The sequence below is a fragment of the Lolium rigidum genome, chromosome 3 (assembly GCF_022539505.1).
Source record: "Lolium rigidum isolate FL_2022 chromosome 3, APGP_CSIRO_Lrig_0.1, whole genome shotgun sequence".
Lineage (NCBI taxonomy): Eukaryota > Viridiplantae > Streptophyta > Magnoliopsida > Poales > Poaceae > Lolium > Lolium rigidum.
Genome location: NC_061510.1, coordinates 409976884 through 410027630, shown reverse-complemented (window position 1 = coordinate 410027630; position 50747 = coordinate 409976884). Strand labels below are relative to the sequence as shown.

Sequence of the window (50747 nt, the reverse complement as noted above, 5' to 3'; positions counted from 1 at the left end):
CTCCGGAAACACTTGGGCAACGGTCCGATTTTCCGTGGCGGAAGGGCGCCCAAGCGCGACGGACCGAAAAAATCGTCGTAGGACTTTTCCTGACGCAGTTTCCACAACAGAACCCATATCGTCGGGTTAGGCCCATAGGCGACGAAAAATACCCCTTAGCGGACGATTTTGAGACGTTGTCTATCAGAACTTTTCTTGTAGTGCGAGTAAGATCTAATCTACCTACGAACATGAACCACAACGGTGATACTAGTGTTGTCAATAGAAGAGTAAATTGAATCTTCACTATAGTATAGGAGAGACAGACACCCGCAAAGCCTCTTATGCAATACAAGTTGCATGTCGAACGAGGAGCAAGTCTCATGAACGCGGTCATGTAAAGTTAGCCTGAGCCGCTTCATCCCACTATGCCACAAAGATGCAAAGTACTCAAACTAAAGACAACAAGAGCATCAACGCCCACAAAACCATTGTGTTCTACTCGTGCAACCATCTATGCATAGACACGGCTCCGATACCACCGTAGGGATTCGTTGCATAGAAAACAAAAAATTTCCTACCGCGAACACGCAATCCAAGCCAAGATGCAATCTAGAAGACGGTAGCAACGAGGGGATTATCGAGTCTCACCCTTGAAGAGATTGCAAAGCCTACAAGATGAGGCTCTTGTTGCTGTGGTAGACGTTCACTTGCCGCTTGCAAAAGCGCGTAGAAGATCTTGATCACGGCGCCACGAACGGGCAGCACCTCCGTACTCGGTCACACGTTCGGTTGTTAATGAAGACGACGTCCACCTCCCCGTTCCAGCGGGCAGCGGAAGTAGTAGCTCCTCTTGAATCCGACAGCACGACGGCGTGGTGTCGGTGGTGGTGGAGAAATCCGGCGGAGCTTCGCTAAGCGTGCGGGATGTGGTGGAGGAGAGAGGGCCGCTAGGGTTTGGGGGAGGGGGGCGCCGGCCACTAAGGGGTGCGGCCACCTTGTGGTCTTGGGGTGGCCGGCCCCCTCCCCTTGGCCCCTCATTATATAGGTGGAAGCCCCAAGTGTTGGACTACAAGTCTCCGAATAAGACCCGAACCCAAAACCTTCCATGTGATAGGGAAACCTACCCAAGGTGGGAATCCCACTTGGGGTGGGATTCCCCCTTCCATGTGGGGGGTGGCCGGCCCCCTTAGGGGAGTCCACTTGGGACTCCTCCCCTTAGGGTTGGCCGGCCATGGGAGGTGGAGTCCCTCCGGGACTCCGCCTTCCTTAGTGGTTTCTTCCGGACTTTTCTAGAACCTTCCATAGAACCTTCCGGATCATTTTAAATCTTATAAAATGACTTCCTATATATGAATCTTATTCTCCGGACCATTCCGGAACTCCTCGTGATGTCCGGGATCTCATCCGGACTCCGAACAAATATTCGAACTCCATTCCATATTCAAGTTCTACCATTTCAACATCCAACTTTAAGTGTGTCACCCTACGGTTCGCGAACTATGCGGACATGGTTGAGTACTCACTCCGACTAATAACCAATAGCGGGATCTGGAGATCCATAATGGCTCCCACATATTCAACGATGACTTTAGTGATCGAATGAACCATTCACATATAATACCAATTCCCTTTATCACGCGATATTTTAGTTGTCCGAGGTTTGATCATCGGTATCACTCTATACCTTGTTCAACCTCGTCTCCTGACAAGTACTCTTTACTCGTACCATGGTATGTGGTCTCTTATGAACCTATTCATATGCTTGCAAGACATTAGACGACATTCCACCGAGAGGGCCCAGAGTATATCTATCCGTCATCGGGATGGACAAATCCCACTGTTGATCCATATGCCTCAACTCATACTTTCCGGATACTTAATCCCACCTTTATAACCACCCATTTACGCAGGTGGCGTTTGATGTAATCAAAGTACCTTTCCGGTATAAGTGATTTATATGATCTCATGGTCATAAGGACTAGGTAACTATGTATCGAAAGCTTATAGCAAATAACTTAATGACGTGATCTTATGCTACGCTTAATTGGGTGTGTCCATTACATCATTCATATAATGATATAACCTTGTTATTAATAACATCCAATGTTCATGATTATGAAACTAATCATCTATTAATCAACAAGCTAGTTAAGAGGCATACTAGGGACTCTTTGTTGTTTACATATCACACATGTATCAATGTTTCGGTTAATACAATTATAGCATGGTATATAAACATTTATCATAAACATAAAGATATATAATAACCACTTTTATTATTGCCTCTTGGGCATATCTCCAACAGCAATGTCGCCGCTTGCACGGTCAGAAACATCAGGTGAAGGCCTCGGTCGAGGACGCCACACGTCGTTAGCACCGAGCATCGCAGGAGGCGGCGCCCTTCTACTGCTGCGACATCATTATCTCCACCTACACTTCCCGCCTCGTCACATCGGCCGCGCTGGCGCCATGCTACCACAACGCCACCGATGAGGACCGAGTGGGTGCTCTTGTACTACGACAACTTCCTCATCTCACTGTATGCCCCGCCTCTCCAGCACAGCCACGCTAGCGTGAGGTGATCACAACGAAACATTGCCGCGGAGCCGCACCCACCTCGATGCCGAGGAGAAATGGGAGGGTCCACCATCCTCCAGCTCTAGGATTCGGTGGACGAGATGGAGTCGGATGGCCCAAGCACTGTGAGTTACCCAATTCTTGTTTTTTTTAGTTCCTTGACAAATTTGGGTTTTTGGTTGTTGTAATTTTGCATTGGGTTGTCCTGAATTTATCTAATTTCATGTACTTTGTTTTGCCCATCGAACCCGAACATGGTGCAGACACCTGTACGGACACACGGCCTAGAAATCTTATTTGTGACATGCGCGCTGCATCCGACATCTTTCTAGTGCAACAAAAAACCGGCGGTGTCACACCTTCATGGCTGTATACGATCCTTGTTGTACCGTGCGGCTATTGGATCTCCGCTGCAAAGATATGGATCATCGGAAGGGTTTTTGGTCGTTTTCAAGCTTATTTTCTTGTGGAATGGTCGTGGGAGCCTCATCGCCGAGGAAAGGGTGAAGGTGACTAGATTCGCATGTTGATCAATCTGCTCAGTTTTCTCCCTCTCGCGTGATGTGCACTACGGCTGGTAGAATGTGACTACCGTCCACTGGATCTTGTGTCATATGTGCTTGCGGGATCTGCATCCACACGCACCGGTTGGTGTTCGAGCGCCGCTATGGATAAGGTTAATTCTCATTTGAGCTAAGCCATGTGGATATCTTAGCCGTGTTTGCCTATGTAGCTATGTACTTTTTTCTTCCCTTATTACTCTCTCACTAATCACCATGCTATGGTGGTATCTTGCATATATAATTATACTAAAATTTTGTACTTAACTGCAAAAAGTTCATCAAACTACAAAACCAAAGACAATGTGCCATACATTACTTAATCGAGATTGTTAACCGTACAACTATGTTTCATCTTGTTAATTTTGTGTGTGGAAGTTGTTGTTATATAGTTGCAATGTATATCATTCAAAATACATGAAGTTTTTCAAAAAAATAAAATGTAGAATCTTATAAAAGTTACATTAGATATCTCTTCTTTGAGACATTGTTTCTTAACAAGATAGGAGCAACGTTAAATGGAAGAAATAACAAAATGACATTGCTCCATGTATTAATTTTTGAAAAATGGATGTAATTATATAGTATAAAATAATTTGTATCTTTTTGTGTGTGGGTTATTCTCTATTCTAATACTCCGAATATATATCTGCATAGTTTCAAGAGCATAGGACCCAATAATAAGTATCTTAATAGTAATTTATAGTACTCTTCTGGAATATTACTAAGCATTGAGTCTTCTGAAATATTCACATGGTTAATTTTTCCGTGGTTAGGTGTGTCCTATAAGTCCTTCTATGTCAGGAATCAACATGTGGTTCGATGGTTAGGAGGGCAGTGTCACCCAGCCCACCAGAATTTAAATCCCAGATTTGATACTTTGATGTCTCATAAAGATTCTTTAGTGGGAGGCGATGTTTACGTCAACAGCGAGACACATGTGCTGACTTCGACAATCTTAAGACCCGCCGAATCAGTTATTCGACGCAGTCACTTGGAGGTGCTCCTAAGGGTAGGATGTGTGTGCGTTCATAGGGGTGAGTTTGTGCGCGTATGTGTGAGCATCTTTAATTGTAGTGTGTTTCGCAAAAAGAAATCCTTCTATGCCGAATCGTCTCTAAATCGCTCCTCGTTTTCTGTTTACTCTCTCAATAAGACCTTCAGTGGATGTATAGATTTATTGGAATCAGATTCACTTGCAGATTGTTACATTGGCTTTAGTAGTTTTTTGGGCACAATTACCCACGTCACCTTGTAGGGCCGGCAAAGTGATAACGCTTTTTTTTTGGACGTTCCCTTCCCATCTACAGTACTACGGAGGCGATTTCTGGATCCCACCGAAGAACTCCACCTCGCCGGCGTGATTCGTTGGATCCCTCGGTCTCCGTCGGCCGCCTCGGCGGCGGGAGGCCGGGGATCCCCGTCTCGTGTCCTGTATATAGTGTAGGCGCTCTTTGGTTGCAGGTCGTCGGCGCTCTGGAGGTTGAGGCGTGGCGGCTGAAGTTTGCGGGCGGTGAATCTCCTCTCCGGCGTTAGCGTTCTACGGAGCGTCGTCTTCGATCCACCGCCACCGATGCCCTCGCATCTCCGCGGAGGTGTTGTGGGCGTCTTCCCCATGGTCGGCTCCGAGGGCGGCGGAGCCTCCAAATCGAGATCAAGAAAAAGGAGATGCGGCGTATCGGATCGTCCGCGGCGGTGCTCAACGGTGTAGGTCTTCCGGGACCGGCGCTCGGCGACTTCCCGCTCGCCTGGGGACTGCCTCCGATCCAAGGCTTCGAGGGAGGCAGCGGCGACGGCACGCCACCGATGGCGTCGACGGTCAACGTGCAGAAGGACGGATCTGTAATTTTGTGTTTGTTGGGGTCTTTTCTGCTTTGTTTCCGATGTAATGCTTATCCTTCTCCCGCAAAAAAAAATTACCCACGTCACCTCAGCAGGCCAATTTCAGCTCCAAAGTCGGATCCCCAGGGGAGAATTGGCCTGCAGAGACTGATACGGATCAAACGGCCAAAAGTTTCTCCGGAACATGATCTAACAGCCAAAATTATCACAAATAGTTCTACTATTTTCATATAAAAATACTGAGTATTTCATACGGTCGCCATGATGCACTGTATTATGTGGATATGGTGTTTTGGCTCATAGGTGCAAATACACCTATTATGAATAATGCATTTAATTTCTTTTTAAATGTCAAAAAATACTGGAAAAAAATTCTAGGTGTACATCTTGATATGCTATGTTTACACACAAAATTTGTGAGAAAAGGACAATTTTATGGGCTGTGTAAAAAGACAAAACAACATCTTGTAAAAGGCTATTTTGCACGATCAGAAATTATATTTTTTTACACAAGTCACAAAAAATCTCATTTTTCCGCAAAATGTTGTGTGCTGACATACAATGTCCGGATGTACACCTAGATTTTTTTTCAGATTTTTTTACATTTTAAAAAATATTTTTTAAACAATGGATGCATCTACACCTATGAGCCAAAAGTGATATCATGTATTATGTTGTCTATGCACTTCCTAGTTTATCAAATAAAATATTATTTAGAAAATTAGACTACACGAAAATGTATTTAGCGTGAATTTGAATACGATGTAGGCCATCCATGCAGAAACTAGCAACAAAACTAAATGTTGTGGGTATACTTTATGTGTATATCAACGACGTGGTCTAAATCCGGCAAGCCCGGGTGGTCCACATATGGTGATAGTGGCATATGGCCATCGGGCGGTCCAGTTGCTGTTGATAGAAGATGGATGAAGTCCAGCCCAGGAACAGGAGCCAGATCTTAACCGACCTATGCAGGTAGTCGGATCCGTGAAGGCCCATGAAGTATCTGGATCCAATACGGTGTATAAGGAAAGGTGGATCCTTGACGTGCACGATAATGTAATATTCTGTAGTTAGACATCTTGGATTCCGGCTAGGACTTTCCGTGTAAACCCTAGATCATGACGTCTTTATAAGCCGGATCACGGGAGCCCTAAAGGCACAACCACAAACCTAAAAAAAGGCGATCCAAGGGTGGTGGAGCCAAAAAAAAAAACCCGGAAAACTTTAGTTCGAGTTGGTCTCTCCAACCGGGACTAAATGGTAGACCTTTAGTCCCGATTTAGGACACCAACCGGGACTAAATGGTTTGACACCGATGGGGCCTGCCGCAACTCTTTTAGTCCCGGCTGATGTCTCCAACCGGGACTAAAACTTTTTGACGTCCTAAACGTTCGAACCAAGACTAATGCGCATATTAGTCCCGAATTCAAACACATCCGGGACTAGTGCTTCAGGCAGATCTAAACAAAAAAAAACCTATTTTATACTAGTGTACTGGGATTGTTTGAGCTATTCCTATATGGTACACTTGAAATTTCTCACATTAGTTGATATTCTTTCAATTTTTGTTATAGATAATAATCACTTAGACGGGATGTGGAGTAGCAGTACATGAGAAGATATCTAGTGCTACACAACACTTGTGTCATACCTATTTTCACACAAATCTGAGCCGTCGACACTAATACAACTATGATGATTGACTACATCGCAGAATCATTCACCCACCTAATATGTTTACACTTTTTTTTTGAAATAAACCACCATATATTAAGACTAATAGGCCGCCTCATTAAAAACCTTCCAGCCCCCTTCGGTACCATGGAAGGAAAAGAGTGCGTCAGAAACCTGTTGGCCTGAAGCCAAGTCAATTACAATCCTGGGTGATGAGCTCCAACACACAGGGAGGGGCTCTACCACGAAGGAGACCATCAAAACCAGACTTGCTGTGCCAACACATGCGCTGCACCATTAATAACCCGGTCTATCTTACAAATGGAAATGCTACCAAAAACCCTAATAAGGTCCCGAGCTTCATTATAGAGTGCCCAGCCACTCGACAATTCTTGTCCTGAACTTGATATGGATTGCACAGCTCGGAAACAGTCAGATTCAACAATGGCTTGATCACAACCAATATAAATAAGGCGTTTGATCCCAACAATGCATGCTTGAAGCTCGGCCTCCTCAGCACTGGCGCATGACTGTACGTGTTTCCATTCAGTAAGAATGACTTGGCCCTCGTGATCGCGAATGATGACACCCAACCCAGCTTTTTCTCCACTCTGTGATGGTGGTGGACTCCAATCTCTCCCAAATCCTCTCTATGTCGTTTGCAAAATAAAAATCCTCTCTAGGTAGAGCTCCTCGCTGCCGCTAGCATGGACTGGTGCCCCGCCACTCATGGAGACGTACTAGGTGCAGCCTTTTCCAATGCCGCCGTCTCACAGCCAGCTGAGCTCCCCCGTGGCACTCGCGGGCTCGAGTCGCCATGGATCGAGATCGTGCAACCGCTAGACGCAAGTCCCTCTTCATGCCCGCATGATGCTGAGAAGCCAATTTACCCCGATTCCATTTGTTGATGCAAGTTTCCAGTCCGAGCATTGCTTCCACATCCTTTTTTCTTCTGTCAATTAGCACACGATGCAGGGCTGACATATAAGTGGGTTATAGCGGTTTAAAGAATAGGCAGTTACCTTCAACTCCTCGTGGATTCGACACTCGAATACTTATCGAATTGTACTGCGGTGATTTCCTGCACTTGGGGATCATGAAATGCGCCCACGACAACGATGCATCGGCATACAACATGGCACCACTAGGAAAAGCAGCAGCAAAACTAAACTACAATAATACAATGGTCCAGCTTACCCCCTTGAAGTCACTCCGGCCACTGAGGCCGCTAGACGAGAGTTAGAGGTGAGCTAGCAAATATGAGGCGACTGCTCGAACCAATTCGAGATACTCCATTTGATTTGAAACAAGTGCCTGCGAGTTATTTTTGGCGACAACTTTTTTGAATCAGGAGTAGTACTTAAAATCAGGACAAAGATGGAAACTCGGATTCGATCGAATCAAATCTGAAAGTGTAGAAATTTGGCAGCAGCATAAGATGGCGTAAACCACGAGCCGATCGGAGACGGCGTGCAACAGAAGTCACCCGACACGACATGGGACAAAAATTTCAAACCCGCTGCCACGCCTTCCTCCCCTCGCTCGCCGTCCACGGTTGTTGTACCACCAAGCTGCAGCGCGGGCGCGCGGCCCCACCGAGCAAAATTACCTCCCACCCCCGCGCGCTTATCCACTCGGCCACGAACCCCGGCCGCGGGCACATCACGCAAATCCTCGCGCGCAGGGAGGGCAGGAGCGTCTTTTGACCCGCGCGGCGCCCCTGATTCGCACTGCCGCGTCGCGATATCTTCTCCGTCTTTTTTCCCCCAACCCTCATTCTCTCTCTCTCTCTCTCCTCCCCTGTTCCCTTCCTCCTCCTGCCCAAGTTTATCTCCCTCCATACGAAGTATCGCCCGCGATCCCCAGGCGCTGGGAGCCTCCGCCGCCCCGCAAATGCTGCCCCGATCATGGTGAATTCCCCCTCCCCTCCCCGCCTTCCTCCTCTCCCCTTCGTCCCCCGTAATCTAGCCGCCGCCCTGTTCCCATCCCCACGAACCGCGTGAAGCGAATCGGAATTTTAATTTTCTGGTCGGGTACCGCACGAATTTTCTGGGTTCAAGGCAGAGAGGAATTCCTCTCGATTGAGCTGTGTAGTGTTTACCGCGTTTCGGTTTCCGGTGAACTCTGCACCCGAATCGCTAATTTTCAGATCGGTTTTTCTATTTTGTGGTTTGGGGATTTTTTTTTCTTCCTTCCTTCGCTGTTGCGTGCGGAATCGTATAATGCGGCGTTTGGGCTTGGTTCCTCCGGGGTTTGATCCCGCGGCGCCTAATCGCCGCCGTGTGATCTGTGGGTTGCTGGAATTTCGCGTGCGTTTGGTTTGGTTCGGTTGCTTCCTTCTCGGGTTAAACTCAATCCCTTCAATCCCGGGGCGCAGTTGCGATTCAACCGATTTGGAACAAATTGCGCAGGGTTAATCATCTCTGTCTTCAATTGGATTGTCCTCCTGCTCTTCTGTCTGTTTTAATGTACTACCTGAATCCGTTGGTCCTTATGTTACCATTTCCTTCTCGAATCTTCTAGAGTAGATCTCGGGGCCTCTATCTACGCACATGAAGCACTGTTCATGTTGCCTCGATTTGTACCCTTTGCCAGGGGACGCCCATGTCTATTCTGATTACGCTTTGTTTGTTTCCCAGAAATTTATATTTGTCTCGTAGTGGTTTCTGTTGAGTTTCTGTTGCTGTTGCGTTGATCACGCAGGCGTCTGTCCGTTAACCGGTGAGCTGCACGTTCTCGGGTGTATAGCCTGCCTCACCATGTAAATTCGACTTTAGTCACATCTGGAAAGTCTCTGGATGATTGGGCACCCAATAGAGGAACTGTACTGTCTCGAAAAGAATAGAAAGCAAGCCGACTGAGGAGGTCAACTTTGTTTTTGTGTGTAGGGATTTTCCATGGAACATTGATATGTGCAGTAGGGTTACTTTCTTGTCTGCGTGTTTTCGTGCCTGGCCACATGGTCAGTTTGCTCGGTAGGCAGAGTGCCTCCTCCAAGGGAGGAACGCATTTTTGTCTCCAGTCTCTGAAGTCAGTTCTCTACCTTTTGCAGATTTTCCGCTGAAAGTGCTGCGGGTCTGGAAATAATGGGGCCTTTTTGTGCGGCCAAAGATGGTATCATCAGATCTAGGATATTGCGTTGCTGAATTTTGGCGCAGGCTGCAATAAGCATGACAGTTGTGCAGACAAGGATGCATAGCCCTTCATGTTCTGACTCTCCCGTTTGGAACTTTCTTCTCCTTATGCAACCTTGTACGATGAGTTCTAAGGGTGGTGCGGGTTCTACGGTTCTGAGTTTTATTGTCGTTCAGTGATTACTAGCAAAGCCTCTGTGGTGAAGCTCGCGACCATGGACAGGTGAGCTGTGCTTTATGTTGCCAATTATATGCTTTGCGCTTTATATTTATGCACTAACTAACTTTTAACATGGATTCTGAAATTTAGCAGGTATAGAGTCATAAGGGAGATAGGTGATGGAACTTGTGGAAACGTTTTTAGGGCTGTTAAGACAGAAACAAATGAAATTGTAAGTGCAAACTTGTCAGGACACTCTGGCTGCTTGTAGCTTCTATGCTTTCAGCATATCAAATTTAGCTTTACTTTGCTGCTTTTCTAAAGTATAAGCAGTGGATGGTTACCAAATATAGTATCTTGCCTTTTTCTATTTAATTCCTAATGTTCTGATTTGAGTTTGCACCTTTATGTACTGATGAAGAGCCATCAATTGCACATATGGATGGATACACCCCTTTTCCAGATTAACAATTTTAATATGGTTTCTTAATGCATTCAGGTTGCTATTAAAAAAATGAAGAGAAAGTTTTACCATTGGGAAGAGTGCATTAATCTGCGAGAAGTAAAGGTAATATTTCTCAGTAATGGGAATATTGCAATATGTGATCAAACCACACCATTTTTTGAATTTTGTATACTTAATAATAGAGAACCGTGCAGGCCCTCCAGAGACTCAACCACCCTAACATTGTGGAGCTGAAGGAGGTGACGATGGAAAATCACCATTTGTTCTTTATTTTTGAACACATGGTAGGTTTTGTTTCTTGGTATCAGTTGCATAATACTACTGGCAATTCCACCCCGCGCTATGCTATGTTATTGTGGACTTTTGTACCAACTGTTATAACTACATCTACATGTATCTCAGAGATAAATGGATAATCCCTGTTATAACTACATCTACATCTGCTGTAGTGTCTATCCTCTTTTTTTGACATTTCGCAATATTCGTGGCCATCTCATTAGTTAAGAATGTTGTTCACTGGTTGGGTCATTAACATCACTGCATTTGCTTAGGTTGTTGTTTCATTTTCACTTGTCGGCTGGTGCTTTTGAGTTTTGTGAAGTTTCTTTTCTCAACTGGACTTGTCACTTGTGTGCTACTTAAGTGTAATTGATTTTATTTCCATTCCAGGACTGTAATTTATATGATCTTATAAGAGAAAGGCCCGTTCCTTTCCCTGAAGAGGAGATACGGCAGCTTATGATCCAAATACTGCAAGGACTTGTGTATATGCATAATAATGGATATTTCCATCGTGATCTGAAACCTGGTAATATGGTGCTATCTTCTGATTGAATTATGCTCTGCCTCTATACCATCAAAATTTCTAATATCTAACAAGACGTCTGTTTCAGAAAATCTGTTGGTGACAAATGGCGTTGTTAAAATTGCCGACTTTGGGTTGGCAAGAGAAGTATGTTCCAGTCCTCCTTACACGGATTATGTATCTACCAGATGGTGAGTTTCTGTAAGAAATGCCATGTTACTCTGTTGATTATTTACCTAAAATTTACCTTTTATTTTCAAGGTACCGTGCTCCAGAGGTGCTGCTGCAAGCTTCAGCTTACACACCTTCTATAGGTGATTATTTATGTCCTTGGCCCTTAAGTTTTGGAGCTTTTGTTGATTCAATTAGTAAATATGCATAGAAAGAATTTCACTTACATTCTAAATCATTATTTAGTTTAACACATAACAAATTCCGTATAATACAAAATAAACATCTTGTCGTGTTTATGTATATGATAGCTTCCCCTTATGAGCCTTTATGACTCAATGATATCATCATTAATGAATAAACGTGATTTTTCAGATATGTGGGCTGTTGGTGCGATTTTGGCTGAGCTGTTCACACTGTCTCCACTATTCCCTGGTGAAAAGTATGTATTGACCTGTACTTTTTGTAGCATAAACATAGACCAGATTACTTTTAATTCTGTTGATATTATGGTTGATTTGCATTGTTTGTAATATTTAGTTTATGATTTTACCAGTGAGATTGATCAGCTATCCAAAATATGCACTGTGCTTGGGACCCCAGATCACTCTGTCTGGCCAGAGGGGATGAACCTGCCTGGCTCAAGTAGATTCCGTTTTTGCCAGGTGAAATGAGTTCTGTCTCCATTCATTGGATTGAATGCTTTTGTGGCGCTAATATTTTTCATTTGTTCCAAAGAATCAAACCAGAAATCTGTGGGAGCTTATTCCTAATGCTTCCTCGGAAGCTATTGACTTGATTAAGGTACAGTGCTGAACTTTGTTACTTGTTGTTAGGTTTTGGATAAAAGTTGTGTTTAGCATGAGTATTAACATTGTAGATGCCCCAAGTGTTGATGTCTGTTTATACGAACAACCTGCTATTTTACATCTGTTTGAACAACCTGCTATTAATCCAGAAAACTGAAAGAGGTTAACACACGAGCATATAAGTTTCAGTTCCGAGTTAACTACTTACTGGGACTTGTATCATGTTGTTTTTGGTAAATTATATTAACGATGATAGTTACATAAATAGTTCTACTAGGAGTTCTTTATGTTCTGAATAGTGAAGCTTTTCTTGCTTTTTAAACTGAACTTCTTTTGCTTGATGTTATTTATCTGATAATAATTCTCCCTTTTAACATGGCACTCTTTTGTTCTCATTTTGATAGCAACTTTGTTCCTGGGATCCACAGAGCAGGCCAACTGCTGAGCAAGCACTACACCATCCATTCTTTAATGTAATACAATTACACATTGGGTTTTCTGTGGGTACGTATCTTTGCTTTTCTCTGCATACCTGACACTTTTGAGTGGTCTAGGTTCGCAAGTGGGCACCAAGGGCTTTCCATGATAATTCCTACTCAAGGATGGATGAATCTAGTGAGTTCTCTATCACAATTCATTGGCTGGGATTTTATTAAAAAAATCTTCTACATCGAAAGGGTTTCTGATCTAGCTTCCCTTTTCTTCTGCAGGAGCAAATCCAAGGCTGGAATTGGGCCTGGGCTTCGGTACAGAATCTGATGACCTTGATCTAACTCTCAGTCTAAAGCCAAGTTCTTTAAAAGGTGCCTAAAATATTTCACCCCTGTCAAATTCCTTTGGTTATTTTTGTGTGTGTCCACAATTGTTTCACAATAATTATTGATCACATTGAATCTTAGCTAGCTAGTTGTAATGAAATTAGGTACAGTGGACTTGACAATGTGAATTAGTGTTGCGATATCAGCGGTGGCCTGGGTTGAAACAACAAAAGTAATGACTAAAGTAATATTGTCGTGTGACATTAAGGAACTTGAAAGGCATATCTTAATCTGCACTGTATGTTTGCTCTAGCCTGTTAATAGTTGAAACCCAATTAGATGGAAATGGCCTGGAGCCACTATTTGGTTCAGAGTTTCTGTGCCTACAAGCAGGATAAGAAATTGTGCTAGACCTGCTCCTGCTATCAAAGAGTCGCATGAGATTTAAACAAATTGTATGAAATTACAAGTTAAAACTGGTTACATGCAGTCATATGCAGGCAACTGTATTAACTTATGTTTTTCTGCCTATATTTCAGAATCTATGTGCCAGATGTATTTGAGTCTGTTTTCTTTGACTTTAATTTGTATTTTATATTTGCTTGTAGATCTTAATAAGCATGTTCCAGAACATAGAGAAGAGGTAAGCGTTGTCTATGTGACATGGAAGCCTAATATCTGCGTGCATGAAAATTAATGGGTGTTTTGCTAAGGCTGCTATACTATAAACCTGCAGGAAAATCTTCTATATCCGGGATTTGGAAATCCTCCTGTTCAGCCAGGTATATCATTCTCCTCTATTGCTGTATCATAATGTGGGACTATTTATCCCCAGATCACAGCCAAGTCCATCTATTAAACATTTCAAAACCACATCAGACACAAATAAATGGGTAAAAAAGATTAAGAGGAACTTCCAGTGTGATACTAGTTGAACTTGTATGACTTCCTCTGATTCCCATTAGCGAGAACCACCCTAAGTCACATACTACACGAACACAACTTTCCAGAAGTGTTTAGATGTTCTATTATTCTAGAGACAGCCAAGACAATCGTGTTTGCTCAAACGTGGTTTGTTTCTACATGTTGTAACAGGGTTATGGCCTCTCATGTCATCATCACATCACCCCTTGGGGGATGTTCAGGCCATGCCATCCTGGCAACAGGCATATATGGCTGACAGGTAAGCATAAGCATATTTTATACCCAGAACGGTTTACTCTTGTAAGACCAAACCACTCATTGCTGCCAATGATTTTGTGCTTTGCAGCCAAGCAGCGCTGCCAGCTGTTGGAGGATTCTCAGGCTCTCCTTTCGGCCTGTTCCCTTTGCAGCCGAACCTGATGGAGAGCCGATCATTGGCGCCGGCGCCCATCCGGCAGGTCAATTTCTTCTGACCTGACCGGCCGCACACCTGGTGCGGTTAACAGATCATCATCCACCTGCGAGCTCTTTTTCCGCTCCATACACCCGGATTCTTCTTGGTTCTTCTATACGAGTGCTAGACTCGAACAATAAGCTGCGGCGGCAGCAGACAACAAAAATGTACATACATATTCGTTCCTAGGTTCCCGAAGTACCTTCTTACTAGAAGTTCAGCTTGCGAGACGATTCCGTTACTCCCTCCCTGTACATACCCACCAAACAACAGTTTTGTACGAGCGTGATTCTTCTCGATTTTATATGATATATCATTGAGCGAGTGATGAGTTGAAGATCATTGTCAGTGATTTCCTGAGCCACACACATGTGCTTCTTTGATTTGCTGTATTCTTTGATATCTTCCATGTGCTTCTTTGATACTGGTCTGATGGTCGTGTCTGAGGCTTGAAGTAAGTACGTGTTGTGACCTGACAACAGTCTTGAATTCTTGATGTTGTGTTGGTGCACCTGACATTCAGAGGCAGATCTTCATGGTGGAAGGCAACGCTTTGCATTGAATTGAAGTGACGGCGTACGGTGTTGCAGGGCATGGGCGCCTGCCTGACGACATGACGGTGGAAAGATGGGAGGAAAGCAAGTCGAGAGCAGTAAAGTTTCTGACACGGATGTAATGTAACCTGACCTGGAGGAAACGAGGTTGCGTGGTGGGTACTACCGTTCTTGCTGCTTTGGTCTGGCCTAGCTGATGACGCTGCGCTGCACGTGGGACTCGTATCCTGCTCGGCTGCTCCATTTGTGTGCTTGTCCTTCACACGATTGACCGTTTGAGACATGGCGACTTGCAATATATAAGCATGGCGTTCCACGAGCAGGCGACATGCGAAAGAGTCAGATTGTGTGTATGTTTTTCACAATTTCTGGCTTATTTTGTGCTGAAGTTCAGAAAATGGTCAATTCTATCGATTTTAGGCATGTATGATGTATGCAGGGTATGGGACCCATTTTAGGCATGTATGATGCATGAAGGGTATGGGATGTTGCATGCAGGGTATGTGACGCGGATTTAGGTGCCCTTCTTTCAGAATCCAAGGTTTGTTATTTTGAGTTTTATCAAATTCTAAAATTTATTTGGAAATATATGTTCGTGTGCAGTTTTGGTAGAAAACTGCAAAGTGAGAGTTTCATTTTTTTTCGGAAAACGGGCTCACGAGTTTTGCGGCAGGGCGTGTCACTATCACACTCTGGCTCGACAGCAGCCAGAGCCAGTAGATGATGGTCAAGTAATAAAGCCAGGAAAAAAAAGGCTGTTTCCTAGGTGGCCTGTGGTCTGAATTGACCTGACCTGACCATCAAAGTTTGACGATGGAAGCTGCTGCCTGCCGAGCGGTAAAGCTGCTGCCACCATTGAATGAGCTTGCACTCACTCATGGTGACTTGGCAGTGAATGTCACTGACAACGGGTAAAAGAAGACTGCACTTGGCTTCAGTGTCACGATTCCTTCTCTATTTTTTCGCAGCCAACAAAATACAAGTTTATCTATACACGTTTTTCAAAATACAAGTTTATTTTTATTTATTAAGGTCACATTATTAGTTTCTACGAGTAGTACTAGTATTTTTTTTATAAAAAAAGAGAGGTTTGGTAGAGGCCGGTAGTAACCGTACCAGGAAGCAAACTCTCGGTGGAGAGAAACGAGACAGTTGTGTTGTGTCCAGTACGACGATCTTTCCGTGTTCGACACTGGACTCAAGCTGGACATGTGTTCAACGCGAACGAGTGCTACTTGTGCCAATTAATATGCACCCGTACCACTTATCCCGGCGTCGTGAGCTTTTATCTCACCGAGGAATAAATTGTTTTTTCTAAAAAAAAATATAGAAGTACTAGATAATGCACGCTTTAAAAGAAGCAAGTAGCGTGTCGCTGGGCTTTCGCCGTTACCCACATCGGCGCTGGGATCAGGGCGAGGCGGATGCTTTGGAGCTAGGCCTTTGGTTTAGAGGTGGTGAATATATCGTTATTTTCAAGATTTTGAGCTCGACATGGCTAGGCCGGGCTTTGGGCATATATGATTTTTGCCACAGTAGGTCCAGGTTTTTTCGAGCATGAGGCCGGCTCGGTCCTGATTTTTAGGACTGACGGTCAGGCTGGGTGGGTCTTGGGCCTATATTTTCAGCTGTGTGCTTATTTTGGCTCGGCTCGAAGCCTAGCCTAGCCCAACTTTTGCCGATGTATGATCTCGAGCCTGCTTGCAACGGGTCTATTCATCGACTCAGAGAACCTCGCTGGCGATGGTGTTTTCTTCGATCTGCAAATGGTGGAGGCTTGAAGTCTCTTCCAACGTGTGTCTAGGCGGCGTTGGAGTTTGGCTGCGGCCGCTAGCTTCGGCGAGTGCACGAAACCTAAGTTTCTGATTGTTAGGTGTCTATTTGCAAAGTTTTGTGATTTGTCTTCTGATTTTCATGTTTATTTGATCATGTAACTTGATATTCTACTAATAAAATACGTGGAGATAAACACAACTTCCGCAAACCACCAAGCTGTAAAGATATACAGCGCACTGTTGGCGGCATGTAAATATTTCCGTAAGTAAACGTAGATTAAGGAAGAGAATATCTCGATTCGAAGTAAAAAAAAGAAAGCTAAGGAGACTAGTACTGTACTGGACTGGCACTCAACGCGTGCGGGCGAGTGGTGTCGAGTGTGAAGCTCGGCGTGTCGCTGGCCGCTACTGGAAGCTTCTGTCACTTGCCTTGCCTGATTCGGTCCGTTGCGATTAGCTAAGATAAGAAGGCAGCAATAAATAATGAACAGCTAGCACACTGCTGCTGCCTGGAGAAGAGCCGGTGCACGCAACAACCATAACCGTTCCGAGTATAGTAACCAATAAACATAGTTAAGCAACTACTACACCCTAAATCATAGGAAAATCGTACTCCCAATAAACACTGATCACACGTTGATAATGGAAGACACGCGTGCCAAATTGTGTTAGGCGTGTGTTTTGGAAGAGCATCTACATTGTACTGTATAACGTTTCCATTGTATATGACACTATTTTAGTTTACTTTTTGCATCAATTATACAACATTATATGCGCAGCATTGATTTTTTCCCCTACATATTACCCTTCCCATTTGGAGGTCGAGGCATGACTGGGTTGAGGACCAAAATTTCGTGTGAAAATGTGCTTCGGATCATGATGTCACGATATCTACCACGTGTACACGTGGTCGTAAAGCTTTTACCCATACACAATCATGCGTGTGTAAATGTGTTATCGTACTTTCGAGATACGGTAGATAATACCATAAGATACATGTACATCACCGTATTGTTAGGGCAATATGCTTGTTGTATTACCAGGGGGCCAAAGACCACAATATATAGTACATGTACAGATGCACATATGCAGAAAGCCCCCTAACATATGGGGAAAATACAATATACAGATATATACATCTAACACCCCTCCCTCAAACTCATGGTGGATCCACAACACTGAGTTTGGAGAGTAAGAAATCATGCTGCGCTCGAGTCTGTGCCTTCGTAAAAAAATCCGCCAACTGCAAATCTGAAGGCACATAATGAACCGCAACAACATCATCATGCACCTGAGCACGTGTGTAAAAAGCATCAACATCAATATGCTTGGTCAGCTCATGCTTGACCGGATCACGTGCAATGCGATAGCACCTGTACTCGTCAGACAAAAGTGGAGTGGGTGTCGTAACAGAGACCCCAAAATCTGCAAGCAACCACCGTAACCAGGTCACCTCAGCAATCAACAAAGCCATAGCCCGCAACTCAGCCTCAACACTCGAACGAGAAACTGCTACATGTTTCTTCGTCTTCCAAGCAACAAGCGAACCACCAAGAAACACAAAGTAAGCAGAAAGTGAACGACGATCCGTAGGATCACTCGCCCACGTAGCATCCGAATAGCACTGGAGCTGGAGAGAGCTGGAACGGGGAAAGAAAAGGCGACGAGTGATCGTGCCACGAAGGTAACGAAGAACACGGAGGAGATGACTATAGTGAACAGTGGTAGGAGCTGAAACAAGCCGACTCGGAATATGAACGGGATAAGAAATATCGGGACGAGTGACGAGCAAGATAAACAAGACTCCCAACAAGATGGCGATAACGAGTGGGATCGGGAAGAGGATCACCATCGATAGGGACGAAGCTTAACATTAAGCTCTATAGGAGTATCAACCGTGCGCTCATCCCCAAGAGCGAGCACGAGCAAGAAGATCCTGAATGTACTTTTCTCGGGAGATAGAAAAACCATCGAAGTGCAGGAAACCTCAATGCTAAGAAAATAGCGAAGAGGACCAAGATCAGTCATAAGAAACTGATCGCGAAGACGAGCCTTGACGAAGGCAATATACTCAGGATCATCACCAGTAATGATCATATCATCAACATAGAGAAGAAGAAGAAGAGTACGCCCACGAAGAGAAGTGTGAACAAAAAGTGCTGGATCATGAATACTAGGAGAGAAACCAGCAGCAGTCACCACAGAGGCGAAGCGCTCAAACCAGGCACGAGGGGCCTGTTTGAGACCATAGAGAGAACGTCGAAGACGACAAACCATCCCATCGGGAACAAAATACCCAGGAGGAGGCTGCATGTAAACCTCCTCACTCAACTCGCCATTAAGAAAAGCATTCCGAACATCAAGGCTGGAAGACGGACCGGCGACGAACGAGAAGCAACGGCAAGAAGGGTACGCACGGTAGTCATATGAGCCACGGGGGCAAAAGTCTCATCATAGTCACGGCCGTGCTCCTGCTGAAAACCACGAGCCACAAGACGCGCTTTATAGCGCTCAAGAGATCCATCGGAGCGAGTCTTAATTTTATAAACCCACTTACACGTGATGGGACGAACACCGAAGGGGGAGAAACAAGATCCCAAGTGCCGGTGCGCTCAAGCGCGGCGATCCCCTCAGCCATGGCAAGCTGCCATTCAGGATGACGCTCGGCATCCCGATAAGAAGTCGGCTCGGAAACGACAGAGAGACCATACTGACTAGGAGAGTAACGAACTGCAGCACGACGCTGACGAACAGGCCGTGAAGGGGGAAGCTCATCTGCAGAAGACAAGTCAGCAGAAGAAGAGGAAGAAGGGACAGCATCGGAAGGATCCGAAGCCGGAGAACGAGGAGTACTGATGTCTACGGGTGCTTCTATTCTTGTAGACAGTGTTGGGCCTCCAAGAGCAGAGGTTTGTAGAACAGCAGCAAGTTTCCCTTAAGTGGATCACCCAAGGTTTATCGAACTCAGGGAGGAAGAGGTCAAAGATATCCCTCTCAAGCAACCCTGCAATCACGATACAAGAAGTCTCTTGTGTCCCCAACACACCTAATACACTTGTCAGATGTATAGGTGCACTAGTTTGGCGAAGAGATGGTGAAATACAAGTAGTATGGATGTATATGAGTTGTAATAACAATCTGAATAAAATATGGCAGCGAGTAAACATGCAACAGAACAGTAAATAAACGGAAATTAAGTGTTTGGAAACAAGGCCTAGGGATCATACTTTCACTAGTGGACACTCTCAACATTGATCACATAATAAAACCACTCTACACTCTCTTGTTGGATGATGAACACCACTAATTGCGTAGGGCTACAAGAGCACCTCAATGCCGGAGTTAACAAGCTCCACAACATTCAATGTTCATATTTAAATAACCTTAGAGTGCATGATAGACCAACGCAATTACACCAAGTACTAACATAGCATGCACACTGTCACCATCACACTATGAAAGAGGAATAGATCACATCAATACTATCATAGCAATAATTAACTTCATAATCCACAAGAGATTACAATCATAACCTACGCCAAGTACTACACGATGCACACACTGTCACCTTTACACCATGGAGGAGGAATAGAGTACTTTAATAACATCACTAGAGTAACACATAGATGAATAGTGATACAAAACTCATATGAATCTCAATCATGTAAGGCATCTCATGAGATCATTGTATTGAAGTACATAGGAGAGAGATTAACCACATAGCTACCGGTACAGCCCTTAGCCTCGGGGGAGAACTACTCCCTCCTCATGGGAGACAGCAGCGTTGATGAAGATGGCGGTGGTGTCGATGGAGATGCCTTCCGGGGGCACTTCTCCGTCCCGGCGGCGTGCCGGAACCGAGACTCCTGTCCCCCAGATCTTGGCTTCGCGATGGCGGCGGCTCTGGAAGGTTTCTTGTACCGTGGCTTTTTTCGTATCGAGGTTTTAGGTCAGGGACCTTTAAATAGGCGAAGAGGCGGAGTCGGAGGGTCGACGAGGCGGCGACACAGTAGGGGGGGCGCGGCTCACCTCCTGGCCGCGCCAGCCTATCATCTGGGGCCGACAGGGCCCTCCTCTGGTGGCTCTCGGGTGTTCTGGAAGCTTCATGCAATTCTAAGATGTTGGGCGTTGATTTCGTCCAATTCCGAGAATATTTCCTTACTAGGATTTCTGAAACCAAAAACAGCAGAAAACAGGAACTGGCACTTCGGCATCTCATCAATAGGTTAGTTCCGTAAAACACATAAAATCATCATAAAGTGTGAACAAAACATGTAGGTATTGTCATAAAACAAGCATGGAACATAAGAAATTATCGATACGTTTGAGACGTATCAAGCATCCCCAAGCTTAGTTCCTACTCGCCCTCGAGTAGGTAAACGATAACAAGGATAATTTCTGAAGTGACATGCTATCATAATCTTGATCAATACAATTGTAAAGCATATGTAATGAATGCAGCGATTCAAAGCAATGATGAAGATAATGAGTAAACAAATGAATCATATAGCAAAGACTTTTCATGAATAATACTTTCAAGACAAGCATCAATAAGACTTGCATAAGAGTTACTCATAAAGCAATAAATTCGAAGTAAAGGCATTGAAGCAACACAAAGGAAGATATAAGTTTCAGCGGTTGCTTTCAACTTCAACATTTATATCTCATGGATAATTGTCAACACAAAGCAATATAACAAGTGCAATAAGTAAACATGTAAGAATCAATGCACACAGTTGATACAAGTGTTTGCTTCTAGGATAGAAAGAATAGGTGAACTGACTCAACAATAAAGTAGAAGAATGGCCCTTCGCAGAGGGAAGCATGGATTAAATCATGTGCTAGAGCTTTTTAAGTTTTGAAATCATATAGAGAGCATAAAAGTAAAGTTTTGAGAGGTGTTTGTTGTTGTCAACGAATGGTAGTGGGCACTCTAACCCCCTTGCCAAACAGACTTTCAAAGAGCGGCTCCCATGAAGGACGTTATCTCTACCAGCAAGGTAGATCATCCCTCTTCTCTTTTTTTTACACATGTACTTTAGTTTTATTTATGGTTGACACTCCTCCCAACCTTTTGCTTACACAAGCCATGGCTAACCGAATCCTCGGGTGCCTTCCAACATTCACATACCATGAAGGAGTGTCTATTTTCAAAATTAAGTTGCTTACTGATGAATCAGAGCAAAACATGTGAAGTGAATTATTAATGAAGGTTGATTAATTGGGGGCTGGGAACCCCGCGCCGACTCTTTTTGCAAAATTATTGGATAAGCGGATGAAGCCACTAGTCCATTGGTGAAAGCTGCCCAACAAGATTGAAAGATAAAACACCACATACTTCCTCATGAGCTATAAAACATTGACACAAATAAGAAGTAATAAAGTTTTGAATTGTTTAAAGGTAGCACATGAAGTAATTTACTTTGGAATGGCAGAGAAATACCATGTGGTAGGTAGGTATGGTGGACACAAATGACATAGTTTTTGGCTCAAGGATTTGGATGCACGAGAAGAGTTCCTCTCAATACAAGGCTAGGCTAGCAAGGTTGTTTGAAGCAAACTCAAGTATAAAACGGTGCAGCAAGACTCACATATGAACATATTGTAACTATTATAATACTTTATATTGTCTCCTTGTTGTTCAAACACCTTAACCAGAAAATATCTAGACTCTAGAGAAACTAATCATGCAAACCAAATTTTAACAAGCTCTATGTAGTTCTTCATTAATAGGTGCAAAGTACATGATGCAAGAGCTTAAACATGATCTATATGAGCACAACAATTGCCAAGTATCAAATTATTCAAGATATTATACCAATTACCACATGCAACATTTTCTGTTTCCAACCATATAACAATGAACGAAGCAGTTTCACCCTTCGCCATGAACATTAAAAGCTAAGAACACATGTGTTCATATGAACCAGCGGAGCGTGTCTCTCTCCCACACAAGCATGAATTTATTCAGAGAATGAAAATAACAAAATGAAAATAAAAGCACACAGACGCTCCAAGTAAAGTACATAAGATGTGACCGAATAAAAATATAGTTTCAAGAGAAGAAACCTGATAATTTGTCGATGAAGAAGGGGATGCCTTGGGCATCCCCAAGCTTAGATGATTGAGTCTTCTTGAAATATGCAGGGATGAACCACCGGGGGCATCCCCAAGCTTAGACTTTTCACTCTTCTTGATCATATTATATCATCCTCCTCTCTTGACCCTTGAAAACTTCCTCCACACCAAACTAAGAACAAACTCATTAGAGGGTTAGTGCATAATTAAAAATTCACATATTCAGAGGTGACACAATCATTCTTAACACTTCTGGACATTGCACAAAGCTACTGGAAGATAATGGAACAAAGAAATCCATCCAACACAGCAAAAGAGGCAATGCGAAATAAAAGGCAGAATCTGTCAAAACAGAACAGTCCGTAAAGACGAATTTTAAAGAGGCACCAGACTTGCTCACATGAAAATGCCAAAATTGAATGAAAGTTGCGTACATATCTGAGGATCACGCACGTAAATTGGCAGATTTTTCTGAGTTACCTACAGAGAATCATACCCAAATTTGTGACAACAAGAAATCTGTTTCTGCGCAGTAATCCAAATCTAGTATGAACCTTACTATCAAAGACTTTACTTGGCACAACAATGCAATAAAATAGAGATAAGGAGAGGTTGCTACAGTAGTAACAACTTCCAAAACACAACAAAACAGTAACATAATAAACACATGGGTTATCTCCCAAGAAGTGCTTTCTTTATAACCATTAAGATGGGCTCAGCAGTTTTAATGATGCACTCGCAAGAAATAGCAGTTGAAGCAAAAGAGAGCATCAAGAAGCAAATTCAAAACACATTTAAGTCTAACCCACTTCCTATGAAAAGGAATCTTGTAAATAAACAAATTCATGAAGAGCAAAGTTACAAGCATAGAAAAACTAGACAAGCGCAACTTCAAGATTTTCAGCATATAGAGAGGTGTTTTAGTAACATGAAAATTTCTACAACCATATTTTCCTCTCTCATAATAACTTTTCAGTAGCATCATGAGCAAACTCAACAATATAACTATCAAATGAAACATTCTTATCATGAGTCTCATGCATAAAATTATTACTACTCCCAACATAAGCATAATCAATTTTATTAGTTGTAGTGGGAGCAAATTCAACAAAGTAGCTATCATTATTATTCTCATCAAGTGTAGGAGGCATAGTATAATCATAATAAACTTTACTCTCCATAGTAGGCGGCACCAAAAGACCACTATCATTATAATCATCATATATGGGAGGCATATCATAATCAACATAAACTTTCTCCTCAATACCCGGAGGGCTAAAGAGATCATTCTCATCAAAACCGACCTCCCCAAGCTTAGAATTTTCTATATCATTATCAACAATGGTGTTCAAAGCGTTCATACTAATATTACTACTAGCATGCAAATAAGGTTCCATAGGTTTTTTAATTTTCGCATTAAACCATTCATGTCTTGACTCAGGAAATAGTACAAAAAGCTCAGAGATGTTTTCCATTATGCCTTACTAGTGTTTAACAAGAAACAAAAAGATGCAATTGCAGGATCTAAAGGAAATAGCTTCGAGCACACACACAATGGCGCCAGAAAAGTACTTTTACCTGGGACCGGAGTATGAGTGCCATTTACCTTTCCTCCCCGGCAACGGCGCCAGAAAAGTGTTTGATGTCTACGGGTGCTTCTATTCTTGTAGACAGTGTTGGGCCTCCAAGAGCAGAGGTTTGTAGAACAACGACAAGTTTCCCTTAAGTGGATCACCCAAGGTTTATCGAACTCGGGGAGGAAGAGGTCAAAGATATCCCTCTCAAGCAACCACTGCAATCACGATACAAGAAGTCTCTTGTGTCCCCAACACACCTAATACACTTGTCGGATGTATAGGTGCACTAGTTCGGCGAAGAGATGGTGAAATACAAGTAGTATGGATGTATATGAGTGGTAATAACAATCTGAATAAAATATGGCAGCGAGTAAACATGCAACGAACGGTAAATAAACGGAGATTCGGTGTTTGGAAACAAGGCCTAGGGATCATACTTTCACTAGTGGACACTCTCAACATTGATCACATAATAAAACCACTCTACACTCTCTTGTTGGATGATGAACACCACTAATTGCGTAGGGCTACAAGAGCACCTCAATGCCGGAGTTAACAAGCTCCACAACATTCAATGTTCATATTTAAATAACCTTAGAGTGCATGATAGACCAACACAATTACACCAAGTACTAACATAGCATGCACACTGTCACCATCACACTATGAAGGAGGAATAGATCACATCAATACTATCATAGCAATAATTAACTTCATAATCTACAAGAGATTACAATCATAACCTACGCCAAGTACTACACGATGCACACACTGTCACCTGTACACCATGGAGGAGGAATAGAGTACTTTAATAACATCACTAGAGTAACACATAGATGAATAGTGATACAAAACTCATATGAATCTCAATCATGTAAGGCAGCTCATGAGATCATTGTATTGAAGTACATAGGAGAGAGATTAACCACATAGCTACCGGTACAGCCCTTAGCCTCGAGGGAGAACTACTCCCTCCTCATGGGAGACAACGGCGTTGATGAAGATGGCGGTGGTGTCGATGGAGATGCCTTCCGGGGGCACTTCCCCGTCCCGGCGGCGTGCCGGAACAGAGACTCCTGTCCCCCAGATCTTGGCTTCGCGATGGCGGCGGCTCTGGAAGGTTTCTCGTACCGTGGCTTTTTTCGTATCGAGGTTTTAGGTCAAGGACCTTTAAATAGGCGAAGAGGCGGAGTCGGAGGGTCGACGAGGCGGCGACACAGTAGGGGGGCGCGGCCCACCTCCTGGCCGCGCCAGCCTATCATCTGGGCCCACAGGGCCCTCCTCTGGTGGCTCTCGGGTGTTCTGGAAGCTTCATGCAATTCTAAGATGCTGGGCGTTGATTTCATCCAATTCCGAGAATATTTCCTTACTAGGATTTCTGAAACCAAAAATAGCAGAAAACGAGAAGCGGCACTTCGGCATCTCGTCAATAGGTTAGTTCCGGAAAACGCATAAAATCATCATAAAGTGTGAACAAAACATGTAGGTATTGTCATAAAACAAGCATGGAACATAAGAAATTATCGATACGTTTGACACGTATCAAGTACTAGGTGGACTAGACGAACGAGAGGATGGCGCCGAAGGGGGCGCATCAGAAGTAGAAGGGGGGAGGAGGGACAGCAGGGGGTGCATCCGGAAAAAGAATAAAAGAGATATCATCCACCGGGTAAGTACCCGAGGTGGGGCGAGGATAGAAGGGACGCGTCTCATCAAACGTGACGTCACGAGAGATGCGCATCCGACGACCAACAGGGTCCCAACAGCGATAGCCCTTATGCTCATCACTGTATCCGAGAAAAACACACTCAACAGACTGAGCGATCAGTTTGGTATGTTCGCGAGGAGGAAGAAGAACATAGCAAACGCAACCAAATAAGCGAATAGTCGAGTAATCTGGAGAGCTACCAGAAAGACGCTCGAGAGGAATGCCACCTTGAAGGGCAGCAGAAGGCTGAATGTTAATGAGGTAAGTCGACGTAGCAACAGCCTCAGCCCAGAAATGGGGCGGAAGAGAGGAAGCAATCATCAGAGCACGGGTAGTCTCAAGAATATGACGATGCTTACGCTCGGCGACATCATTTTGAGCATGGGCGCCGGGACACGAGAACTGGGCAAGAGTGCCCTGCTCAGCAAGAACACCACGCACGTGCTTGGGAGATATACTCTCCGGCGAGAATCAGCACGAAACACACGAATAGGCGTGGAATGCGAGTACGAACCATGGCGGCAAAACGCTGATAAATAGAAAGCACCTCACTGCGAGAGTGCATAAGAAACAACCAGGTGTACCGTGAAAAATCATCAATAAACAAAATATAGTATAGATGACCCCCTTTCGAAGGAAAGGGAGCCGGACCCCAAACATCCGAATGAACTAAATCAAAAGGTCGCTGAGATACAGACGCACTAGTAGGATAGGGAAGCTGAATCTGTTTGCCTAACCTACAACCCTGACACGAATGCAAAGACACATCTCCCGAGACAGGACCCCGGAAGACCACTACGAACTAATGACGATAAACGGGAGCCACGAGAGGTGACCCGGCCGATGATGCCACCTGCTGAAAAGATCCGATGACGAAGCAACAACCGCGGGAGAAGCGGCGGATGAAGTGGCGGTAGAAGGAACGCGAAGCCGGTCTAACTCCCGAGCCCGGGGACTCAAGGCTGCGAGGGCCGGCTCCAACCGGGGCTCGTGTACGGCGGTCCCGAACAGCACAAGAATCGGCGTCAAGAATGACGCGACAACCAGAATCGATGAGCCGACACGCGGAAAACGAGGTTCATCTTAAGACTAGGAACATGAGAAACATCGGGAACGAGAGAAAGAGGTAGTAGAAAGGGTGCCTCGGCCGGAAACAGGGAGAGAGGTACCATCAGCCGTGATAACACGAACAGGCGAAACAAGAGAGCGAAGAGCAGAAAGAATAGAAGACGCAGAGGTCATATGAAAAGAAGCTCCAGAATCCATATACCACGGGGATGACATACTTGACTGTGTGGAAGGTGGTGGTCGCGCGGTGCCAGAAGAGCCAGGCACAGAACCAGCAGTACCCGTCGAGGAAGAGCCTGTACCAGCGAGCAGACCACGAAGACCACGGATAATGTCCTGATCAGATAGCGCAACAGCAGAAGATCCTGAAGAACCAGCCTGACGACGAGTAAGATGCGGCGGGCGTAAGCTGGGATCCCTCTGCCAGCAAGTAGCGATAGTGTGGCCAGGCCTGCCACAGTAGGTACAAGGAGGTGACGTCGAACCACGAGATTGATGGGGCTGACGCTGACCCTGGAATGGAGGAGTAGGAAGTATCGGCTGTGCTGGAGGTCGCAACAAAGCCGCCAGCATAGGAGGTCCACGAGCAGACGACACAGGAGGGCCAGGAGCAGCAAGAACAGAGGGAACCTAAAGAAGACCAACACCACGAAGACGAGTCTCCTCAGCACGAAGCTCAACAAGTACCACAGAGAGCGGAACACGACCACGGGCAAGCAGCTGGGCCCGGCGCGGCTCAAACTCCTTACGGAGCCGCGACAAGAACTCAAAAACGCGCTGAAACTCCAGATCCGCGCACACAGTCGAACAGCGAGGGACGGGTGGCACACACGGCTGTACGGAGAGAATCAGGCGACGCCAAATAGCGAGCACTCGAGTGTAGAACTCATCAATAGTAGAATCACCTTGTTGAAGGGCATGCTCTCGGCGGACCACGGATAGGTAGAGAGCATCCCCGGACGGGCGATAGCGCCGACGAAGAAAAGCCCACCGAGCGGCGGCGGTGGGAAGACCCATAAACTCAGCGAGCATGCGAGGCGGAACACTCGGAGGTGAGAACGAGCAACGGCACGAGCATCCTCATCTATCCACCGAGTGTACTCGGTCGGATCCGGCCGGTAAGTCGCAACGGCAGTAGAGTGGTCCTGGACCTTCCGGTCATAATCAGCCAGAGCAGTGTCATCAGCACTCTTGGCTGCATCCTTATCCGCCTGGGTAGCATCAGGGGCAAGGGCAACAGGTGGCGGTGCAACAGGCACCGTAGGGGCAACGGGGCGCGGCGGACAGGAGACCTCGCCAGAAAACACACCCCAAAGACGAAGACCGCGCATATGGACGCGCATGAAGGCAGCGAAATCAGGGTAATTCGCACCATCAAAGATCACCGGGCAGCGAGGGATCGCAACATAGCCCGAGGAAGACATAGCTCTTTTTTTTAGATCGAAGTCAACCGACGCGGAGAGAGAAACCGGATCGGGCGAAAGCAGAGCGGTCGGAGAGCGTCGGGCGGAGGAGAGCAGAGCACAGCAGGCGCTGCGTGGAGATCGGATCCCGCTGCGTGGAGATCGGATCGCGCGGAGCAGAGTGGTGGGCCGGCGGAGTAGCGCAGGCGCCGGACCAAGATTCGGAGCGAGCAGGCGTCGGGCCCTGGCGCTGAAGATCGCCCGAGCGGGGGCGGAGATCGGGCGAGCAGGCGTCGCGTCGGGTGTGGTGACCCGGCATACCACTGCATGGTGTAGTATGCAAGTCTGATATAACACCAATGAAACACCGTTCCACAAGTATTATATCGCTCAGAGTGGTACAACAGAAACATGTGCGGGTCCAAGGTATGTCTATAGAATTACAAAATTGACTCTATTACATAAGATCAACACAGCCTCCTACTTTACAATGAGGTAAAACTGCAGATAACTCCAGAAGAACGACTCGTAGTCTAGTCTTATCACTAACTCTATTTGTAGAGTATTTCACTAACTACAGAGGCTAAGAATAGACTCTAGCTAAATAGGAGCTAGGTTTAGGAAGCTAGTTCCCTTCTATGGCTAAACTAGGTTTTCTCCTTGATGTATGTGGTATCTGACTCCTCTGACAGGGTCCTGCCTCGTGAAGTAGTTGTTGACTCCTCGGCCTTTGAGTTGCACTTGTAGATCCTCCTTCGATGCCTCCATATCTAAGCGGGGATTTAAGAGTGGGATGAGTACGAGCGTACTCAACAAGTTCATTATAGGAAAGAGGTGTTTAATGCACTAGCTACGACATTAGACCGGAAAGTCTAATACCAATGCAGGTTTTCATAACCATTTCTTCAAAAGGTTGCTTTTATTCGGAAGAACTATGTCCGTCGGCCTTCACCGGTTTACTAGAACTTCATGGAGCTCCTTTCCGGCAGCGTTCGCGGTTCCATATCCCGGAACGGGGAGTGACGGGTCACGGTTCTTTACACTCTGCGAGAGGTGTGTTGCTTTACCCATAAGAGATCTTAACCTTGGTGCCAACCAAGGCTGCGAGCTTGTCCACACTTCCTATGGTGTGAGGCCCGGTATAAGGTCTAGCCAATCATGTTCCTCCGCTACCTCGAACACCCACCCTTTGTTGCATACCCCGACCCCGGGTCCTCGTCGGTCCCATTATTCCCGTAATTTCGGGGTGGACCCCGACCACGACAACGGTTTGGGACTCGTTAACCAAACTCCTTCGCCGGTAGCTGCAACCCATCATAGACCACATTACCGTGGGGAATTAGAAGGGGATCCCCACCCACCAATTGTTCCGCAAGCGACGAACCGTCTACGGTAAGCAACAACTATACCGTGGGGAATTAGAAGGGGCTCCCCACCCACCAATTGCTCCGCAAGATACAACCGTCTACGGTAAGCGAATCCGTTGATGTTCAAGAGGTGGAAACACTTTTGACTACTCCGTCCCACTCCGGATCTTATGGTTAACACGGGTATTACGGCACAAGAATCACTTGGCGACATTTGTTGTTTAATCCTAGATGGATATTAACCCTTGCAATGGAACCTCCACCATATCAACACAATCCATGGTTCCATTGCCCACCACATAGTCATATTCATAGTTATGAAAGTAGTGGTTTTGGTTTTTATGCAATCGTGATAACCATAGTACTTTGCAAGTAATTTGATAAAAGTACTCAAATGACATGAGCAAGTGATGAACTTGCCTTTCTTGGCTCGCAAGATTATGCGGACAAGGTCTTCGATGCGTAATAACTCCAAATTCTGAAATAGCATCATCGTCCGGTAAGGACGATGTTTAAAAGATTGGCAAGGATGCAATAATGCATAAGTATGAGATGCAATCGCTCTAAGCGTGACCTAACCCCGATGATTTAGGATTAGTGAGTGGTAATGATTAGTTCAGGGTGTGTTGTCCTTTTAGAGTGATTCACAAACAAGGTTCTTATTCAGGTTTGTGTTGTTTTAGAATTATAAGCAGGTGGCAAAATGGATAGTAACAATCATACACAACCAGGTATAGTAGTTGTATAATAAGTAAGGAGCACTTGTCAATTTTAAGTCCTATAATGCATGATTGATGATTACTTATTATATAATTCAAAAGAATAACTTTTGAAGAACATGTTCCTTAATAAAGAATAAGTATGATAATTAGATTGGTGGGGTTCTATGGTTGACTATGGTTTCATCTAGTTTCTGAAGTTAGTATTAGATGGATCACAACCTAGTTGGATTCATCAGCTACTAGGCTTGTATTGTTGAATTAAGCCTAAACATCTTAATTACCAATAGTTGCTATCAAGGTGGTATACCTTGTTGGTGATAGCTGGTTATTGGCTATAGGTCCTATTAGGTAGGATTGATGATGATTCCTCATTTTCTTCAAAAGAATAACTTTTGAAGAACATACTTCTCAGGTAATAAGAAGTATTGCAATTGGGGTTGAGGTTGTCTAGGTTTTACTGTTAGTTCTATTTAAGTAAGGAGTAATTGGCTCCTAAGTAGGATGGTGGTTAAGTATCCAACACTAGTAGGTTTTAGTGGAACAGGGTTCTGTAATGTAAAATAGTAGGTATGGTTGCTATTAGGGTTCATCACAATGGTGTGATGCTAATTAGGGATCAATAAGGATGATGGCTTTGGTAATAGGATCTAGGGTTTTCACTTGGTTGACCCCACTTGATTAGTTAGGTTTGATGAGGATGACACATATGGGATACTAATTAGTAGTGATAGGGTCCCCATATTTTATGTGGATTTGAACTAGTATTTAGTTGCTAGATATGAATCTATGATTATTAATGAAGTAACATGATCACATGTTACTTAGGGTTTAGGTTTGGGAATAATTTAGGTTTCACACATAAAATAGTGGAGCTAGGGTTTCTAGGGAATTAAGGTTTTGGGTTTACACATGAAATGATGAGTTCCTAGTTTTCTTCCTTATGGAACTAGGGTTGCATAATTACTATTTAGTTTAATAACTTCATTAATAAATTTGAAGTTATTAATAACTTTGAAATAATAATATTGGATTTGGTATTTTATTAATTTTCAATAATTAATAATTGAGGTAATTATTAAACAGTGTTTAAATTCCAATAATAAGGATTTAACAAATTAACAAATAAAGAAAATTTAATTTTAAGGTTTTCTTTATTTATTTACTGGTTTCTATTTAATTTGTAAAGTTTTCCTAATTATTGAATTTTAATTGAATTTAGGATAAATGAAAAGGCTTATTTAATGAGTTTTAAATAATTAAATTTTTATTAATAATAAAAATTACATATTATATTTTTATTGGATAGAGTTTACTTTTCTAAGAATTTTAATATCTCATTTATATTTTTCTGACTTAAATTGGATTTTCTAAATTTATTTGAAGTTGCAGCAATTTTCTGGAATTAGATTTAAATGAAAAACGGCTAAAGGTACACGGTTGAACCTACACAGAGAGGCTGACTGGTGGGCCTATGGCCACGTTGGTTACCACGTGGTGCCAACGTGGCAACCAAGTGCACCACCGGCGGCCAGTCAAGGACGGCGCCGGCGTTGGAGGGCTTCCGCGAGTGCGTGTGTGTGCTCATACGAACGAGGACGACGAGGTGAACCGATTGGTGGTGGCGCCGCTCCGCTATGGTCAACGGAGCTTGGCCGGCGGCGGAACCGAGCGGCAGAGCTCACGGTATGCACCCTGCGGCGAAGCTAGGGGACGCAATCAAGCGGGCTATGTATGCTAGGAGGGTCAGTGGCTCACCAGGAGCATGATGCGCATGACGGCGAGGTCGGAGGTGGCCTCGTTCGCCGGAATTCGTAGCTGCCGGTGCCGGAGAAGATGATGGTGTTGGCGTCGATCTTGGGCACCTCAGCTCGATTCCCCTCGTGGGCTGAGCTTGTCGAGGACGGCGGTCACGCTGGTGTGCTCAGCTCGGCTCGGGAAGGCTTCAGTCGCCGGCGGTGATGGGGACTGGGGCGGCCAGGGTTTCGGCATGGGGCGAAATGGAGCAGAAAGAGGAAGAAACGGAGCTAGGTCTTCGTCTAGGTTATTTATAGGGCTCCAAAACTCGCCTCGTCACGCAATCGAGCAAGGGGAGGTCGACAGCGAGAGAGAGGAGGAGAGGCACGGCGTCGTGCTGGCCAGCATGCGGGAGGAGAGGATGAGGACGAGCTCCTCCAGCTATTTTTGGACGAAGGGGTACCACGGTCCAGGTTGGGCTGTGCTGGGCCCGTGCTTGTTGGGCTGCTGGTGGGCTCCTGCGGCCAGGTAAGCTAGGTAAGTCCTTTTCTCTCTTTTTCTTTTCTGTTTTCAATTTTCTATTTTGTATTTCTTTCCAATTTGAATCTGATTTGAATTCCTAATTCATTTGCAGGTTTCTGAGTGGGTTGAATTTGATTAAGTTGTAGAACAATGATTATTACACCATTCCTTCTATTTAGAACTAGGGTTTTATTTTTTTAGTATATTCCATATTTTTAGGCTTATCCAAAATATCAATTAATCATGAATTTAGGTCCTCATCTGGATTTCATACCACTTTTGTGAATAAATTTATTTGGATTAATAGAGTTGATACTTTGAACTCAAAGTATTTTAAAGGTGGTATTAAGACTTGGTTTCAATTTAGGGAATTGGTCACTTGCACATGATTATATGTGAGCACCAATATATTAAGGTTTTAGAGTATCTATGATAAACTCCTTGTTAAGGTTAATACTTATCATTATCTTTGAAAGTATTTATGTAAGTATTGTTTCAATCATGGTTGATCTTTGGTTACAAGGATAAATGATTGATTACTACACATATGGTTCACAAGGTTTTTCTTATGTTCAAGAATTGAAGCATAAGACTTGATTAATGTGCAATACTAGGGTTCTAATGTTATTTACCTAATGGCATATGGTTTGGAATCTCAATTATGGCCTAGGTTTATATTATGATCACCATAGTGATACATAAACTAGGGTTGAAGTTTAATTCTAGGTTGTGAGATGAGATGACACCATATTGCATGAGCTAGGGTTAATCTCCCTAACCATGATAAGATGGTTACTTGCTTAATATTTCATGTGCTTCTCTAATTACTAAGGATTTTAGAATTGGTTTTATCTTCCACCAGTTAACTTCTATTATTAACCTCAATTTATCATTGAAGTAACTATATTGATTCTAGTTCTTTTTATAGTTAACTTTGGTCATATGAATGGATGATTTCTCTCCATTTAAGTATGGAGTTTTACTCTAAGGTTTTGCTTATGTTTCTTAGATGAAGAATGAGTGGAATGTATATGTGGTAGAATTCTACTTGTGATCACCAAGTGGTTCACAAGATAAGGTTAGGATATAAACCTATGGTTCTACTCAAGGAATGATGATGTGGTTAACTAAATATGTGGTTTGCCTAAGAATTCTACCTTACTAGCTTCTGTAGCTTGTTCTTCAGGAATCCGATAAACTCTGCATCTTGTGGCATGCCTCCACCTCCTAGCTGCTTCATCTTGATCCTAACTATTTTATGGAGTGGCTCAATGTGTTGGTCTTCTTGCATCAAGGTGCAAGATGATGAAATGGATGAAGTGGGAGGCTCTTTTTATAGGCTTGGGCATGCTCTAATAACATGACACATGGGTGGATGACTCTTGCTTTAATTGGATGAGTAAGGTGCTTGGTTGTCATGCTCTCATCCATATCAATCCTTAAAGCATGAGGTGGCATAGCTTAGGATTCAAGCTATGTAGATATTTTCATCCTATGTGGCATTGAGATTATCCTCTCATGTGATTTATTTTTGGATAGCCAAGTGGCTTTGTTACTAAATATCTTGTGAATGATTTTATGCTTGTGGTTGAGTCACTATATCATATGTGATTGTATTTATATTATTATTGGGATCAAAATATCAAAGATAAGGATTATACCCCAATTTTGAATGGTGATGTTTGATTTCACCAAGGCATGATCATATGAGTTTCAAAATACTCATAGTTTATTTTATTCAAATAGTTTGAACTATAATTCGTAATGTAAACGAATTTAGTTTTGTGATATTCCACATATTTAATAAGTTATGATTGAAATCAGAAGGTGTGACTTTTATGCACTTAGGTCCTTGTGTTTTGCTATATTTGGTATTTAGTTTTAAAGTGAATTCAATTGTACCTCAAGGTGGTTGCTTAACTTTTAAGTGTTAATAATTTAGAGTGTGCTTCTTATCTCTTTAATGGTTATATACCTCTCCCATCTCTAGGGTTTAATGATAAGCTTTTGTTGGTGTTAAGTTCAAGAGTTTAGTTCTAGAAATACCATGAGGTTAATGGTAGGTCTATTTATTTGTTTAAGACATGGAAAAGACAAGTTAAGAATAGTTTCTCCATTTTATTGTTACTTGATTTCCAATTAAATGGATGTTCATATGTTATGGCAAGGAATACCATGTTATGATCTTTAATAAGATCCAGTAATGGTTCCTTGATTCATATGTTCTTGTGTTGGTTTTAATTCCATTTGATCTAACCCCTTAGATCAAATCATCTCTACCCAAAACAAGGTTTTTGTAAAGTCACATTGAGGTTTATAGCGCTTGACTTGATGAGCTACTTCAATTCCACCAAGGTCAAGTGAAACTTCGATTCATCGTGGATCGTTTTACTTTAAAGCGCGAAAATTCCCCAGATTTTCTATGCATGAATGCAATGCACACATCTGTTTCCTCTATTTTTGTAACCCCATTACCTGGGATATTACATCGGGCCCTGGCGCTGAAGATCGGCCGGGCGAGCAGGGGCGAGCAGGGCCGGCACAGGGAAGCAGCAGGGTGGCGCGGGAAGTGGAGGGCTGGGGCGGCACGGGAAGTGGAGAGCGGGGAGCAGAGAGCAGGGCCGATCGATCGATTGAAGAGGAGAAGCAGACGGGCGACGGAGAGACGAACGGCGACGGACAAGCAACGTCGGCCGGGAAAGTTAGAGAACCAATTTTGGCTCTGATACCATGTTAGGGCAATATACTTGTTGTATTACCAGGGGGCCAAAGGCCACAATATATAGTACATGTACATGTGCACATATGCAGAAAGCCCCCTAACATATGGGGAAAATACAATATACAGATATATACATCTAACACGTATCACCAATGATTCGGGAATCATTCTTTTCGGCACCAACTCTGATGTGGATGATATATCTGTACGGAAGAGGTAACTTTGTTGAATTGTAACATTGTTCCGAAGCAACTCTAACACACATGTCGGAGAATGCGCTGGTTAGAACAAAATTTGCAAAACCCATACATAAGGATAAGATGAGATGAAACGAATAAGGTAGACCGGAAGGAGGAGCAAACTCCCCTAAACTATGAGCCTACGAAATGGAATAATAAGAAATCCTAAACAAACAAAAATACAAATGAGGACAAAAACAACAACGACAACACACCACCATGTGCCATATCTACCATAGGTTTCCTCTTGCAGGTAGGACCAGGGCCAAAACCAACAAGGTGGAACCAGGCATAATCGTCCCGAGTAGTATGGTAACCCACAAGCATACATTGGGAGGCACTCCATCCTAAATGAAAGGAAAATCATACTTTTAATTAGTATCGTTCACACGTTTATAACCGACCACGTGTGCCAAGGTGTGTTAGGCATGTGTTTTGGATGAGTATCTATCTAGAAAGTATAATTTTTCCATAGTAGTGTATATGCCAATATTTTTTAATTTTGTAATGAATTATGTGGCATTACGTGGAGCATTGGGTATTTTTTTATCTCTGTTGTACTTCTCCCATTTGGCGACCGAGGACCGAGTTTTGCGTGAAAATGTGCTCTGGATCATGATGCCACGTGGCATCTGCTACAAGTACACACGGTCGTAATAAGTTGTTATCCATTCATGATTGCGCGTGCATAAATGTGGTATCGTGCTTTCGAACCCCGGTAGATAAGATCCTACACAACAGTTACAACACCGCATCACCGACAATTCGGGAATCGTCCTTTTCGGCACCAACTCCGACATGCATGACATATTTGTACGGAAGCGACGCCTTTACTGAACCGTAACGTTACTGAAATCTTTCCGAAGTAACTCAAACTTATATGGCTCTGCCGTAAAAGCTCGGCTACGGACAAAATTTGCGAAGATAAGATGAGGTGCAACGAATAAGGTAGACCGAAAGGAGGAGGAAACTCCCTTAAACTATGAGCCCAACAAATGGAATACTAATAATAATCCAAGTAAACAAAGAAAAATAATAAAGTATTTTCCATAGTATTATGTGCCACTGTTTTTATTTTGCATGGGTTATATGGCATTGTGTATTTATGTAGATCATTGGATTTTTTTCATCACTCTTCCCAATTGAGGATCTGAGTTTCGTGTGAATATATGCTTCAGATCATGATGTCACGACATCTACCACGCGGTCCACGCGTACACCCGGTCTTTTACCCGTACGCGATCATGCGTGTGTAAATGTGTTATCGTACTATCGAGATAAGGTAGATAAGACCATAAGATGCATGTACATCACCGCATCGCAAAGATTTGGGAAACGTAATTCGGCACCAACTCTGACGTGGATGATATATCCGTATGAAGAGATAACTTTGTTGAATTGTAACTTTGTTCCGAAGCAACTCAACACACATTTATCGGAGCCGTAACGCGCTGGTTACAACAAAATTTGGAAAACGCATACATAAAGAACAAATAAGGTAGACCAGAAGGAGAAGAAAACTCCCATAAACTATGAGCCTACGAAATGGAATGATAAGAAATCCTAAACAAACAAAAATACAGATGTAAGTTAGGAAAAAACAACAACAACACACCACCATGTGCTATGTCCACCACAGGTTTTCTCTTGCAGGTGGGACCGGGGCTGAAACCAACATGGCGGAGCCAGGTATAATCGTTCCGAGTAGTATAGTAACCAATAAGCATACATTTGCAATTACTCCATCCTAAATTAAAGGAAAATTGTACTCCTAGTTAGTACCGTTCACATGTTTATAACCGACCACGTGTGCCAAGTTGTGTTAGGCGCGTGTTTTGGAAGAATATTTATATCATAATTTTTTCCGTAGTACTGTATCTTCCACTATTTTTGTTTGCATCAATTACGCGACATTACGTGGAGCATTGGGTATTTTTCTCTCTGTTGTACTTTTCCGATTTGGCGACTTTGGACCCGACTTTTGCGTGAAAATGTGGTCCAAATCATGATATCGCATGGCATCTGCTACGAGTACACACGGGTGTAAGTCGTTATCCATTCGTGACCACGCGTGCATAAATGTGGTATCGTGCTTTCGAACCCCGGTAGATAAGACTACACACTACAGTTACGACACCGCATCGCCGAAGATTCGGGAATCGTCCTTTCCGACGCCAACTCGGACATGCATGACACATTTGTACGGAAGCAACAACTTTATTAACTCGTAACATTAGTGAGATCTTTCCGAAGCTACTCAAACTTATACGGCTCCGCCGTAAAAGCTCGGCTACAGACAAAATTTGCGAAGACAAGGTGAGGTGCAACGAATAAGGTAGACCAAAAGGAGAAGAGAACTCCCTTAAACTATGAGCCTACCAAATGGAATACTAATAATAATCCAAATAAACAAACAAAGATAAATAAATTAGTAGGAAAAAATAACCACACCACACCCCCATGTGCCATGTCCACCACAGGTTTGCTCTTGTAGGTGGGGCCTACTAGTAGTGCCAAAACAGGGGCTGAACCCAGGAGCAACACGAAAGAGGGCAGCTAGCTATATATACCCATCCTGGGTCTCCTCTCTTCGGTTTCCTGCCCCTCTTCTTCCTCCTCCCACAACCCTACTCTCTCTTCATCCAAATCCAAACCGACAAACGAAAGCGGCGAAACAACGGTGAAAAGGTGCTTCGGATCATGATGTCACGACATCTACCACGCGTACACACGGGCGTAAAGCTTTTACCTGCACGCGATCATACGTGTGTAAATGCGTTATCGTACTTTTGAGATCCGGTATATAAGACAATAAGATACATGTACATCACTACATCGTCAGCCATTCGGGAATCGCCCTTTTCGGCACCAACTCTGACGTGGATGATATATCTGTATGGAAGAGATAACTTTGTTGAATTGTAACATTGTTCTGAAGCAACTCAGAGCACACATGTCGGAGCCGTAACACGCCGGTTAGAACAAAATTTGCAAAACCTATACACAAAGACAAGATGAGATGAAACAAATAAGGTAGATCAGAAGGAAAGAAAACTCCCATAAACTATGATCCTAAGAAATGGAATAATAAGAAACCCTAAACAAAGAAAAATATAAATGCAAGTTAGGAAAAAACAACAACAACAACACATCACCATGTGCATTATCCACTATAGGTTTCCTCTTGCAGGTGGGACCGGGGCCTAAACCAACATGTCGGAGCCAGGCATAATCGTTCCGAGTAGTATAGTAACCAATAAGCATACATTAGCAAGTACTCCATCCTAATGAAAGGAAAATCAATTAGTACCGTTCACACATGTATAACCGACCACGTCTGCCAAGTTGCATTAGGCGTGTGTTTTGGAAGAGTGTCTATATCTATACGGTATTATTTTTCCACAGTACCGTATATGCCACTATATTTTATTTTTGAATGAATTACGCGGCATTAGGTGGCGCATTGGGTATTTTCTTTCTTTGTTGTACTCTTCCCATTTGGTGACCGAGGACCGAGTTTTGCGTGAAAACGTGCTCCGGATCATGATGTCACATGTCATCTGCTACGAGTACACACGTTCGTAAGTCGTTATCCATTCGCGATCGAGCGTGCGTAAATGTGGTATCGTGCTTTCATACCCCGGTAGATAAGGCCATCCGCAACAGTTACGATACCAGACCGCCGATGATTTGGGAATCGTCCTTTCCGACGTGAACTCCGACATGCATGTCATATTTGTACGGAAGCGGCGACTTTACTGAATCGTAACGTTACCGAAATCTATCCGAACCAATTCAAACTTATACGGCTCCGCCGTAAAAGCTCCGCTACCGACAAAATTTGGAAAGATAAGGTGGGTGCAATGAATAAGGTAGACCAAAAGGTATCTCCCTTAAACTATGATCCTAACAAATGGAACACTACTAATAACCCTAATAATAAACAACCAAAAATAAATATAAATTAGGGAAAAATAAGCACACCACACCACACCCCCATGTGCAATGTCCACCGCAGGTTTGCTCTTGCAGGTGGGGCCCAGTGAAACCGGGGCCGAACCCAAGAGCAACACGGCAGAGGCTTGTTGTGCTATATATACCCATCCCGGGTCACCTCTCTTCGGTTTCCTCCTCCCTTTCTTCCTCCTCCGTCCGCAACCCCAACCCTACTCTGCCTCTCCATCCAAATCCAACCCGGCAGACGAAAGCGGCGAAACAGCGGTGAAAGAAACTAAAACGAAACAGCGGGAGAGATCGCTCTTCGCTCGCACCGCAAGAATCATCTACTCTCACTCCCCGATCGGGTGGATCCTCGGATCCCCCCTCGCCGCGCCGCGCCGCCCCGCCCCCAGATCCCCGCGATTCCGGCGCCGGCGGCGGCGGGGATGAGAGCCCCGGCCACATGGACCCCGCGGGCGCCCACCCACCACCACTGACCCCAGCGCTGCGGCAAGGGGGGAAAAGAGGTGGTTTTCTTGGGGGTGGACGGAGGGAGGAGGAGGGCTCCAGGGTGCTGATCCGGCGGCGGCCGTGCCATGTCTCGCTGCTTCCCGTTTCCGCCCCCGGGATATCACAAGACTCTGCGCCCCGACGGCCACCTAGCCTCGCACCTGCTCGGAGCCGGCGACAAGGTCCAGACACTCCCCAATCCAAATCCCACCACCTCCCTCCTCATATTGATCGCTCATCTTGCCTCGTTCCGTTCGGTGCTCTATGGCTGCTCCGGATGCCTTCCCCGCCTCGCGGGAGCAGGCGCCGTGGCATTATGTGTGCTCTGCTATTTCGTTGGTTGCAGAATTTTCGGGCAAAATTTTTCATAGCTCACATACAGGGGATTTAGGTGTGGCTGCTTGGGGCTCAGGAAGAATCTTGCTTCCTCAGGTCAGGAAGAATCTTGCTTCCTCAGGTTCAGCCAACCGCAGGCGCGGGAAGTGATGCGGTTATACTCGCTGCTTACAGGGTTTTCCTTCCCTGATTGGTAGAGAGCCAGAGAACAAAATCTAGGGCTGAGCCAATGCTTTCCTAAAGGGTGCTTTCCACAACTTAAAACTCAAAAATTGGCCCTATTTGATCTTACGCTTAGTAGCGCGGGAAAAGGCCGGCGGGCGGTTTATGTTGGGAGAATGCTTGCTTGTTTGCGGCGTTCTTATACTCGCTACTTAATGGGGTTTCCTTAGCTGATTGGTAGAGAGCCAGAGAACAAAATTTTGGGCTGAACCAATGCTTTCCCTAAAGGGTGCTTTCCACAACTTAAAACTCAAAAATCGGCCCGATTTGGTCCTCCGCTTAGTAGCGCGGGAAGAGGCCGGCGGGCGCTTTATGTTGGGAGAATGCTAGCTGGTTTGCGGCGTTCTTGTCGCTTAGTACGTTCCCGCAAGCTTCCGCTGCATTAAAAGGCACTGGCAGATTTAGTGTATATGTCGGGTTGGTGCTTGGGGCTTACTTGCTGATTGCTAGGGGGAAAACGTAGAGTTTCTGGTTTGTCCGTTTGCGTGCTGCTAAAAAGGGCGCGAATAAAGGTTTGGGGACTTCGCTGTTTGTTGGAAGCTATCACCGGGAAATTTATTTGGCTGTCATAGGACTACTTTCCGTAAATATCATGCTACTATGGTTGAAGTTAATGTTACGCGTTAGTATTACCGGTTTCCTATTGTGTGACAGGATGACCTAAGGATTTTGTATTTAGCAAGAACTTTCTGTTTCTATGCGATTGGTATGGGTCCTGGTCCTAGTGGAAATTGCCACGAGGGCACGGTGTAGGTTAGCGTAAAGTTGTCTGTTAAATATTAATTAGTCAGTACATCGTAAGTTGATAATCACTCTAATGAAACAGGTTTTGTCAATTTCTGGTCTCATACCAGTTGTTCCTAATCAGTGAAATGAGCTGTGTTTGTGGTGTCTAGTCCATACAGGAGGGGGCTGACTGGATGGCTGTATTACCGGTTTCCTATTGTGTGACGGTTCATGATTTAGTATTTAGCAAGAACGTTCTGTTTCTATGCGGTCGGTATGTGTCCTGGTCCTGGTCAAAATTGCCACGAGGGCACGGTGTAGGTTTGCGTGAAGTTGCCCGTGTAAATATGGATTAGTCAGTACGGTGTAAGTTGATAATCACTATGATGAAACCAGTTTTGTTAATTGCTGGTCTTATACCATTTGTTCCTCATCAGTGAAATCTGTTGTGCTTGTGCTGTCTAGTCCATACAGGAGGGAGTGGGCTGGATCGATGTAGGAATTTTGTTGTATACATATAATTAGCTTACTTTTTTGAATCATCTCTCTGCAGTTAGGTGTAATTTATGCGAAAGTACAGTTCAATATTGCTGTTGTCAAAAGTCCATGATTTGCTTGTTACTAAAACCGGTTACGCTGTCACATAGATTTCTTGTTAAATGTTGGATGATATATTATGGTTTTCATTTAGTCCGTTCCAAGTGTACCCCTATAATTATTATCAGATTATACATAATAATCATAGTATCTATTGTGGCTGGGAACTTGGGAATACAGCATTAGTGCAAAAGAGAGCCTCTTTTGTTGCAGAATTAATCTTATGAGAAAGATGGGATATTTTGGGGTGGACTGGTAATTATGTGTTCACTTAATGTGTGTGCAACTTGCTCAATGACCATCATTATATGTCCATGCTACTAGTAGGGCTGTTAATACATGCTCATCCCCTACCTCAGTCCTTTTAGGAACAGCTTGCTTGGTCTTTCTTACCTGATTATCTACTGTACAAGCTCTGAGTTCTGCTATTAAATGTCTTCACTGTCCTGTTCAGTTGCATTTTCTGTGTCAAATGGCTGGTTTAACAGCTGGTTTCATTCTACCACTATATCTTTTTAATACCTGATATAATCTATATATGTTGGCGTCCTATGATTGGATTGATTGTCAAATCAAACTCGAAGGACATTTCATGATTCATCTGTTTGTATATTTGCTGGTTTCCTATTTTCTTCTGTTATAGGACGATGCTAATTATGGGTAAACATGCATTCATGTTTGTTAATAGTATAAATATGTAGAAAATATATATAGTTCGGTGTTTAAAAGAAGCATATGCGTGGCATGTTTGTGTGCCTGTTGGGTTGTGTTTGCTGTAAAGCATGCCTATAATTTTTATGTGTATATATGACACATCGATTAAGTTCTATCATTTTCTTCCCTATTATTGATATAAAACCCTTAGTATAGCCAAAGATTATCAAATATGACAAATGCTGTATTCTCTAGATATTGTTTACACTTTCTGAAAGCTTATCTCATATATTGATTAGTTTGACCTGAGCATTTCAGCAGATTTTTCCTATCATTGTTATATGGAAAACCATATCTGGACATTAATTAGGTGGCCTTTAAAATCTGGGGAATGATTATGTTTGTTAGTAGAACTCATTTTACGTTTCTTAATTATAATGTGTTCTCCACATAGCTCTATAACAGTCGATTTTAATTTCCAATACTATCAAGCTTGAGGGGGAAATGGAGAATTAATTTTGATAGCATGTAAATTACATCGTCAAATGTAATTCCTTGAATGGATATGATGATATGAAATTTTCTTGCCCATAACATCACGTTTTCTGGCGCAAGTTTAGATGCGAGAAAGCTGGTGATTTTAACTCAGGCATTTGTTTCCTTATTAAATATAGTTGCACGTCCTTCCAAAATTTAGTACTCCATCCAATGCTCTGCATAGAATATATTGGTAACTTCGTCAATGTGGTTAGTGTCAAAGGCAAAAGCTTCAACAGCACATGGTATTAGCATACTGGATTTGTAGCTGAACAGAATTGTTTTAAGTCTTCAGGCTGTTAGCAAAATAAGCAGACGCTACAGTCAGAGAGCCAGCTTGTTTGCTTGGGTCTTACTGACTGTTTATGTAGTATGAGTTTCAAAAGTTTTAAAATAACCTTTACGATACATATTTAACTACTGCAGAATGCTGTAGGCGAATTAGTTAGTGTTCACAAGCATGTAGGGCGTTATTGTGTGTTTATGTAGTATGGGTTCATAAGTACTCCCTCCGTCCCACAAAAGATGTCCCAGATTTATATAAATTTGGATGTATCTAGGCACTATTTAGTGTGTAGATACATACAAGTTTAGACAAAGTCGAGACATCTTTCGTGGGATGGAGGGAGTACATATAATAACATTCCAGATACATATTCAACAAATATAGAGCACTGTAGGACAATTAGGTAGGGTAATTCAAAGATCATCGTGTTAGTGTTAGCAAATTTTTTTTGACACCTATGTTAGCAATTGTTTTTTACACCTATTTTAGCAATTGTTTGCAGTATTCCTCTAAGAATTCACCCTGAATAGTCATGTGGAGTAGATGTTTTATTGCACGTGTTAGTGTTAGCAATTTTTTTTTGACACCTATGTTAGCAATTGTTTGCAGTATGCCTCTAGGAATTCACCCTGAATAGTCATGTGGAGTAGATGTTTTATTGCATTGACCATTCTGGTAATTCACTGTTTAACAGCTCATATTTTGGTTGGTAGTTCTTTTTTGCTGTTGTTTGCAGTTTATTATTCAATCATAATGTTTTATGCTTGGCATTTGCTAGGTACTTCTTTATGCTCTACCTCTTCTATCAATTCTTTTTGACTGGAAGCGGTGAACCTTCTTTTTTCAGGAGAAACACAAGGAGAAGAAGCATAAGAAGGACAAGAAAGACAAAGATAAAAAAGAAGGTAAAGAAAAGAAGGATAAAGACAGGAGTAAAGATAAGCACAGAGATAAAAAAGATCGAAAAGAAAAGCACAAAGACAAGAAAAAGGACAAGAGCAAAGATAAAAGTAGGGAATCAGAAGGGACTGAAAGACATGGCGATGCTATCCCTGGTCAGAATCTTGGAGAGAGCAGCAGGAAGTCCGAAGAAATTCAGGATCATATATTCAGGGAAGAACAGGTCAGAAAGTCACAAGATGAGAAAGGGGTGGAGAACCGAACTGTTGACAAGTTTCCTGTTCCAAATGAACGAAGTCGTGAAGGCTTTGGTGCTGCACCTCCATTGGAGAAGGAAAGGACTGCAGTTAATAGAATGCGTATTCACTCTATTGATACTTCAGGGAAAAATGAGGGTTTGGGTCAACAGACCATCACTATCAATCAGCAGAGGAATGGGACATCAATTCGACGTGTCGAGAGCTTCAACAGTTCATCTCAAGGAGCTGCTGATGGCTTTGGTACAGCACCTATGGTGGAGAAGGGAAGAGTCAAAGTCACAAGACCTCTCTCCAACTCTACTGATTCTGCGCCAAGGAAAGAGGGGACGGGGCAGCGTATCAGTAACATTAGCATACTGGTGCAGAAGAGAACTGAGAGCCCAAATAAGGAGATTGCGAAGAAAGAAATTGGTACCAGTTCTCCGTTGCTTCGAAGCCCTGCTAATGCTATGCACAAGGGAAATGGTAAGGTTGGTCGGCCAATGGATAGCGCACCAACATCCACGCAGAGGTTTGGGAGTCCATCAACATCTAGTGCAGCAACAGGGATGGATAGAAGTCTGCCGAGGCCAACTATCCCAAGCCCAAGCATTACAATCCGTAGGCCAAATGGTATGGTTCGGCCATCTGAAAGCAATTCCATTTCCACTAATAAGCCCAATGCTGGAGGTGTTTCACCTGCTATGGGCAAGGAAAAGGGGCCAGGTGGAAGAATTCTACAGAATAGTGTTTCAAATGATCAGAAACCGGTTGGTTCTAAACCCCCAGCTGTGGGCAGGGAAAAGGAGCTGGGTGGTAGAATGCTACACAATGATGTTTCAACTGGTCAGAAACTGGCTGGTTCTAGACCTCCATCTTTGGTCAGGGAAAAGGAACCTGTCGGAAAAATGTTACAGAATGATGTTTCAACTGATCAGAAACTGGTTGGTTCTAGACCCCCATCTGTGGTCAGGGAGAAGGAACCGGGCGGAAGAATGCTACAGAATGATGTTTCAACTGATCAGAAACTGGTTGGTTATAAACTCCCAGCTGTGGGCAGGGAAAAGGAACTGGGCGGAAGAATGCTACAGACCGATGTGTCAACTGATCAGAAACTTGTTGATTCTAAACCCCCAGCAGTGGAGAAAGTTGCAGTTGGAAGAGCTGAAAGGGTGGAGAAGGTCAAAGACGCGACACTTGATGATAAGAAGAAAGAGGACAAAAAACGTGAACGGCATGAGAAAAAGAAGAGGAAAGAGAAAGATAAAGATAGACACAAAGAGAAGAAAAAAGAAAAGGAGGCAAAGAAGGAGAAAGGGGAGCATAATCACAAAGAGCATGATAAGCTAAGAGAAAAGAGTGTAAATGATCAGATAGATAGTATTCTCACCGATCTCTTAACTTCTCCTTTAGCCCCTCCAGCTGATGACACAGAAGCTATCCTAGCGGATGAAAACCTGAAGAAGCGAAAGAACCACGAGATGAATGGTTACCAACAAAGTGAGTTCCTAGCTTTTCTTATTTCTTTTGCACTTACCAGCATTACACATAGTCTTGTAGAACACCATTATACCTTTTTATGGTGCTTTATATTATAAGACTTCTGATGATGTACAGACCATCATGAAATGCGCCCTACAAAGTTGCCGAGACCAGCCCCCTCCAGCAATCATGTGGAGAATGGTACAGCATCTCATGTAGCCGCGCCACTCTCTTCCATGCCAGAAGCCATAAAAATTGAGAAGGCTGAAAGGCTCCCTAAGAAGGAAGAGAAGGTCAATGGCAACAAAGAAGCTCAGCGACCTCCAGTCGATGCTGGGCTTCGGGATCCTCTGGCAGCATCTAGGAATGGTGCACCTTCTAGGAAGTTGTCGCCCCACCCAGACTTCAAGTATCTGGGACAGATATACAGCATTCCTGAAGCCCCTCAAGTAATGATGGAATGTGAGCTTGAGGACCAGGACTGGCTGTTCGACCAATCTAGCAACCATTCAGAGAAGCACAAGACAGAGGCTGCGGCCGATGGAGTGCCCCAAGTGTGGGCTGAGGCTGTGAGAATCGACCAGGCCGATGTCATTGCTCTGCCTTATGTCATTCCTTTCTGATATGGTGCTTCCTGAATACCCAGTGAGCAAAGATATCTCTGAAGTAACTCAGTACTCAGAACATCAAGTTTGCAACTACTTTCTGCCACTGCTTTGCTGCAATTTGTGTAGCTCGGCAGGAATGGGCGACTCACCCATCCACGGGTAGCTGTTCCCCATAGCTTGTGTGCACCCCTGTAGACTGGTGCATGACAATTGCAGGACTTGTATGAGAGCTGGTCTGGTCTGGCATGGCTGGCAGCTGAAGAGTTGTTTATCCCGACTAGTGGCTGCCTGGAGAAGAAGAGAGTTCATTGGTTGTCCGTCCTCGTCGATCCTGCGAACAGTGGGGTCACCAGCTATCCTTTGCTGCTGCCGCTGCACAATTTTGATCTGTACGGTGTAAAAGCATTTTTATAACCAACATGTACATTAGAGAGACAGAGGGGGAGAGGGAGGAAGAGAGTTTGAGAGATTCATTTATATAGTTGGATTGGTTGGTGAGACGCTCACATGATCTGCTCCTTGCCTGATTTATTCTTGTTCTGAAAGTTGGCCCGTTACCTTGACCTGTCTTTGTGTATATGGTAGTAACTCTCTCGTAGTTTTACATAGATGATGATGTGGTGGTGGTGTTCGCTGCCTGAGGTTTGTAACGGCATTTGTGTCACTGCGCGGTATGAGAGGTATCATTGGCGAAGTAAAATGGTGGGCTTGTTCCGTGCTCTTCTGCATGGGCACGATGTGTTTATGATTCAGTGGCTGCCTGGACCATGACTCACCTTTGATCAAGATTTTCTTGTGCTTGAACCGTTGGTAGCACATGTATTGCGAGATTCTTGAATAATAATCTCAGCGCCCCGACATATGTATGGTAAACAGCTCTGCAGATTCCTTAAATCACCTTCAAAGTTTACCTACTCTAGCAGATTCTTTAGACCCTGTTTATTTATTTTTTACGGATCTTCCTTAAAAATGGCACTTCATTTGGTAAATTTGAGGAAAATGGGACATTATGCACTGATCATAATCTTAAAACATGCATATTGTTCATGGAGGCCCCTAGTGTTTGACCTACTGGAATTACTTTTATTCTCGATTGATCAAGTCCTCCGTGGTAAATTAAAAAATAAGTTGGATATAAAGTTTAAAATTGCGTACATATATGCAATCACATATCAATGTTTAATTGAGCATAATTACTCTATGCGCAATTACCCATAATTACACATCTATCTGCAATTGCTCATCCATGCGTGATAAGGATTTCAATTGCACACATATGCACAATTGCACATCTACATGTAATTGCATGTAAAAAGGGAACATATTTCCAATTACACACATATATGCAATTGGCAACTATACACAATTGCGCACAAGAAAAAAAAGTCCAAAAATGGTAGAAAAACAAAAAACATTACACGTAAAGTATGTGATTGCATGTAGATATACATTTTGATGCACCTACACAAAAGCTAAACACAAAAGAAGACGTTAAACAATTCGCTTTGCCCGAAGTTCGCTTTTTCTTTTTTGAGCAACGACCTGCCCGAAGTTAGCTGTGCACACTCTACGTGTCTTCAGCTTGCATAAAGAAAACTATAAAAACAGTCCAATACAAAGCCCACCAAAAGCCTACCAGATTCAAGTTCTATAACTTAACAACAAATGGACATACAAACGGCAGCCCACCATAAAAACGACTGCAACCTCGTCCCAAGAGTGAAAATTGCTGGCGATCGATCGATCCAGAGCTAACATAGTTCTGGGTTAGCCAAGAGCTAGCAATCGCCATTGTTCGCTCCCTTTGACCCAAGGAAAGCAAGTGTTAATGGCCATCTTACGGAGGTACAATTCATATAAACTTATCTTGTCAAATACTCCATCTGTTTAAAAATAGGTGACTTAATTTTATCAGGATACATATGTATTTCAGTCATAGATAAATCTATATCTAGATAATGTTGAGATACATATTTTTAGACGAAGAGAGTAGAATTTTTCCTTGATGCCGCCGTTTAGGCACCGTCTAAGTGAGGAGGAGGCTCACGCTGTACACCAAGGAAGACATCTTGCTTTACACGTAACGACGTGTGCCTCAACAACCTGTGTCTACGCCCCTGGCCTCGAGCACACACGATAGAAATGACTAGGGAATAAGGGTGGGCACAAATCCTCTCCGCTCCTCGCTGTCAATTACATGCTTCCCTCTTGTCCTCACAGCCATGGCGGCAAGAGAAATAGTCTAGGAGGAAAATAGGAGAGGAAAAAGGGAAGGGTTAGCCCCGCGTGTTGCACCCTAGGGAGACATCAGTGGCGTCACCGAGCGCCGCCATAATCTCCCCGGCGGCGTTGCCGGTGGCCCTCACCACGGTGGAGGGCCTAGCCGCCAAACATGGTCTGGGGATGGCCGCCATGGATGCTAGGGCGGTGATAGCCGGCACGTCGTAGAGCAGCGACTAGGGTAGTGCCCCTGGTTGGGTGGTGGCGGAGATCCTCTCCCGGCGGCGCCATGACCACCGGTGGAGATACAAGGACGGACGGGTGGTGGTGGAAACCCTAGATAACGATCAGGAGGTCTCTCGTGCCTCCTCCCCGATCCTCTTTGCTGCATGGTTTTGGGTCGGATCCGATGGGGATCGACCCTGCTTTGTTGTCACCTCCCTCGTTGCTGGCCTAGCCCTCTGGGTCGCTGGCAGGGTTTGGTGCGACGAATCTTGCAGGTTGCCGGCGGGTGGCATGGGGGCAGCTGGCACGGCTTGAATAATGGAGGCAATCCTAGGATCCCTCTCACGTCATGATGCAGATATGCTTGATGCCTGCTTTGATTGATCTAGACAGAGTGTCGAGTCCCGGAAGGCTTCGCCGGCGAACTCCAATGGACGATATGCCTAAAGATTTCCAGATCATATGATATTTGGTCACGCGCAACCATGTTTTTATCTGATCGTTTGATTTCAGAGCGATGCACAACTCTACAGTGTAATTAGTGTCACAACTGCAGAACTACGGGGTAAGAAGTGGGATTCACTCTAGATAAAATTAAGAAAGAATCTCATCTTTCGGTCTCCGCAGGTGCAAATGGGTTGGGTGAAATTATCAAAAGAATGTAGTTTTTTTATCATTAGTTTTGCAATAAATTTCTTATCAAAAGCTTCTTCTTAACTAATGGATTAAGGTAAATATTTTGCTCCGTTTGAAAAACAAGGCTGGCCTGTGTCCTCCCGATCCCGTGGACGCGCGCGCGCACAAGACAAAGCAAGGAAGAAAAGGAAGGGCGAAGTGGTGGTTACTCACTGTCGTGTCGTGTGATGGAGTGTGTGATCGGTTCCGGTGCTCTTCCCCTAGAATTTTTTTGGGCGCGTAAAACAGAACGGTGGAGATTTTTCCATGCTTGTTTGTAAGCGGAATCACTATCGTAATTTTAGTGTAGGTCCACCGTTAGTATATACAGCCCTGTATATGACCGTATGGTCCGTGTTGTGTTATACATTGTTTTAGTACGTATCTACGGCCACGTGCGTGGATCAAAATAGAAAGGTCCTATAATGATCTTGCTTACGTGATCTCTTTTTTTTCTTACGCGACATACACATACCATATCAATATACATGGACTGGATATGGATTTCGGCGGATCCAACACATAAAAAAGCCAACTATAAGAGCATCTCCAGCAGTCTCCCCGGCGAGGCCCCCGACAACCTTTTTACATCCAGACAGCGTTATTCGGCTCAGCCGCGCCCCCCCGCTCCTCGTTTTCCCCCTGATTTGACCTTTAATCCATCCGGAGAGCCCAGGCCATCCCCGGCCCCTCGGGGTGCGCTCGGGGACTCCGGACGAGAGAAAAGCGGGGACGGGCCCGCTCTGTCGGCGAGAGAACACATGAACCCCACCACCTTGTCGACGCAATCCTCCTCCCTCTCG

The 50747-nt window shown here is 44.0% G+C and overlaps 2 protein-coding genes across 3 annotated transcripts; both read left to right on the top strand.

Annotated features, from left to right (window-relative positions):
• The first annotated feature begins 8420 nt into the window (after positions 1–8420).
• LOC124704696 (cyclin-dependent kinase F-3) lies at positions 8421–14661 on the top strand. 2 transcript variants are annotated; one of them, XM_047236967.1, is made up of 18 exons: positions 8421–8548; positions 9691–9995; positions 10086–10164; positions 10432–10500; positions 10593–10682; positions 11068–11206; positions 11292–11394; positions 11465–11517; positions 11750–11816; positions 11931–12039; positions 12113–12178; positions 12588–12656; positions 12738–12798; positions 12894–12986; positions 13550–13584; positions 13678–13723; positions 14037–14124; positions 14212–14661. In XM_047236967.1, the coding sequence occupies exons 2-18, from the start codon at positions 9988–9990 to the stop codon at positions 14336–14338; spliced, it is 1302 nt and encodes a 433-aa protein (XP_047092923.1). In that variant the 5' UTR covers positions 8421–8548; positions 9691–9987; the 3' UTR covers positions 14339–14661. The 2 variants fall into 2 exon arrangements, with proteins under 2 accessions (XP_047092923.1, XP_047092922.1); XM_047236966.1 differs by having other exon boundaries at positions 10083–10164.
• A 25357-nt stretch (positions 14662–40018) lies between these two features.
• LOC124704695 (zinc finger CCCH domain-containing protein 18-like) lies at positions 40019–47389 on the top strand. Its single transcript, XM_047236965.1, has 3 exons — positions 40019–40419; positions 44443–46234; positions 46352–47389. Exons 1-3 carry the CDS (start codon positions 40324–40326, stop codon positions 46837–46839), a joined length of 2376 nt encoding a protein of 791 aa, XP_047092921.1. The 5' UTR covers positions 40019–40323; the 3' UTR covers positions 46840–47389.
• The last annotated feature ends 3358 nt before the right edge of the window (positions 47390–50747 follow it).

Excerpts from the sequence above, each read along its gene's own strand:
- LOC124704696 (XM_047236966.1), top strand. Across the intron at positions 11,518-11,749 it reads AGCTTACACACCTTCTATAG|ATATGTGGGCTGTTGGTGCG; the intron begins GTGATTATTTAT and ends GTGATTTTTCAG. Across the intron at positions 14,125-14,211 it reads CAGGCATATATGGCTGACAG|CCAAGCAGCGCTGCCAGCTG; the intron begins GTAAGCATAAGC and ends TGTGCTTTGCAG.
- LOC124704695 (XM_047236965.1), top strand. The coding sequence starts at position 40,324 with ATGTCTCGCTGCTTCCCGTTTCCGCCCCCGGGATATCACAAGACTCTG. Across the intron at positions 40,420-44,442 it reads TGCTCGGAGCCGGCGACAAG|GAGAAACACAAGGAGAAGAA; the intron begins GTCCAGACACTC and ends TTCTTTTTTCAG. Across the intron at positions 46,235-46,351 it reads GATGAATGGTTACCAACAAA|ACCATCATGAAATGCGCCCT; the intron begins GTGAGTTCCTAG and ends GATGATGTACAG.